The 72,089-nt window shown below is 33.4% G+C and overlaps 2 protein-coding genes across 2 annotated transcripts; both read left to right on the top strand.

Annotated features, from left to right (window-relative positions):
* Positions 1–43,837: 43,837 nt before the first annotated feature.
* Positions 43,838–44,522, top strand: LOC149575137 (uncharacterized). The gene has a single exon (XM_089812170.1). The coding sequence runs from the start codon at positions 43,968–43,970 to the stop codon at positions 44,349–44,351; it is 384 nt and encodes a 127-aa protein (XP_089668296.1). The 5' UTR covers positions 43,838–43,967; the 3' UTR covers positions 44,352–44,522.
* Positions 44,523–44,890: 368 nt separating this feature from the next.
* LOC149575136 (uncharacterized) lies at positions 44,891–63,938 on the top strand. Its single transcript, XM_089816001.1, has 2 exons — positions 44,891–45,121; positions 63,498–63,938. Exons 1-2 carry the CDS (start codon positions 44,891–44,893, stop codon positions 63,936–63,938), a joined length of 672 nt encoding a protein of 223 aa, XP_089672127.1.
* The last annotated feature ends 8,151 nt before the right edge of the window (positions 63,939–72,089 follow it).

The following is a 72,089-nucleotide window of genomic DNA, read 5'->3' as shown; positions in this document are numbered from 1 at the left end:
AGTTCTGCAAGATCCCACAAGATCTACCTCAATCCTAATACCAACTAGTCTAGATCCAAACTTTGGTAGAAAACCCCAAGGAAATCTAAACTTGTGCTCACAAGGTCACCAAGAAATCTCCTGGTTTGACAAGCCTTAGCTACTAGCCCTTCTCAAAATTCTTTCTTCAGTTACTCCATGCTAAACTCATGATCTACTCTCATGAATGAATGAATGCTTAAGGACTCCACAAGACCCCTTACTTATACCCAACTAAGCCACAAGTTGGCCTAGCCCACTAAAAATTAAAATAAACCCTTACATTAAATGCCCATGCAAGACACAAGTTGACTGCAACACAAATTAAATACCTATACACAAATTAAATGCCAAAAGTCACCTCACAGACAACTTGAGCACCACAGAGACCAAGACCAAATTGAGTGTTAGAAAAACACCATCGAGCATCAATATTCCACAAAGCATAACCAAGCTCCATCATTAACTGATCCAACTTGGCAAACATTACTGCCAAGTCCTAGTGCAAGTGGAGCCATGACATATGTCGAGTTCCTACTTCATGGACTGAGCAACTCAAGCAACACTACTATCAAACTCCTAGTGTAAATTGAACTTGCAGTATCTGTCGAGTGCCCCAAGCATTGCCGAAAAACTTCATTAACCAAGTCACTTGGTTAACACAACCATGAATAACTCAGTATCGATCGAGTATCACCTCTTCATTGACTGAGTCCTCCAACTCCAAAGACAAAATACCACAACATGTAGGACTACTAGCCAAACAAGGATGCTCCTACATTAGTTATTGTAGGCTTCAAAAATATGATCCTATAACATCTAATAGTTCATTGATATCCCTCATGAGATCTAAGTTATGACCCTTTGAAGATCACAACTCAATAGTACTTAGTGCACCCTGGGGACACTTCAGTGTGTGGTGGTTGTGAATATTCTAGAAAATCTATGGCCAAAATTATGGTGTCACTAGAGTTTACATAACCATCCAGATCTAATGGCACTGGAAAATAGATCTCATAATGAGAAGTTGGAGAGATACACACTATTGTAGCAATGACTAAGCTCCATTGTAATTTTTGGCATCAAGAAATAATGTGTGCAAAAATCCAATAAGTTGGGATCTCCCAGAACTTAGATAGGTTATTGTAGGATTTGACAACATGGTCCTGTATCATCTGACAATTTTTCAATACCCCTCATGAGTTCTAGGTCACAAGCCTCTAAAGATTGCAGCTCAGTAATGCTTAGTGCACCTTGGGGACACTTTGGTGCATGGTGATAACAAACATTCTAGTGACTTTGTGGCTGAAATAGGGTTGTCATTAAGGTTCACCTACCCATCCAAAGATAATGACACAGATGAATTGATGTAACGATGAATGGTTGGAAAGATACCCAATGGTGCACTAATGAACTGAGCTCCACTACAAATTTTGGCATTAAACAAGATTATTGTGCCAAATTCAAAAAAAATTAAATCTCCTAGAATTGAGAGAGGTTATTTTAGAAATTAACAACACCATCACGTACCATCTAAAATTTTGTCAATACCTCTCACAAGCTCCTAGTTATAGCCTTCTAAAGAGCACAACTCAATAATGTTTGGGGCACTTTGGAGATACTTCAGTGTGTGGTGGTTGGAACCTTTCTAAGTTATCCATGGAAAAAATAGGGTTGGCACTAGGGTTCATCATCCCATTCAGATCTAATGACATTCATGAATCAATGTCATGATGAACAATTTAGGGTTAATTGATAAATTTTTACCATAATTGCAATTTGTGACACAACTATGTCAATGGCACTTTGACATTTATAAACATGACCAATAGTAATTATATGAACTAAAACACCATTTTTATGCTCCCTCCATTTATTTGATGACTTTGACCACTCTTGCCACTTTGACCAATAGGGACTAATAGGCGAAATGGTTACATAAATGACCATATGGGTTTACAATTAAAATCTACTTTATGAAAACATATTGGAGAACCTTGAAAATGATATTCTTGGACTTATGAAAAAATTTAGTAAATAAACAAGTTCATATTTTCAATTTTTCATGTGTTTGATCACTATTAAAGAATAATTATATAAATATGAACACATCTTAGCCATGTAGAAATATGAAGCTAGAACCAAATATACTCAATGTAAATCATTGTGCATAATCAAGTGCTTGCCTAAATATAAATTATATATCATTGATACAACCATAATATGTACAGATACATCAATGCTACCAATAAGCCTAGATACACAACTACCAGAAGGCCTAGAGTCAAAACTAGTATAAGTATCTTTGTTCCTCTCCTTAAATTTTTTATATTTCCATGCACTATTACTCTTGATGAAATCTATATTCCAATAGGTAAAAATGTACAAAATGTCAATACTATAGGCATAATAATAAGTAAATTAACAAAATAACATAAGGGGGAAATGTACATTGGACTTCACCATCAATTTGTTTGTGCTAATCAAGTATGTCCAAATCTTTGAAATCTATTGGATGTGTATCGAACATAGGAATTTAATTGAAGGGTCATTATAGGAATTAATTCAAGTGCAAAGGATGAATTGAATTTTTAACTATACAATGAACATATGAAACCTTATTGTGAGTTACTATTACCTAGTGAAGTGTTCCTAAAGGGTCATCTCTTTTCTTGAGGGTCTCCAATAGGGCCTCATGATCAACATTAATAATAGTAAGAATTTCTATTATTTTTAGTCATCCTTGATGCTTCAATAAGTTGACATTTGATGCTATAATAAGGTACAAATACATGAGAATGGTTTTGTGCTTCTCATAGTCATCAAATGTAGGAATCCTGTTCATTCTAAACATGTATGTTTACAACCATATTCTAGAAGCAATAAGTAAACTAGTAAGATATGTGAATCCATCATAATATTTTATTAGTTGTGCAATATTTTGTTTATCTCTTATGCAATGTGCTAACCAATAATATGATTCCTCATCATTCCCTTGTAGTGCAACCAATACAAAGACATGTCCCAGTTGAAGAAGATCTGATAGCTAGTCATACTAAATTGAACTTTCCATGTCATCATTCTTGATAGAGGGAATGAGAGACAATGGAGTAAGATAATGTGGAACTCATGTATCCACCCATTCACTCGACTCATACAGATCCCAATCACTCTAAAAATAAGTAAGACAAAAGAAAGAAATCTAGCATATCCAAATGGTCCATGTACTACAATTAGAGCTATGGAATGAATGAATTTTTGAAGAATATCTCATTGTAACACTATCCAATATATCACCTATGAAGCCATACTCAACCAACCAAAAGAACTTGTGCACTAGTGAATTACGAGCCCCTCCTATGATAATGTAGATGTACACTAATCGACTATGCTATGAAAATCAATAATTTTTACACTTGAAATATTCATTTTCTTCTTAACTAGATCTCTATTCACACATGCCCCACTCCATCATACTCCCCTTTTCGATGCCTGGACTAAACAAACTCCAAATATGACATGTATACTACATGTATTATAGTACATTATTGTTAGCATATAATATACATGCATATGTGTATATATGTGTGTGTGTATGTATATAAAGTTCATATATTTAATATATATAGTATAATATAAATAAAGATAGTATAGAGTATAGTTGGTAGGTGTACATACATACATACATACATACATACATTCATACACACATACAAATATGTACACACACACACACACACACACACACACACACACACACACACACACACACACACACACACACACACACACACACACACACACACACACACACACACACACACACACACACATATATGTATACATGCACACACACACACACACACACACACACACACATATGTATATATATCTATAAAGTTATTATATATAATATATATAGTATAGTATAACTAAAGTTTGTATAGATTATAACTATTAATTGTAAGTAAATATAGAGATATTATATTTAATATACAATATAATATAGTTATTAAATTATATATTAGTTATATTGTTAATTATAGTCAATATATAATGCATTTTTTTTAGTTTTATATATTTGATTTAGTATAATATAGTTAATATAATTATTAAATTACATATTAATTTTTGTTAAATATAATTAATATACAACATATTATTTTATAGTTTTATATATTTGATTTGGTATTATATAGTATGGTTCAATTGAAGTAAGTGTACTTGTGAGTCTTAGGACCCCTAGCCACATAGATAATTCAACTGAATGTGTCAAAAGGGGTCATAGGGTATCCTATGACCCATTTTGACCCATTCAATGACATTATGTGTGTTTAGGGGTCCTAAGAAGCTAATCACATATATAATTGGATTGAATGGGTCAAAAGGGGTCATAGGGAACCCTATGACCCGTTTTGAACCATTTGATGATACTAAGTGTGCTTAGAGTCATAAGATACTTAACCACATAAATAATTAAATCAAATGGATAAAAAGGGGTCATAGTATGTCCTATGACCCTTTTTGACCCATTTTATCAAATTAAGCATGTTTAGGGGTCCTAGAATCCCTAGTCACATAGATAATTTGATCGAATGGGTTCAACCCATTCAATGATGTTAAGTGTGCTTAGGGGTGATATGACCCCTAACTAGATAGATAATTTGATTGAATTGGTCAAAAGGGTCATAGGAAACCTTGTGACCCCTTTTGACTAATTTCATCAAATTAAGTGTGCTTAGGGGTCCCAAGATCCCTAGCCAGATAAATAATTCAATTGAATGAGTCAAAAGGGATCATAAAATACTCTATGACCCCCTTTGGCCCATTCAATTGAATTAAGTGTACTTAGGGGTCCTAGGACCCCTGGCCACATAGATAATTTGATTGGATAGATCAAAAGGGCCATAGGCTACCCTATGACCCCTTTTGAACCAATTAATGACATTAAGTGTGGTTAGGGGTACTAGGACCCCTAAACATAAATAATTTGATTGAATAGGTCAAAATAGGTTATAGAGAACCCTATGATCCCTTTGACCCATTCAATGACATTAAGTGTTCTTGGTGGTCATAGGACCCCTAACCAAATAGATAACTCAATCAAATGGATCAAAATCTAGGACCCCTATGCCCATAGATAATTTGATCAAATGGGTAAAAATGGGTCATAGGGAACCCAATAACCCCTTTTGATCCATTCAATCATTAAGTGTATTTAGGGGTCTTAGGATGCCTAGACACATAGATAACTCATTTGAATGGATCAAAGGGGTTATATGGAACCCCATGACCCCATTTGACCCATTTTAGTGACATTAAGTGTGTTTAGGGGTCCTAGGACCCTAAGCACATAGATAAATTGATTAAATGGGTCAAGAGGGGTCATAGGTAACCCTATGATGCCTTTTAACCCATGCAATGACATTAAGTGTGTTTAGGTCAACCACATAGATAATTCAATATAATGGATCAAAAGGGGTCATAGAGACCCCTTTTGACCCATTTGATCAAAGTAATTATGCTTAGGGGTCCTAGGACCCCTAGAAACATGAATATTTTGATTGAATGGGTCAATACAGGTCATTAGATACCCTATGACCCTTTTTGACCCATTTAATTGACTTAAGTGTGCTTAGGGATCCTAAGAATCCTAATGACATACATAATTTGATCAAATGGGTTAAAATGGCTCATAGGGAACCCTACGACCCCTTTTGACCCATTTAATCAAATTAAGTTCTTTTAGGAGTCCTAAAAGACCTGGACACATAGATAATTTAATTGAATGGGTCAAAATGGGTCATAGGATACCCTATGACACCTTTTGACCCATTTGATGACATTTAGTGTACTTAGGGATCCTAAGACTCCTAGACACATAGATAATTTGATCATATGTGTCAAAATGTGTCATAGGGAACCCTATGACCCCTTTTGACCCATTCAATGACATTAAGATGGTTAGGGGTCCTAGGATCCCTAATCACATAGATAATTTGATCAAATAAGTCAAAAGGGTTCATATAGAACCCTATGAGCCCTTTTGACCCATTTTATGACATTAAGTGTGCTTGGGGGCCCTAGGGTCACTAACCACATAGATAACTTGATCAAATGAGTCAAAAGAGTTCATAGGTAACCCTATGACCCCTTTAACCCATTCCATTGAATTAAGTGCTCTAAGATCCCTAGAAACATTGATAGTTTGATATAGTGGGTCAAAAGGGGTCATATAATACTCTATGACCTCTTTAAACCCATTCAATGGAATTAACTATTCTTAGGAGCCTTAGGACCCCTAACCGCATAGATAATTCAATTGAATGGGTCAAAAGGGGTTATAGAGAACCCTATGACCACTTTTGACCCTTTCAATCAAATTAAGTGTGCATGAGAATCTTATGACCTCTAACCACATAGATGATTCAATCAAATGGGTCAAAACTAGTTATGGGGAACCTTATGATTGAAATTGACCCATTCAATAGAATTTAGTGTGACTAGTGGTCGTAGGACCCCTAGATACATAGATAATTTGATTGAATAGGTTAAAAGGAGTCATTGAGAATTCTACGATCCCTTTTGACCCATTCAATGATATTAAGTATGCTTAGGGGTCCTAGGATCCCTAGCCACATAGATAACTCGACTGAATGGGTCAGAAGGGGTCATAAGGAACCCTATGACCCCTTTTGACCCATTTAATGACATTAAGTGTGCTTAGGGATCTCAAGACTTCTAACCACATAGATAATTTGATTGAATGGGTCAAAAAGGGTCATAGGAAACCCTATGACCCCTTTTGACCCATTTAATGATATTAAATGTGCTTAGGGGTCCTAAGACCCCTAGACATATAGATAGTTTGATCAAATGGGTTAAAAGGGGTGATATAATAGATTATGAACCCTTTTGACCTAATCAATGATATTAAGTACAGTTAGAGTTCCCAGGACCTTAACCACATAGATAATTTGATTGAATAGGTCAAAAGGGTTCATAAGGAACATATGAGGTGAAAATGTGAATCAAGAATATGAAACCTGAGTTCATCATATAACCAACATACATAACATAAAAGAGAGAGGGAGGTCAAGGAAATAATCCCTTTTAATCCCAATTCTAAAAAACTAGGTCTAAGAAGATTAGTGCTAACTAAACAAGAAAGGAGAACTAATGTAAACTAGCTCTAGGAAGAATAAGGGGAAAGATAACTAAATCCTTGAAAATCCTAGATGATATAATAAGCTACAGATAGATATAATTAAATATGATGAAAAAAAAAAAAGAAGGTGGAGAAAACAACTTTAGATTATATTTTTATGCTTAATGTACTGATCAAATTGAATGGAAATAGTTGGATACAGGCCTAAAACTACACAATGGACAAAAATAAAAAATCATTCAATGAATTGTTAAGGGTAAAATGGATGATCAGGGGTAGCCCAATCACCGTTGATTCATCAGGGACAACTTAGCTAACCTAGATAGAGTGTGTGCAATGTTGATTTTGATTTTTTACTTTTGGAGAAAGTTGAAAAGTGTACAACCTGTTCATCGATTTGATATCCAAAACCAATTATATATATATATATATATGTTGATGAGGGGTTTTCCTTGGTTAAACCTAGTTTTGGAATTAACATTGATTTGAAATAATTGAAATAGCATGAATGTAAAGCAAATATACAAATTCACTTTACAATAATAAGATCTCTTGAATCAAATGCAATGTACTTCACCAACTAGATTAGATCAAGAAGATGAAGATAAATGGATGTAGAAGATGAAATAAAGGATCTTGAATGGATTGAAGAAGATCTTGAAGATAGATTCCTTTCAATTGCTTGAATGCTTGAATCCTTGATCTTCATTGGAGGAGTGCTTGAAGACTTGAAGGCTTGAGAACCTGAGTGTTAGTGTGTGTATATCATTAGATTCTTGATATGATATGAAATTGTTATTCCAAATGGAGGAAATGGAAGGGATTATATGGACATGATAATTGACTAACTCATGCAGGTTGAGCTACCTAGGAATTAACACTCTGAAGGTATCCAAACACAGGACCCAAACAAAGGACCCAAAATATGGCTCAATTAGGGGCCCATTGTGGCCTTGATTAGCCCATTAGGGATGCATTATGGCCCTGATTGACCAAGGCCACACTATGCCCCTAAAAAATAGGGGCTAAAATCTTTAGGATCCCTTCATGATCCTAAAAGAAGTATTGGGTCCCAAAAATCAGGCATAGACTTTGAGACATAGTAGTTTCAGTGTGGAGAGAAAATTCCAAGTGGATAGATGAAGGAAAGGGAGGACCTAGGAGGATAGATCCCACCTCGGGCTTAACACCATAAATATAGGAGCTTTAAAAAGCATTTATTAGGTTTTACCCCAATTCCACCTAGGAGAGAGGACAAAAAAGAGAATAAAGGAGAAATGCAATGATATTAATGATTTTGCATTAAATAGGTGCTAAACCTTCATCAAATTGGAGTGCTTACAATTTATGATGGTACAAAACCCTATGATCCCTTTTGACTCATTTAATCAAATTAAGTATACTTAGGGGTCCTAGGACACCTTACACATAACTGGTTCGATAGAATATTTTATAATTTTAAATAATATGTTTATTTATATGATTATACATTATAACATTATAAGATATTGTGATATTGCTATTAGGATTTAACTATGTAGTTTTTGAGTCAAAATCATTGACCCATGTTTCATGAGTAGTGATTCATGCACAAATCCATCTCTCATGAGAATAAATGGAACACATAGAACTCATTAGATCTAGGTGATTATCACAGAGGTGAAGCACCAAGACATCTCAGGGGGTCACCCATTCCATTACTAGTCTAGCTCAAGCACACTTAAATATCATAATTTGACTTGCTCTAGAAAATATCTCCTACTTATCAATTATAAAATATGATCAAATGTTGACATTAAGGTCAATTTATCTATTAGTGACTCAACACTTAGTCAAATGGTTACATTGCTACTAAGCTTATCATTTATCAAATAGTGTTAACCAAGTGTCTTAGTTGCTACTGAGCTAAACAAATAGTTTGCAGTTCATGCCAAGCTACATAATATCTACCAAGCATTAGAGACAACTTGCAGTATAGCCCGAGCATAGTAGTGTCTACCAAGCTATTCAGTGGAAGTGATGGAGGCTCCAGTGTTAACCAAGCTCCATAGTGTCTACCGAGCTCACAATGTTAACTTAGTGAATCTAAGGTAGACTAAGTCATGCAGTGTCAACCAAGTGATTCAATAGCTACTGAGTTTCTTAGTGTTCACTGAGTGACACAATGTTACCAAGTTTGAGATACTTGAAAGTGAGTATGGACTAAGATTCAACTTCAACTGAGTGCTAGAGTTTTTCGAGCATTGAAAATGTTTGTCATGTATTAGAAACATCATCGAGTTTGTCTTTAGAACCTAAGTTATAGTAGTTGGGCCAAATTTGTGGATTATGATGAATTTAGTATTGTAGCCGACTCCAAAAGGTAATGAATTGAATTGATATATATGTAATGCATTGCATCATATCCAAATATGTATGTGAAGAAGATTATGACGTGCATGAGTGTGAGTTGAAGAAGGCTACAAGTAGTATAAGGGATAACATAGATTTATCTATCATAGCTAGGTGATCATTGCAATACAAGGGATTTGATTCAACAAATTAGAGTTTTAGATCAGAAATCAACCACTAATTCATCCTAATAGGTGCATCAGTAAAATATTTTGATAGGGTAGACTTAAAAATCTTTTTCTAAATCTCCTAATAGAGTGCATAATTCATTGTATGTTTGTAAATCTTTTAACAAGGTGGACCTCACAGTCCTGATTGCTCCTAAAAGGGAAGATCACTAGAAGTGGTAAATAATAAGCCTTAATAGGTTAAATTTATACTATAGTACTAAAGCTTGTGGGTATCATCCACACCCCAATTTTACTTTCTAGTTTGAAGGTTTCTAGGTCACCATATCTTGTGTCAAAGTGTTATTAATGTTTTATTGCTTTCATTCTTTCATACATGCAATTAGATCAAAATAATATATGAAGGATTAATTGGTGAAATAAAATAAAGTTTTATTAGTTCCTGATTCACCCCTTCCCTCTTAGTAACCTAACCTACCTTATATTTCCAACAATTGGTATTAGAGCTATTGGTTCTCATAGAAGAAGTTTGACAACTTGAGATAAGATTAGAGGCAATGGAGGTATATAAGCTAGATAAGGCTATTAAGAATGAAAATTTGGATCTCAAATTGGCCATTGGACAACTCAAGAAAGTAAAGGAATAACTCTCTCAATCATTGAAAAGAAGGAAAAATATTGCAATACAAATGGATGACAATCTCTATAGTGAAAGAATTCAGATGAAGTTGATGTAGCAATCAAAGACCTATTTAAAGAGAAGAATTCAAATCTTCACAAAGAAGTCAGAAAGATAAAAAGATAGAAATAAATAAAATCAATTAGATTATGTGAATTCATGGAAGAAAAAGACAAAGCCAAAGAAGTGATAGAAGAGAAGGACAATGAAATTCAAAAACTATCCCTTAAGCAAGAAGACTTTATTGATCAAATCAATGATGCAAATCAAGAGCTTATCAAATTAAGGATAGAGAATGAAAGACTACAAAATGATCTCAACATTGAAAAGCAAACCAATGAGAGAATGATGAAATATCAAGAAAGAATGAATCAATTGAATGAGAAAACTTAGTATAGACACAAAGGAAAAGCTAGATTAGGATATACAGAAGAAGGTGAATCGTCTCAACAAGGAGCTCAAAAGAACAAAATGCCTACTTGAGATCATTGTGGTAAGATAGGTCATACATCAAATAAATTTTAGAGCAATGGTAAAGAAAAATTTAATGTAAAGTGTTATAGTTACAACAAACATGGACATAGAGAAAGTGAATGCACAAAGAAACCTAAGTTTGAAGGAAAATGTCATAATTGCAAGAAACAAGGACACAAATCTTCAAAATGAAAAACCAAGAAGTGGAACCCAACATAGAAAATTATGAAAGCAATATTTGGATGGGATTACAACACTTGGTGTAGATGTCACTACTATGGTGAGTTTGGACACTGGAGAAAACTGTGTGAAACATCACATAAGGAAAAGAGATACTACAAAGAGATGTTTTATTTGTATAGAACTTGGACATCTTGCCAAGAACTATATGAACATAGGAAGAATTGAAGATGAAAAGAAAGCCAAAGCTAACAATATCAAAAAACAAATGAGGTAGCAATGGGTACTGAAATCTCCAGAGAAAGCAAGACAAAATCATAAAGTGGATGACACCCAAGTTAATGAGTTGGGTGGCACAACCATTTCAACTTAGTTCCCTATGGAGATCACTAGAACTGTGATTACGAAGAATTCATCTAACATCAATTCCAGCTAGCAAGCAAAAAGATCCATATCAACATTCAAGATGGATGAAGATCACTGAGTAATGATATAAATTCAAGACCTTACTAAGCAAGGTCGGATCACAAGACCTTACTGAAAATGCTCGGGTTCCATATCATTTTACAATGTAGACCAAATGGTGGTAATGTTACTAAGTTTTGAAGTTCTCTAAGTTGGTAGTTACTACCGAGTTAGGAGACCTTACCAAGTTGAAGGTGTCTTTCGAGCATTAGAGACCAAAGTGAGTGGAGGACAACCTGTCACCAAGTGAGTATACATATGAAGCATTAATGGTGATTAAAAAAAGGAAATTTTTTAAAAGGAAGAAATAAAACGCATTATTTCACCAAGAATTTTCAAAGCACGGAGTGAAGAGAAAATTCAGAATTTTTGAGCAATTTGAGCAATTATTGTTGAAGATTATCCCATTTTTGAAACCATACCAATGATGGCATCTTTAAGAAATAAAGTGAAGAAAGGATTAGAAATGTTGGTTCATGGAGTGGATTGCAAGGCTCCCACATTCAAGCTAAGTCAAGAAATTATGGAGACATTAGACCCCATCGGAGCACAATCACAAAACCCAAGGTACTTCTTGTCCATGATATCCATTTGTTCTATCATTGTTTTATTTAAGAACTTGGAACCTTGGAATGAATGAAGCATTCAATAAGCTATGTGTGAATGGCTTTCTCAAACTTGAGCACAATCATTTGGAAACAAAGGGTTTAAAACATATTCTTCATATGCCAAAGGACTTTCAAGTCAAATGGATCAGATTAATTCTGAGCAGAATTCATAATGGGCAATTATGGCTAGATCACCCTATCCTGATAACAAAGAAGATGATATATAGAATTACTAGATTTCCAATGTTTAACAAAGCTAAGACCACGAAAACCTTAGGTCAAGAAGAACTGACAAAGAGAACTCTTGCCAAGTGGGATGGAAGAGACATGAAGCTTAGTGGTGTGATAGACATGGAGTTGAAGTTTGGAATCCATGTGATTACTCACAAGATGTACAAATCAAGCCGGTTAAACATTATGTCATGTGAGGCTATTGATTTGGCATACAAGGTGGTGAAAAATAACTTGTCTTTCCACCTTGACGATTTTTTGTTGATACAATTCAACAAGAATATGGAAAGCATTAGAGTGTCAAAGAACAACCCATGTTAGTTCATTTCTCTTTTGACATGTCTATTTTTATTTGTTCAAAAGTTTTTCCTTTCTAGAGGATCTGTTATATGGAGAAAGGATGTTCTATTTTTGTACCAAATCAATGAGTACATCGCAGAAATGGGTGAGAATTTTAGCAGCATTATGGATAATTACTTTGAATCATTCAAGGAAAAGATGCAAAGTAGATTTAGGATACCCAAGAAGCTTGTAGAAGACTATGAGAAAGATATTTGTTTCATGGTTGACTATGACAAAGTTTATATTCAAGCAGTTAGACCTAGAGTGGCATGGGTTAAGCCTCTAGAATATGAGGTTAACATAGATGACACCTAGGATATCATTGAAGCTCTACTAAATGAGCCTATGGATCCTAAAGCCACCTATTTTGGAACCTATGATGAAGCCAAGGCAAGAAGTGAGCTTGAGATCAAACTACCTCAAACAATAAGCAGAGGAAGAAAGAGGATAAAAAAGATAATCAAGAATCCAAAATCACCAAGTTCTCCTCTTATGCTTACCGAGGAAAAATGAGATGATATAGGAGATGAAGATGAAGAGGATGAAGTAGAGGAAACTAAATTTGAGAAAGAAGAGCCTCCCAAGAAAAAGGGGAAGGTTAATATAACTAAACTTGCTAAGTCCTCCCCTATAGTATAAACAAGAAGAGAAGCCAAGTCCAAGAAGAAGCTGAAGTTAGGTGAAGATGAAGCATAATAGATTATCTTCAAAAGGTCCACACCTACACTTCAAGAACAATTAAATAATATGGAAGGAGTGGGCATGGCATGTTTTAAGTCTCTTAAGTATGAGACTAAAAGTGAAGAAGAGAAAAATTAGATAGAAGACACACTTATGGAAATATTAGGAAAATGGAAATACTCACCTTATGAGCTTTCACAAAAAATATCTGATGAAATTTTGAATGCAGTTAAACCTAGATGGGACAATGCAATGAAGACTACCAAGGAGATCTATGAACTAACTTTGAGATAGCTTATGTTGAGTCTCAGTGAAAAGGAGGTGAAGGAATCCTTGAAGTAGAATGAGAAGACACTCACTGTCAAATTCAACACATGCCTGATATTTCTTAAAGAGATTGAATCTGTGGTGTAGTTTACTTATACCACATGGAATAACATCTATGGGTTGCACAAACCTAGTGACTTTGTGGTGCATATTGATGACAAGGATGGTGATGATGAGGATGTAGAAGAAGAAGTATAAAATAAAGGATGATGAGATAGATGGTGTTGATCCTGATTATGAAGAGGAAGGACAAGAAGTCACTCTAGAAAGTCTTCTAGAAATATAGAGCATTGAAGAAATTGATGCAAAGAAGATTGCAACATTATATATGAATTCATTTCCTCACTCTTCAAGAGAAGCCTTAGTGCAATCAGGCTTAGAGAAGGCTCCTACTAAGTTGGTTGTGGTTACCACTGAATCACCAAGCACCTAACCAATGTTTGGATCTCTACTACCAAGTGTTACATTGAATGAAGTGGCCAACACTTCATCTATCGAGTAGCAAGTTCTTCCAACATCAAGCTTGACCATACAACAACAAGGTATTCATATTGTCAATACTATTTCTACATTTATTTCTATTCCATCTATTTCTACAATTTTTTCTATTCCAAGTGTATCCATAGCTAGTGCAAACATTTGAACATTAGTCTCAATCGAGCACTAAAGTTCTAAATAAGGGTAAATAAATTGTTTCTACCATTCTAAAGGTTAAAGGTAAAGAAGAAGAGGAAGAAATGGATCTGGATGAGGATATTGTTATTCCAAATTGGGATATCTCTATCCTCACTCCTGATCAAATGGATACCCTGGGTGAACTATTGAAGAAAAGGGCTAAGAAACAAAATCTTAGAGAAGAGAAGACAAAGAAAAATTGAGTCCTTGAGGACACAAAGAGCATATTTGTTGATGCTTTGAGTATTGAGGTTGATAGAAAACAATCTATTTTGGATCAATTAGCTAAAATTGTCCACAAATATAATGAAGATTTGAATGGACAAGAAAAACTGTTGCAAAGATTTGAAAGGAAATTTGAGAACAAAGTGTTGGAGCAAGTTGCACTGAAGATTGCAATTGATCAAATAGAACTATCTAACATTCTTGCTTCACTAGAAAAATCGATCAATAATGTTGTTTCATTGTTTGTCAAACTAGGTGACACATCTATCTTCACAAAGGAGATCAAGGATAAATTATCCAAGATAGATGAGGATATGAAGGTAAGTGCACACTAGTCACTTGATCTAAGTTATAGTTTTTTACATTTCAAAAAGATTAGATATCTGACAAATCTATAGGCAAAATTATTGAGGGAAGAAGCCAAAATCAGGGTTGCACTTGTAGAAATTTAGGGCATGACTCTTCCAAGTATGGATGCACTATAGAAACACATTACACATATAGAGATTCTCATCTATGATAACAACTTCTCCATAGATGAACACATGATGGAATTATGAGCTAAAGTTTAGATAGCCTTGCATGCAAGTAAGGTATTACAAGAGAATTGGGACAAGACTATGGTACTAATTCTGAAGGTACATTATACTTTCTTGTCACATTTTGGTATTAACTTGTAGATATTATACACCTTTGACATTTATGTCAAAAAGGGGAGAAGTAAATATGTTTAATATGCAAAGTGGGAGAAGTAAATATTTTAAGATTATCTGTATGAATATTCTAATAAAGGAGGAGAATTCTATATGTGTATAAGAGAGATATATGTATGGGGGAGTAGCATAGTATCATGCAACTACATGTACAGACAAGTAGAAAATATCTTTACAAATTTTTTTTTGAAAAATTAGAAAAATAAAGTATGATACTGAGCTACAGTAGCTGGAAGTCAAAATCGAGTTGAAGACATAGTATGGTGATAAAGAAATTTTTGACTTATAATTATAAGTATTCAAAATTTTGGTTTGATAAGTGTTTTTGTCACTAATGCCAAAGGGGGAGATTGTTTCAACATTAAGGTCAATTTTTCTATCATTGACTTGATAGTTAGTCAAGTGGTTACATTGCTACCGACTCTACAATTGCTACCAAGCTTATCATTCACAGGGCAGGCCTTTCACAGGCTAGACCATTGCTGATGGTCAAACTTTGTAACCTTAACAAGTTACATATTACTATAGTAATAAGTTGTGGGTGTCATCTCCACCCCAATTTTACCTTCTCATTTTGGAGGGTTTATAGGTGATCAAATATTGTGTTGTCTATTTTTATGTAGGCCTTTACTTTCATGTTAGTTAGAAATGTTTCATGCATGTATTGATTTTAGTTAAAAGTTTTATAGCTTAAAGTTTGGTACTTTTGATTCAACTCCCCCTATCAGAAGTATTCTTCCCACTTGTAAATTCCAACAATTGGTATCAGAGCCAAGTTCTTACAAGGAGAAGCCTTATAGGTTGAAGAAAAGATCTAGAAATGGAGGTCTAAAAGCTTGGGAAGATTATAGAGAATCAAGAGATCGAAATTACATCTCATTCTACATTCTTTGGAAGAAGCTAGGGAAGAATTGAGGAAATCCCTAAAGAGAAGAAAAGAAATCACCGTAGCTGAAAATGATACATAGTACAAGGAGATTGACACCTCAAAAGTATTTTCCAATGGAGATTCTAAGGAGTTTGATGCAACAATTGTAGACCTGATGGAGAAGAATAGAGCTCAAGCAGAAGAGATCACAACTCTCAAGATTGAACAAGAATCACAAGCCATGTTGCTTTGTGAAGTGACTGAATAGAGGAAGAGAGCTATTGAAGATAAATCTATGATAAAAGGTGAGAAAAGAAACCTTGCCAACAGACTAGAGGAAAACTCAATTGAGCTTGCAAGAATTTCCAACATGCAGCTAGACACCCTAAGCCAAATGATGAATGCCCATCCTGAATTGAATGTCAAGGACATTGAGATCTCCACACTGAAGATACAAAATGAATAACTACAAAATGACTTGAGAAAAGAGAAGGAAATTACAAAGAGCTTCAACAAACCTAATGAAGCCATCAAGTACTTTGAACAACTACTAAAATCACCAAGATCCAACAATGACACTTTATGACTAGGATACACTAGCACTAAAAAAGGAGAGTCATCAAAGACTGTAGAAGAAAGAAGTGACAAAGGTAAGAACACAAAACCTACTTGTCATTTTTTTGGTAAAAAGGGACATACCTCTAATGTGTGTAGGAGCAAGAATGCCAATCAACATGACAAACTTAAAAACATGGGTCACTATCACAAGTGTAATAAGCAAGGTCATCAGGCATATGACTATAGGACTAGAACCATTAGGACACCAAGATTTGAAGGTCACTACTAAATTGCAAGAAGTATAGACATAGAGATTTTGAATGCAGATCTAAGCCTATGTGGACACCAAACACACTAGCAAAGTCAAATAGTCATGGACATCACTACAATTGGGACTAGAACACCAAAAAAAGTTGTCACTACTATCAAGAGTATGAAAAAATTCCAGAGAACTGTATAAGAACACTCTTTAGTGGCAACTACAATAGGTGGTTGAGCCAAACTATATGTTTTAGCTGCCTAAAGACTGGACACATCAGCAAGTATTGCCCAACAAGATCAAAGGCACCCAACTCTGAGTTTAACAAAGAAAAGGAAAAGTTGATGTTGAACACATCAGAGGAGAAATGAATAGAACATGCAAAAGAAAAGATGGAAGTAGCACATCCAATGGAGGGATCACTTCACCTAAAAGGTCAAGTGGTCACACTACATCCAACTAAGAAAAAGAAGGTATGTGGGACTGATATTTAAATGTTTTATCATACATCAATTCCAAGACTAAATCAGTACTGAAAAGGATAGATCAACATGACTAAAGATGCAAAGTTAAAACTTCAAAAATTTCACATTGTTTCCAAGTAAGGAAAGTTGCCTTCAGATGTCGAGTGTTGGAAAACTAATAGAAGCCATAAAGAAGAACATTGGGGAAAAGTGGAACAAGAGAGGGATGACTATTGACACCATCAAAGATCCTCTTGTAGAATTTTCTGTTAGAGTCATATCTCATAAATTCTACCAGTCAAGCCGACTCAACAATGTACCTTGTATTGCAGTAGATTTGGGATACAAAATTGTTAAGAAGGATCATACCTATGATCTACCTAAATTGCAATTACAATAGATTATGGAGAATTTAGGAGCTATAAGAAGGTCCAAGGGAGCTCAATGCAAATTTGGAGCAATTTTGGTATGCATATTCTTTTATGTACAAAATGAATTTCCCTCCTTTGGAAAGGTAAGATGGAAAACAAATAGGTCAATAATAGTCCAGGTGAATGAATACATAAAATAAATGGGGGGAAAATTTTGAAACTATAATAACCAGTTACTTTGAAGACTTTAAGAAGTCAATGAAATCGAGACTCAGGATACTTGTCTCTCTTGTTGAACAACACATCAATGACATATGTTTCTTAGTGGACATTGATTTCACATACATCCAAGTACGAGTACCAAGGGTGAGATGGATAAGTCCACTTGGATATGAAATCAAAATTGATGAGGCATCTATAGAAATAACAACATTGCTAGTAGAAGACATTGAAAAAAGTGCAAAACTCTTTAGCACTTATGATTGTTTTAGATCCAAGGTGGACATGGAACTGAAAATAGCTTCAATTTTGAAAAAGAAAGATAGATAAGTAAAGAAGCTAAAGGCTAAATTTGGTGAAGGCACTGTAGAAGGTGAATAGGATGATGAAGAGGAAGATGAGGATGAAGAAGAGCAAGATCAAGGGCCACTTACATTGACCCAAGGCATGGGAGAAGATGCTAAAAAAGCAGAAGGTGCCTAGGAAGAAGAGGAAACCAAGGAAGCACACACCAAACTAGAGGCAAAGAAAAGAAAAGCCACCATCAAACTAGTTGCTAAGCCCAAGAAAGTTGCTAAGCCTAGCCCAAAAAAGCCTACCACAAGGGCCAGTACGAGAGCCACATCAAAGAAGGCTATTTAGCAGGAAGGTCCAACCAAGAGAAAGCTAAGAAGAAAATATGTTGCACCTCCTAAATCAGATGAAGAAAGAACAAAATCTGATGACAACAACCAATTTAGAGTGGTAAGTCACACTACTAAGTCTGAGTTAGAAAAAATATGTGATAACATTAGAGATAATGCAGACTTGTCAAGTTTAAAAGGTATTGATTTTAACAAGTTGAATAGAGATGAATAGAACATGGTTGAAGAGTCAATCTAGACCATGATGGAAAAGTTCAAGAATACTCCTTTTGAACTTCACAATATAATGCCTAAGGAGTTATATTCAATTTTAGAAAATAAATGGCATTATTGCCTCAATATGGAAAAAGAAATAAGAGAGTCAACATTGGCTCAAGTAATGCCTAAACTTACTAAAGGGAAAATTAGTAAGGCAAATAAAAAGAATGGGAGAAATTTGCACCAAATTATAGAGCATTCAGTAGTCTACAAAATAAAATTGAGGATGTTGTTCAAAAAGTCCACACAAATGTGGAAGTTAATTTATGGTCTCACAATTGTGAAAGAAAGAGAAGTAGATCCCTTTGAGGGAAGAAACAATGAATAAGAAGAAGACAATGATAAGGAGGAAGAAGGTGAAAAAGATAAGGAAGATGTTATAGTTGAGAAGGAGACACAAAATAATGATATGGAAACTATTGAGGAGCATCAAAAGGAACAGAGTGTGCAAGACACATGATTTCCACCACCAAGTCCTCCACATGTAACAACCACACCTGCAAATACAATAACTATTCAAGATATTCCTGACAATTCTGGTTAGAACATAAATCCACTAGCTATAGAGGATCTTAAAAGGATTCTTCACAAGACTACCATACAAGTACAATTATGTACAAATCCAGTCTTGGTGAGTGTAGAAGAATTGTAAAAGGCTGTAGCAGACATAACAAGGAATACGGTGAATCCACAAGAACCACCTTCTCATATCCCAACAACCGCAAGTGGACAAACAACAAGACAAATAGTAGTAGACACATCTACAAAGGTTGACTCCACAGTTCTAGTCACTACAACTGCCAAGGAGCTAGTAAAGGATCAAACAAGACAAATGGATACCTTTGTCTCTACAGCACAAGAACAAGGTGCAACCCCAAAGATTATTGTAATTGATAATAAAATATTTGAAACTGACAAGAATAGTCCTAATGAGAAGAAACAAGAGGCAATATAAACATTGATAAATTTTCCTACAACAGGGACTCCAACTGGAACATCACAAAAACAGAGCACTGAGGCAACACCAGTTCAAATTTTAGCACCAGGCTCAAGCTCTACAAGGGTTGCAAGGGTACTTCACTATGGAGACCCTACACTAGATGAGGACATAGTCATTCCCAAGTATGACTATGAAAATATGAACACTAATCAAATAAATGAAGTGCATGAGGCACTGGAAAAGAAAAAGAAATAGGAGATACTCAGAAATGAGTATAAACAAAGACAAGCATTGATTAAGATCAAAGACATATTTCTAGATGCATTTAGCTTGCAGGTACCTGATGAAACCAAGTCAATTATGGAGCAAATATCCAGTATAGTGAACCAGATACATAATGAAGACCTTGATATAATGCAAAATTGTTAGAATGGTCTGAAAAGAGGTTTCAAACAAAGGTAAATGAAAAAATATTAGGTGAAATAGCACTATCTCAGGTGGAGTTGGAAAAGAAGATTGAAAAGGTAAAGGTTGTACTTGAGAATATATTCTCATTGTACTCAAAATTGTGTGATCTATCAATTTTTATGCAAGAGACCAGCCAAAAAATAATGAGCTTGGAGAGGAACCTTAAAATATCAAGCATGTAGCTACCCAAGGATCCAGCTCAGAGTGAGAAGCATTTTCAAACTACGCTTCAAACTCATAAGGAACTAGCTATGCTTACAGCAGATGAGGCAGATGTAAAGGCCAAGTTAATACAAATTCAATCTTCCATAATCCCACACATGGAAATTTTGTAGAAAGAACTAGCCTATGCTGAAAATGTTTTAAAGAAAGACCCCAATCTTTCTACATTGGAAGGCCTAGTTGACCTTGCAGCAAAGACAACCATCTAGCTCAAATCACTAGAAATTGCACTAGATAATTGGGATGCTACTCTTAGGATAGTTATGGAGGTAAATAAATCCTTTTTGGCTAAGTATTCAGTTAATGTATAGAACCCTTTGACATAAGTATCAAAAAAGGTGGAGATAAAATTTTGAGAGATAATATTGTTGCATTGGGGGAGATAAATTTGGAGATAAAACTAAGGGGGAGATAAGAAGATAAATTTTGAGGAAGAGAAAAGATAAGAAAAAAAGAAATTATAACTACAAGGGAAGATGTGTGAAAGCACGAGTTAGATTAGAGAAAATAGAGAAAGAATGGCAAGACAGAGATAAATGAGTCAGAATCAGCACGAGACAAAAATCTAGCATGAGAAGTTGTGGATACAAAAATGACACATCAACTCAGGGGGAGTCACAAATTTTGAGGTATCTTCACAAAATTTTGAACAATTTTTTAAGTTTTGTATATATGTCAAACAAATATATATTATACTTGAAGAGATTAGATTCATCATGTATAGTTAAGTTTTTTTGATACTCATGTCAAAGGGGGAGATTGTTGGTCTTAGATTGGTTTTGAAAATTGAGTGTCAACACACTTAAGAAATTTTCTTAGTAGATGTCGAGTATGATATAGATGCTGAGTTATAGTATGTGTTGAGCCCAAAATTTAACAGGTGTCAAGTCATTTAGATGTCGAGTGACTAATAGATGTCAAGCCAATATGTGCCGAGTAAACTATATGTGTCGAGCAAGACAAATTTTTTATAGGTGCCAAGTAAGATAGAATTTCTTTATGTGTCGAGCATTAGTAATTAGTAAGTGTCGAGTAACACAGAATCAACATAAGAGTTTATGCCATTAAAAACTCAGATGTAAGCCATTTTTTTGCCAACACAAGATGAATTTCGAAGGATTAAAAGATAAGATCGAATCTTTTTAATTCCCTATGAAATCAACATGCAACCAATCAAAAAAATGGAAAGATTTGAGCAGGAAAGATGGATGAATCTCAATCGTAGATTCATACCTAACCCTAAGTCATGAAACCTTTTTAAGGAGGTTGAAACCTCATAATTTAGTAATGTAATGAACAAGAATACATGAGAGAGTATACGAGTAGATAATGCATGCAAGGAGAGGATACTAGCGAAGTTTGAAGGAAGTGAAAGGGGTGTAAAGACTTAGGAGAAGGACATCATTGTAGTATTAGTTAACAGAACATATTATTGGCACTTTGAATAGAATAATATTAGATCAATAAGGATCAAACCGGAATGGACTGAACATCGATATGAAATCAGCAATTGAAGATTGTAAGTTAATAAGTCAACACATTCTACTATACTTTGTAACCATTGTATTAGAAGAATGAAAATCCTATGAAGATAGGTTGGTTTAACAACCATTTTGTAAATCCTTTAATAGGGTGACATTCCAAGTGAATGTTTGTAAATCATTTAGACAGGTCACTTTTAATAGGGTGTTGGAGCCTTTAATAGGGAAAACCTTTCATAGGGTAGACCATTGCTGATGGTCAAACTTTGGAACCTTAACAAGTTACATATTGCCACAGTGATAAGTTGTGGGTGTCATCCCCACCCCAGTTTTACCTTCTCATTTTGGAGGGTTTATGGGTGATCAAATATTGTGTTGTCTATTTTCATGCATGTCTTTACTTTCCTGTTAGTTAGAAATATTTCATGCATGTATTGATTTCGGTTAAAAGTTTTATAGCTTAAAGTTTGGTACTTCTAATTCACCCCCCCTCTCAGAAGTATTCTTCCGACTTGTAAATTCCAACAGTAATTGACTAGCTAAAAATATAGATAATTGATAAGGTATAATGGAAAAAGAGGAAAAATTTGAAAAATTTGAATTCAGATAGGAAATACTGGGTATTTGATATATATTAGGTACTTGATTATGCTCAATATTTACCAAGCCTACTTGGTAAATGAAAAAAATATGTTTTTGCCTAGTTTATTTGAGTTCTAGACTTTGAACATGTACCTAATGACTTTTATTTTAATCAAGTTTGATCAAAGGAAATGGGTTCATTAAGGACATTCTTAGAAATATTAGTTCAATAAGTAATTATGAATTAATTTCTAATATACATACCTATAAAGTGTTGATTGATATATTGATTGACAAATAATTATAAATTTCAAATGGTATAACATTTTTTAAATCAGAAAGATGCCCAAAATTCTATGTTTTTCCTACTAAAAAGGGAAAAATAATAATTCTATTTTGAATTAGTTAAGATGGTTAGACACAAGAGTTTTTTATTATAAATATTTTGCAGCAAAAAAATCATAATTAATTATTTACTTGGGATAACAATACCCAGAATTATGTGTCACATTTTGGCATGAGTCCACTTCTTATATCTAGAATCTTATAAAAAAATTATTTTTTGATAGTGATTAAGGTGGTTGGACATATACCTACTTCAAATTTTTGTCCTAAAATTTTCATACTACTGCATTAAAATCCAAAATTTTGATCAATCAAATTAATTTCTTATATTTAGATTAGGCCTAGTATTTTAGAAACTACATTCAATTTCCTATAGATTCTATTTTTACAACTTTTTGATATAAAGTATGTAATGCCCCACCTAGAGATCCTTGGAACACAAGGATAAAATACGCACTGAATAATTTTTTTTTCTTAAGATAAGTTACTTAACAACAACAAAAGTAACCAAGTGCAATAATGAAACACTAGGACAAGGTGATGAGAAAAGGGAACATGGCAAGACTCACATGTTCATCTACACTAGTGGTATTACAACTACTTCCAAAGATCTCCAAGCTCAAAACCACAACTCACAAACCAAGACTATGCAAATCATGAGAACATACAAAGGGGATATTCTTGTTCAATCTCAAGGTAAAAGCTCCTAGCATGCTTAGACATACAAGTACATATCTACTAGACATATCATAATCACGATTCACAAGTAGAGATCAACAACGGTCGAGCTGAAGATGAGGGCCCAAAGTTACCACCACTCATATACTAAACACTATGCTAAAAGATAGATGCTGAATCTTGAAATTTGACCAAGCCTAAAATATTGAAGCCCTAAAAATTGGCTAAGTTTGAATTTCTGAAGCCTTGAAATTTCCTAGAATCTTTATCTTATCTCGGAGAGGTTTGAAACCTATCTCAAATGAATCGTCACATATATTAAAATATATCTTAAGTATAAGGAATTATACTTAAATGATATATTTTAAACCCCATAGAAACATCTACTAAACTAGGAAGGAGTGCAACCCTAAAGGGTACTCAAAACACCAATCAACTCCCTAACGAAAAGTCTAAAGATACTTGTTGTTTGCCTGAGCAAGTTTTTCAAAGAAAACCAAGCAACAGTTTAATGTAGCTAGGTGACATTTCTTACTATATCTAGGTGATAATTTTTACCAAGGTGATACTTTTCACTATAGCCAGGCGATACTTCTTAGTATGGCTAGGTAATAGTTCTTAATATGGCCAGGCAATAGTTCTTAGTATGGCTATGTGATACTTCACTAGTATCGTATGATATTTCTCATTACTATGGTGTGATAATTTCCAATATTGTATGAGCTTTCTCCTTAAGGAATGTGATACTCTTCTAGTATTACCCAATGCTAAACCACTATTTCCCAAGATTGGAAAGAAACAACCTGATGAACAAACAAAAGGGACAAAGAGCAAGAACCTCCACACTGGGGAGTACCAGATCCACTACAATTGAGGCTTGGACACTTGAGCAAATGAAATACAAAACACCATGCCACAAGGAGTAGAATACAACAATCCATCTAATTCATAACAACATATAAAGGAACATGCAGAAAGCAACATCACAATGTACATACATGGTTCATAAATCAAACATCATATGAAGGAAAACCTAAACAATAAAACACCAACACAACTAAAAATCATGCATAGTTCCTCCCAACTATAATAACATCATGAGACCTTGAAGGTCCTAGCCATCCCCTGCATATAACATCCCAAACTGCCAAGTAGATAGTCAGAGCTATTTTATGAGGATGCCACTACTAAAGCATAATAACATCAAAGAACATGAAATCTAACATACTAATCTAATAAGCAATAGATAATCCAACTAAGTAAATCACATTATCTAATCATATGCTAAACATCATAATAAAGGAATGCATAAAATAAACTAACATCATCTAAACATGATATCCAAGCATTCCAATGGGAGCATAAATCAAAAGAAAGCATACTCCAAAACCTAAAGTACCAAGTGAAAACATCCAACAACAGTCACACTAAGACAATAGACCATCTCTATACACCAGTCCTCGATAGTGGTGAAGGTAACTATGCATCCCAACCACGTGAAACCTGTAGGTCCACTCCTATTATACTAATGGAGATAATGATCCAACCACAAACACACATAAAGCACAACACCCATGGCTAACACCCACGCCAAATAGTAATGATGACTAAAACCAAGATTATGAGACAATGCAAGTACTACAAGTCCTAGTCAGACACTCAATGGGTTACTATGTAGGGTTTGACATCATTGAGAGTCGCATGGTATCAGATAGCTCACACTTTCCAATGAAAGGAGAAAATCCAAAACATTTTTTTATCTTAATTTCATTATCAACCCAATATTTTATTTAGTTATCACTTGATTAAAGCTTCTATATGCCAACCCTTAGGAAATATTCACTAAGCTGCAAAAATAGAAGTCCCCTCCATATGCTACCCTAACCTACCCATGCTCATCCAATGATGAGTGCCCATACACATGCATATTCCCAACCCAACCCCAAATGATCATAACTCCATTGAAGTACAAACAAGAGATCAAGCCTCGTAAGTCACCCAACAATGTTCGTGCATGTACTCATTTGTGGCGCACCACCATCACAAAGATCATAACATAAGGACTAGATGAGAACCCAAGCAAAATATCACTCAACCAAAAATAAGCTTGGGAGGCTAAATTCTACACGAATCCCAATAATAATAAAACCATACATCATGAACTCACTCAACTGGCCTCAATCTGGGAGGATGGATTCTACATGAATCCCAATGATACAACAAGAACAAACATCATGGAATTGCTCAACCAGCCTCAATCTGGGAGTATGGATTCTACATGAATCCTAGTATCCAAAAAATAATATTAGGGTCCAAAGAAATAATAACACCAGGTATACAATCACTAAACCAAACAAAAAGTTGGGAGTATGAATGTAAAACACATCCCAATGCAAAATAAAAGTGCAACAATGATCTAACTGGCATTTCAATGGATGATCTAGGTCTACGACCAACATCATGCTAAGAAAATTCGAGAAAACAAGGCGACATGCAAAACGAGGTAAAAACCTCAAAACTCAAAAACTTCAAAAATAAAACCCATTTGGTCTTAGGGTACAAGAGACATGAAAATCCAATAAAATTTGGGTTTAGAGTTCGTATGCAAAAAATGACCAGCATAATGTACAAAACCCCAAATCCTCATCCCATAAAATAGGGAAATGCTTATACCTACCTAACCGAGTAGAGCTAGCATACATAAATAGAGGGGAACACTGGTTCTTAGCCTCCTAACAAATGACTACCAAAAATAGAAGTAAAAATAGAGTTGAAATAATAAAATGAGAGAGCTGTACTTTGTAGCCAAAAGAGTAAAATGGGGATTTGAAACATAAAATAAAAATCTCATAGAAGTAGCCAAAAATTGCGACAATCCAAGGTCTCCTCGAGTTGGATCCAACAAGACCCATCTTGCGATGATCCCATGCCTGTAGCTCCCACAACGAATAGAACAATAATTCCTCATGAAGAGGATTTTAGGTTTTACTCTCAAACTTTCTAATTCAAAAGTGAGAAGTTAGGAATTAAATTCCTTTTTGGATACTTATTCACTTTTTGAGTGAATAATGGATTAGGGAAAATAACTAGGAGAACTAGTTAAATCCTGAATCAACCCAAATGAAAATAGGCTATTCCATGTAATTGGAATTCATCTAAGGAAAAGTTTCTAGAAATTGAAATTAATTAAAATAAAGCCTAAAAACCCTTAAAGCAAAACCATAGAAAACCTTAACAACTTCACGACAATGCAAAACTCTAAATGCATAGATCATAGGTTAAGTCACATAATGCAAATGAGTTCAGATTTATCAAATCATTGAAAGGTTTAAGACATTTAAATAAGATATGTTGACTATACATGGTCAACATTGGTAAATATGAATAATTGAATCACTAACTTCATGTGCCACTGCCAGGGATATAAATCCTGCACACTAAACAACACAATCAAGTTAGTTGCATATAACAACATAGCTGAAGTAATAAATGCATTAAATAAACTAATTTAACCATTTATCTAATTATATTGAAATAATCTATTTACATTACTCACTTTCACATAAAGCATCACAAAGCAAGAATGAAGTAAATAACCATAGCATTAAATCCACATCTAACATAATCAGAGATATGTCCAAATACCAAATAACTAGATATCATCATAAAACATACCATCATCTCAAAATGGCATCATCATGAAAATATGATCAACTGAAGAACATAGTAGTCTAACATCTATGAAACTGAAATCAAAGTATAATATCTAACCCTCAGGTCATCTCAAATGTAAAACATAACATGAGTAACAAGTTTCTCTTAGATTAAAATATAACAAGGTAAATATCTGTAACACAAACCAATTAATCCAACATGAACAATCCATTTCTAATTATTTAAGTATTTAACAATGGTTATTTAAATAATATTAAAAAGACACTTAAAACACATAAGCGAACATAGTCATATACATGACTAACCACTACTATAGGAACCTAGTCTAGTGTAGCAGGATAATAATACACAGGGTAATCTCTACACACATCTTAGGGTAATCATAGAAAAAAATCATAATACCATATTGAATCTAGTAACCACTGGCACAAACCTCAGTGAACCATCTACCACATCATAATCTTGTAAATCAGCCACAAGCATAATCAAAGTAACCGATCCAGTAACATAAATCCAATCACCTCAAGGGTGTAGACCACTTATGGTCCCAATCATGATCACTCACCAAACAAGATCATCAAGGTTGCATCCATCATGATGACTTACAAAAATCAAATGGGAGAGGTACTACAAAGTACATAACAAGTTCAAAATTGAATGTCAAGTTGACATAACTATGATTTGCTAAATTTTTATTGCACTTAAGGTCATAGTTTGGCTCCTCATGAACTTGCACATACCTACATGCCATATGTTCTTGGGTAGGTTGTGGTAGTTGACATACATATTGTAACGCCCCACTCAGGAACCCAAGATAAATTAATCCAACTTGTTACAACATTTATTGAACTATTTAAAGAAAAAAAGAGATACAACATCAAGATAATAATGCAAAAGCAATATACAAATATACATTATCTACACAAAAGCAATACAAACACAACTTCATTCCTCAAGGGTTCCTTGATGTTGAGTCACACTTAAGAATATTTTAATTAATTATTTTTAATCTTAAGCATAATGTTCCATGATCATAAATGAATAACAAATACATAAATATAGATAATATGATAAAGAACATCTAGATAACAACATCCACTACACATGTCATAGGGTATGTAATAATAAATACAAGTACATCAAATATAATACTACAATCCCCTAGGATCTCAAAATACAAGATACATAAATACGTAGGTGCAACATTTGGATAGAAGTCTCCAAGACAAGAACAATAATGATAATGATATAACTACATCAACGAACATCCAACATCTGCCAAATTGAGGGGGACCCAAATGGTAAGAAGTCACCAACTCTTGACTATGTGGTCATCTAGTTAAGCTTCCACTCCCACCATGTAGGGGAGATAATGTAAGATCTACATACAAATATCATTATAAAGTCAATCCTAGGCAAGTAATCCTAATGGCCAATTCTACCTCAAGGGTAACACAACTACTCAAGAAGAAAAGATAACCAAGTTGAAAGAACACCCATCCAATACCAACATCACATACCAAGTCAACATCCATTTACCAAATACCATAAAGAATGAAAGCTAAAGAGATACAATCATTAAAGGAATACTAGCTTTTGAATCAATGCCAAATGGAAAATGTATAACAACCACTGGATAAACAACTATGATAAATGAGAGTAAATCACCAATATCAACTCCAATGATAAGAAGAATAACTCACAATAAATTGACCACCAAAAGAAACATCTATACTTGTACACCACTAATGAATAACTAAAACTTGTCAATAAAAGTCAACCGTCAATAATATAAGACCTCCAACCAATATATAATAAAAACATCCAACAAGTACAACACCAAAGGAAAATAAAAATAAAAATTGTGGAGGAGACTCATGCTACATACTAGGGAGTGTCATCATGTGTGATGGTCAAATTGCTTGAGTTACCCTGAATTGGTCTCTCACTAGATCCTAGAACCTCAAGTGTTGAGTTACCCTAGACTGGTCACTCTAGACCCGGACCCTCAATGTGACCCATGTGGAACTAGAATACCCTCTCATGAAGTCAAGGAAAACTAGTCATAGTTCTCACTAGGTATCATCCCAATCCCATCCTTGGCCTATACAAGCACTCAAGGCATGGGTGAGGAAAAATCTCTATCTTATCTTTTTAATGTGTGTCTAAATATTTTAATTACTATGTTATCACTTATTACATAACTTACAATGAGTTACCCTAGCAGCTACTTTGGGCCCCAACCCCCATTGCAAGCCACTCCCAAAGGATGAACCTAGGCTACCTTCCCAAAACTCACAAATCACAATTGTGTCCCGTACCATAGAAACCTTAATGATCGAATTCGGTTACATAATGGGAAACACAAAAATATAAGTTGGTTCTCACAGCCTAGGTCATCATAAGTGCTCATCAAATAAATCTCATAAACATAAGTCTCAATTTTGAATCATAAAATACATCTCGACATCTAGTCAAATAAACATCATAAAAAAATCTCAAAAGCCTCTGATGCACATCCTAATTTGGCCAACTAAATAATCAACCAAGAAAACCATCACGAAAATAAACATCACAAGACTATAAATATAATATAAGAAAACACTGTTTTCAGCCATATGATTTGATTTCATCATTTTCTATGTTTAGACTGAGTCATAAGGATGTCTTGAGCAATAAGATGATTTTATACATATTAATGTAAATTGTTAAGTTAATATACTTATTTAAATAGATAAGTATTTAAATGTCCCATCCCTTTGTGCATATAAAATGTCACGTAATATAATCTTGTTATTAATTTAAATAATCTTAAATAATATTATTAGATTAAATATTAATATCAATTTCATTTCTAAAATATTAATTTGACTTCTATTTAAGTCCAATATTAATATTTACTTTTCTTTTAATTCATCATGCAACTAGAGATGAAATTATAAATTTAATTGAATTATTTATAATTTTTCTCATAAAGTCAAATAGTTATTAACTAGGTGATTACAAAGTAAACTCCACCATAACTTCTCTTAAAATATAATAAAATTATAATTATTTATTTATAACTTCCCACTCACATTAATAAATATAAAATCATTTATATGCAACTAAGAGTTTAACAGGGCTTAAGAAATTATTAATACTAACATCAACATTTCAAATAAATGAGTCGTATTTATTTAATTTTTGAAATTAATAAATCATTTTTTTTTTCAAAAAATTAATATTTTAAACTTTTTTTTTTTTTTCTAATTTTTGGAATTAATAAATAATCCTTAAAGATTTTTTAATATAAATTTTAAATAATAAATTTAAAAATTGAATTTTTGGAACTAATAAATAATCATTAATTTATTTTTAATAAATAATAAATTCAAAAATTATATTTCCTGACAAGAATAGAAATATGCAATTTTCTATTTTCACATGGCTAAGATATTGTGAAACATGCAATCATAAATTTTTATTAATTTTCTATGTTGAATGCATTTATTTTGTAGAAAAAATTTCAACTAATAATTCTATTTAAATATGAGGAAAATATACATTTTGCTTGATGAATCTTTATGATGGTTTATGTTGAAGTTTTTAGATATTTTGTTTTCAAATCCCAACTGATAATAATCATTGTTCTCTAACCTTTAATGTTGAATTTTCTCTTGTTTCTCAGATTTGAGTTTTTTTAAATCAATTCTCAACAACATGATTCTACAATTTGCATTTGGTTGCTGTTTCCAAACAATGCATGAATCAATTCTATTTCTAAATTGAAAATCAAAAGTTTCCTTCACATTTTATCCCATGAATTTCAACAAATAAATTTAACCAATATAAAAGACACCAGGTAGACAAATCTTCCAAAATAATTTCAACAAATGAGTTCTCAGAACCTACCTCAATTTGACAGCTAAAATTCTAGACAATCTGGTAAAAACATGCAATTTGAATACCCTTAAGCTTCCAATAACTCTTTAACTTCCATTTCCAAATTGCTCTCCCAAAACTTGTGTGTAATTCTAAAATGACCAAAAAATGTCTAATAAAGAGCCCTAACCCTAACTAGGATTTCTAATTTTTAATTTAATAAAAAACCACTCTCTTTTAATTAAATATTAAATAACTTAATTTATTAAATCTTTTCATGCACTCTCAAAGTCCTTTTGATTGTAAAATATTATTTTATTTAATTGATCATTTCATACACATTTAACTTACTTTCTAAATTAAAATATTCTTTTAATTTATTTTTCTAACTTTATTATTTAATGCAATTATGTTAAAAGTAATTATTTATTATTTATATCAACAGTTTATTATTTAAATGAAACTCTAATTTTAATCAATATTAATTAAATAATTATACTAAAATAATATTTAATATTTAATATTTAAATTCTTTTATTTTAATTTTCTAAATTAGAACTTTAAATTAAATCTTTTAAATTAAGCATATATTCAAATAATTGTCAAGAATTAAATATCATCTTATTTAATATTTTTTAATTTAAAAGAAAAATAATATTTAATAATTAAAATATCAATGATTAAATAAAAAATAAAAAATATACATTCTACTTAGGAAATCAAGAAGTCAATCTAGATTAAATGCATAAGGAAAGTCAACCCAAGAAAAAGTCAAACAATATACACATAGAAAAACTCATAGGTTTAAAAAGGGTAGATGGTCAAATATGAGTCCTCCTTGCAGGACAAGTATTTAAGCTTTGGCTAGAATTGGACCTAAACATATCTCCCCATTGTTACTATTGTGTTATTGCATTAGGACACACTCATCCTAGCAATTTAGGGAAGTTGATGCCAATGCCTGCAACTTGCATAAAAGATGAGTGCAAATACATGTGCATATATATCTAAGCTAAACAGACAATGACATGGAGTGGTACATCATGTAGGTCCCGATTAGCAGGTGACTATGACTCCCTCCCCTAACCACATTAGGCACATCATACATAAATATAACATAGACATGCAAACCATACACATGCAAGTATGGGGTAAGTACCATAAATAAATCATGAATACAAATAACAATAGATTTCACTATAACAAATCATCATCATGAATCTACAATAATCATCATTCAAAGACATACCATATGATATCATCAAGAAAATAATTATAATTGCTAAGAGTAATTTATGAAGTTAATCATAATCATTGAATACACACATGAAAGTATCATGATTGTAAGTAAGTAACCATTACTATATGGTATAATCAATTACCCTATATATCAAAGTATCATATTTTCAAATATCAATTAAGGGTTAGCATGTCCACATGAGAATCTGATAAAACTTTAACAACAAAGTATACAATGACAGTAAAGGAAGGGTATTACACATATTGTACATGATGGATGTGCATATACCTATTCCTTGACAAGGATGGAGTGAGACATGGCCAAAGCTGTTTAAGGACATAGAAGAAAAGGTATGTAGTTATGCTAGAATATATTTTGTCGATGGAAGTTCCTAGAAGGTATGAGGCTTGAGGATATGTGTTTTTCTATGATTCCAAAAGTTGGTAAAGAAGAAATAAGATATGTACTTGAAAATGTTGTAGATTTTTTGGAAGAGTTTCAAGATATTATATCCAATAATATGTTTGATGGATTACTACTGTAATACCCCAAAATTAGCACATTGCCATTTTTTACCAATTTTGGTTTATTCAATCATCCCTAAGTCCTATTTTACTAGGCAATTCCAATTCTGATAATCACTACTTGACCTAGGTGTCAAATGCAAAAATCCTTAATTTGCATTAATCACACTATTTATTTAATTCCTAAATATCAACTCAAATTAGCTATAACAAATCTATTGATTTAATTTAATTTAATTATAAGTGTTCATACTTTAATTAAATTAAAATTAACCCTTTAGCTAATGTGCAAAGAAATTAAATAGATTTGATTTAATAAGATATCTCCTCTTTTTAATTAATGAATTTAATTATTCAGTTAATTAAAGTTTATCCATTTATGAGGTCACATTCTATTTTTTAAAATTGAATATTCTCTCCAAATCTTCTCTTCAGTTTAGAAATGGAAACTCTAGGTGAACTAAAATTAGAAAAGGGATTAAATCAGTTAACTCCTTATTCCACTCCAAATAAAATTAGTTGAATCCTTATTCCACTCCAAAATAAATTAGTTAACTCCTTTTTACACTCAATAGCAACCAGTTAGTTTCCTTATCTTAAGGAATTTTCCATTATGATTGAGTCTCACCTTCAATTTGGATCGTCCATTCTGATTAATCTCGACCGTTGGTTGATTATGGGGTTTTATATAAGAAGCCTTTGATTCCTCATTAGGGAGGTTGATTTGAATTTGTATTGAACTTATGCTAGAATATCTACTCATTTTCTCTTGCATTCTTAGCTTAATATTTTCTTATATCAATCTCATATAGTTTAACAATGCATTCATTTAGATTAATTTTTCTTTATTTTTCTTAGAATAATCTTGCATACATTTAGATTAATATGCATTCTCATTTAGCTATAAAATCCTTTTTTCTAGAGGTTTGGTTGCATGTTTCTTGTTTTGAGAGCAAAGGCAAAATCCTTCTAGTTAGAAGGCAACAGTTTGAACTATTGGATTATTTAGTTCCATTGGGGGTTAATATGAATGGAAGCCAAGTAAGAAACCTCTTAGTTAGTTGCTACCTAGTTCATCTCTAAAAGGGGGCATAATCTTTGTGCAAGGAGGAGGAATAATCTCTCCTATAGATACTCACCATAGGCATTTACCTAGGTGTTGGAAGGTGGTATATGTGCTTGACCCTGCCACAAGGGTTTTCATTCAATGTATATGTTATTGAGCCCTTGGAATACACCAAAAATATAGGCGCCCTCTAGTGGGGTGACACGACTGTGTGAGGTAAACGCATGCACATAAGTTGTGGAACAAAGAATTTGTTTCCTCTACCATTTTTGGTTATAGGGATAAAGTGTGTCTGTTATTGAGTCTTTTAACTTTTCCAAACCTGTCAAACAAATAAAAGGTCAAGACTCCCTTGTCCCTCTAAGTTGCTTTTTCCTTGGTTGGATTGTTTGCGACTACTACTTGATTGTCGTGTTTATCTAAAAAAAAACTATCTTTTTGAAACCAAAATATTGTTCAACAATTTGAAAATCATCTTACTATCTATCTGAAATCTGTCAAAACAACCCACAATCTATCCATAACTATTTGAAACTTGCAAAATCTCTTCAAAATTATGTCTTAGTTGTCAGTCTGGTCCCTATTTTCATGCCCAATTTTGTAAAATTTTGCGTGAGAACCTTTTGAGCTTGCACTTCTTCACGTGGCCCTGTCCAAGTCCTCGTACAATCTTGTGCAAATCTTTGTGCGAGATCTTGCAAATCTATCCTTTTATGTCAAAATCCTATCTTTTTCTCAATATAGTACATCCATGTGTGATTCTGTACAAGTCCTCATGCAAGAAAACTGTCCTAAATTTGCTGATATAAATCTTCACTTGGCTCTTTGGGCCTTTTCACACGGTTCCCTCGGAATCCTCACATGAAATCTTATCTTAAAACTGTCAAACTATCTGTTAGAGCTATCTGTGCTCTAAGTCTGGTATGTACCTGCAACATTTTACCTCTTTTCTATCTGCAAACAGTGTCAAACATTGATCTCTTGCTTAGTTGAAAACTTGTGATCTATGCATGAACTAGTCTCCTTACTTATTTATCTTATTCTATCCTTTTATGTTCATCATACTTTATATCATGATAGTCATAATTCTTTGCTGTTCTAGCCATTACTTAGATGGCCAGTACCCAAGTACACTCTTATCTCACTTTAAGGCTACATTCCTATGTGGTCCTTTTGTAGGATTTTTCTTTTCGTCATTGTTTGTGGCTGTAAACATTACATTATTACTCTGTCTGTAGTGGGATTATGTTCTAAAACTTGGTTGTCACTACCTAAAACATGGTACCTCAAAATGGCTAGCAATAAATACACTCAGTCTAACATTCCTAGTGAGAAAGAAGGGATTCTAATTGCCAACATAAAGAAACAATAAGCGCTCAACTTCAAAGACTAAAAGAAGAAGAAGATACATCATTGAGCACATTCTCCTTGAAAAGTTGTTCCAGTTCCTCTAAAGACATTGATCCATCAACTTCTTTTGATGTTGAAACCAAATCCTTGGAAAATAGTACAACAACACCCAAGAAATTTGAAGGTATCTTTGAAAACAAACCTTGGGAATTAAAACCAAAGCACAATTTCACACCTTTGGGAAAATCTTATGAATTTACCTTGGAAGAACTTCTTGAAGAAAAACTCATTGTTTTACCTAAGATCACTTTGGCAGGAGTTTCCTTTATGAGTAACTATTGTGCCTATCATAGACATAATTTACATCAAACTTCACATTGCAAGGAGCTGAAAAAAAACATCCAAGATCTCTTTGATAATGACATAATTCAAAAATCTAAGCTCTCATCTACTAGATATTCTACTCTCAAGAAGGATCAACATCATGAAACCAAGTCTAGTAATGGTTTAAACATGACACTTAGCTCTTCCAGCATATAACCACCTTCTAAAGTGTCCAATCTTTCCAACACATATTCACCAAACAAAGAACTCACTACTTCCCCTGTTGACTATGTGTATCCTCAAGGATTGCCTTTAAAAGAAACTCAAGCCAAAAAATATTGGGCTGCAAGTCTTTTCACTACCTTCATAGATCATATGTCTTCATGCCCTACTATGCCTATGAATTCCACTCCAATTAATTTTCCTTCTAAACTTCAAGAGCCTATTATTCAAACTCCAGAAATAAATTCAAATATAGATTCATTTACTCCTTCATCCTCAAAATTGGTTTCATGTCAAGAGGACTGCTTAAATGATGAAGAAACAAGTGTTGATCAAGACCAAGATTCCTTTACCCCCTTTCAAATCTTCCAATATCTCATGCCTCCATCTCAAGAGCCACATAGTCCTCCATCTCCCATGTCATGCACCTCTACTAAGCAAGATCAAGATATTCCTTCCATCATCCCTAAGGATATATTAAAGACCAAGAGAAGGATACTTTTCCTATGCTAGCTAAAATTTATTTTGAAGAGAAAAGTGTTCCCTCACCCTCTTGTTCTGCCTTGCTACATTCACTTCAAAACTATGCTCAAGCTTTAAATACTCATGTCAAAGGTTTGCTCCTATAATAGTTACTCATGAATCTGTTGATGGCTTTGGTCATGTCAAGCTCACTCTAAAGATGCTAATATCCCAACTAATGGTCCATTCAAATCTTATAAATCTATCCTTTGTCCCTATTCATCTAAGATAAAACCTTCAAGTCTTCCATCCATATTGGGATCTTATGTTCCTCTCTCCTGCTTCCACTCTTAGCTCATTACACATTCCTCCTACAATACCTCAAGATCAACAAAGATACACATACTTTAACTCTTCACATTCACCTTTCCATCTAAACCATTCATATTGGCCTCATTCATCCACAAGTCCCAAGTCCTTTGGAAGCAATTTGGATGATCAAGTCAAACAAAAGTGCATGAATCCATCTTCAAAAGTTCACTATGTCTCCTCTAATCAACATGTGAATGTTAACAAGGAAATTATGCAAAAGAGACCGCAAAGGTCCACTATTCAAAGAGCTCAACCAAAGAAAGTGTGGGTTCTTAAATCTGTTATTCAAGAAATGTGTTCTAAAGAATCTAATGAAAAATCAAAAGCTATATAGATTCCCAAGTCTCTTTTAAAGGCATTCAATATTAAAAACAAATCAAACTTGACATCCAAGCTTCCAAAGGCTTCCACTCCATCTTCTTCCCAACGTCTTTCTAGAAAGTTTTCAAAACCTTCCACTCCACCTTCCCCCAAAATGGCTCTACTACCTCATATATCTAAGCCTCAATTTATTTCGTCCAGGATTTCCCCATCATTCCATCACCCTTCAAGTTGTGTGTCAATGTTGATCTTTCTTAATATCTCACCCACATCATGAAATCCTCTAAACCTTATGCCTACTTGCTATCCTTGCTCATTTCAATCTTCCAAAACCAACAACCTTATCCTCCATCCACCTCTCATTTTCCTATCATTTTCCTTTCATTACCTTATCACCATCTTTGAGTGTACTTTGATATGGCCTTGGCTTATCATAACCTATATTTCTTATAGGAATGCTATCTAACTTGAGAAAGCTTGAGCTCTTTTTGAAAATTAAAAAAAAAAATGTAAAAGTGCCTTGGTGAAAACCACTTCTTGTGGCACTTTTGTAGCAAAAGTAAAAGAAAAATAAATCCATCCTATGGTGAAAACCTCTTCTTGTGGCACGTTGGATAAATACCATGATGAAAACTTGGTAAACAAGTGTCATGCATAATTCTTCCATCCATGACATCCTATCATGATCTTGCTTATCTTTTAGATGTCCTCATCTCGAGTCATTCACTCATAACCTCCATAGCAAACTTTGCTATCCTATTTAGTTAACCCTTTGGTCTTGATCAATGAAAGAAAGAAAAAAACTTAGTTCTTAGCAAACTCTCGACATGTCCATTCTCTTGGATTACTTACGTTTCATGAAATCATGTCAATTTATCTTACATGATATCCTTTAATATACCATGAGCTTATATTGCTATATCCCTTTTCCCTAGCTTGGGTAATCTTGTGAAGACTTTCCTTGAGGACAACATTCACTGCTTCATACTCCTAGCCTATCCATCTCTGCTTATCCACTAGCTTGCTACGACATCTCATCCTACACTTTGCTAGACATTGGAACAAAATGATATGATCCTGCTTGAGAGCTGGTAATCTCTAAAAAAGTTTTAAAAATTTGAAAATATTTTGAAAAAAATCTAAAAATTGCAAAAATTCATGAAAAAACCTATTATCTTTGTGAAAACCTAGCAATAAGCACCTTGGTAATACCAAAAAAAGAGAGTAAAAATTCAAAAATACAAAAAAAAATAATTTTTTTTTGAAAACTACAAAAATTTTTTTGAAAAAGGAAAAAAATGACATTGATGAAAACTTGGTAAATAGGCATCATGGTAGCAAAACAAGAATTCCTGCCAAGAAGGTGAAAACCTGGTAAATAGGTGCCTCTTGTTCCCAATGCTATATCTCACAACGCATCTTTTGGCTTCTTGTACAATTGCTTTCCTATTTTAGTTTGCTACTTTCGCTCATGTATCCATGGATTGAATCTTTTCATAACTTGGGGGCAACACCTTTTTGAGATTCCTCTCATGGATAATCTCTTAAGTATCAATCACTAGTTGTTATAACTATGTCTGCCTACTATCGCCTGTGTCACCTTAGAGATTCCTCTTATGAAATATCTCTTGCATCAGTCACCAATTGTCCTAACTTTGTCTGTCTACTGTCACTCAGTTTCCTACTAAGGTTCTTCTTACTAAAGATTCCTCTTTGACTTCAATCACTAGTTATTCTAACTGCATCTATCTATTTGTGTCACCCTGCTGAAGTGATTTCTTTCATACATGCTCTGAACATTGACACTTGACATCAATCTTAAAACATAGAAAATAAACTCAAAAATGATGAATATTTTTGGGATATGTTGAGTTTTTCTTTGTTTTTTTTTCTTTTGCTTTATCATATCTCTTCGAGTGACTCTATGATGTCTCTTTCGACTAGGGGAGTGAGGACTGGGGGTATGATCTCTTCTTTGTTTTTTTATTCGCAATTTAGTTCCAATAATTTGAAGCATCCATATAAAGAGGGGTGTCCACTATAAGAGCCTCCATCTCATATTGGATGGCCGTGTGTACCTTGACTCCTTTTATATGCACTCTTCATTTAGGTTGGTTCTTTTCCTTACTTGTTTGAGTGAATTCTCTATGCTATAGTAACTATTGATACTCATTCTACTAAGTTTACGTACGGGTCATTGCGAGTATATGTAGAACATTTCTATCTTAGGTTACGAATGTAAGGGTTTTTGCAAACATAAAACTTACTGATTACTTAGCATAAGAAGGACCTCTTGTGTGTCTAATGTGTCTGCACACAAGAAACATTCTGGTCATCCTAGTGTGTATGCTTTGATGTTTATGTTAACTTGCTACATTAAAATGGACAAATGTTCTGGTCATTCTGGCTTCTTGTGACTCAAATGCTTACATTTAATCCCGACAAAACTAGAACATATGTCCTCTTCATATTCCTATGATTGCAATGTCAGTGGGGATTGTATGATGTCTGGGATTTTCTACATGCTCAGTGATGATAATTGTCGAAGCTTGGTAACTAGACTTAGGTTTGCATCTAATGTAGGGCTGCATTTGCATAAGCACATGGTTTGATCACTGATTTACTTGCATCCATCGTGATGAGGGATTGTCGGCTTCCTCAAAGTATCATGTTTCTGCATGACTGCACAAATGATTGATTAATCACCCTCTTGGCTAGTTTGGTTGCTTTGAACTCATTTTTGGGATCAAATTTGAAATCTGACACACTTAAACAACTTAAATTGACACTTTAAATTGTTGAGACCGACATGATCGAACGCTTGTGCAATCCAATTTTTCTGATACTTTGTGAATCTTGGAATCTTTTCAAATCACATTTTTCTTCAAATTTTCCAATATTTCTGGAAAAAAGTCAACTTTGGTAAACTTTGGTCAAACTTGGACTTTTAGACCTCACAATCACTTCGAATTAACTCCAAATTTTCTTTTGATCCCTTCTATACTCTTCAGAATCTCATATTTCTTCTATATCTCTTGATATACTACTCTACAACATATTTTTGGTGTGTCTAATCTTTCGATTTCACTCCCAAGGGGGCAGGATGATTACATCATTGAATATGAATTTCAACTTAATCTGAATCTTATGTCCTCATCACTCGGGACATCTCATCACTTGGGGCATCTCATCACTCATGGCATCTTGTACCATCTATCTGGTATCATTTGTCATCTAACTTATCTTTTGATCAGTTGATCAATCTTATAATAGTTCCTATTAGAGTTCAATGGATAGGTATGGGGACAGTTTAAACCCCAACTCCTCAGCATCAAGCCTCATTCTACGGGTGATTCTATGACTCATGATAGGTCTTGTTATCTCTTTTATCATCTCGGTATCTAGGTGTTCTATCTAAATCCCTTAAGGTTAAGTTCTATTCTGAAGATAATTTTTAAAAGCTTATCAACTTTGGTATCTAGGTGTTCTATCTGGATCCCCTAAGGTTAAACTCTGTTATGGAGATAACCTTTAAAAGCTTATCAATCAGTCTCTGTATCATCAATTTCAGAACCAATCTCATTTCTTGATATTTGCATCATACTTTTGATTTGTTTGAATCGAACGTGTTGCTCGCACATTCATTCAAAGAGGGGCAAAATGTAATACCCCAAAATTGGCACATTGCCATATTAACCAATTTTGGTTTATTCAATTATCCCTAAGTTCTATTTTACTAGGCAATTCTAATTCTGATAATCATTACTTGACCTAGGTGTCAAATGCAGAAAATCCTAATCTGCATTAATCACACTATTTATTTAATTCCTAAATATCAGCTCAAATTAGCTATAATAAACCTATTGATTTAATTTAATTTAATTATAAGTGTTCATACTTTAATTAAACTAAAATTACCCCTTTAGTTATTGTACAAGGGAATTAAATATATTTGATTTAATAAGATATCTCCTCTTTTTAATTAATGAATTTAATTATTCAGTTAATTAAAGTTTATCCATTTATGAGGTCATATTTTATTTTATTAAATTAAATATTCTCTTCAAATCTTCTCTTCAGTTAAAAAATGGAAACTCTAGGTGAACTAAAATTAGAAAAGGGAATAAATCAGTTAACTCCTTATTCCACTCCAAATTAAATCAGTTAACTCCTTTTTACACTCAATAGCAACCAGTTAACTTCCTTTTCTTAAGGAATTCTCTATTATGACTAAGTCTCACCTTCAATCTGGATCATCCATTCTGATTAATCTCGACCATCAGTTGATTATGGGGTTCTATTTAAGAAGCCTTCGATTCCTCATTATTGAGGTTGATTTGAATTTGCATCGAACTTATGCTAGAATATCTACTCATTTTCTCTTGCATTCTTAGCTTAATATTTTCTTATATCAATCTCATATAGTTTAACAATGCATCCATTTAGATTAATTATTGTTTCTTATTCTTAGAATTGTTTCTTATTCTTAGAATAATCTTACATACATTTAGATTAATCTGCATTCTTGTTTAGCTATAAAATCTTTCATTCTAGAGGTCTGGTTGTCTGCTTCTCGTTCTAAGAGCAAAGGCAAAATCCTTCTAGTTGGAAGGCAATAGGTCGAACTGTTGGATTATTCCATTGAATAATCTCATATTCATTCTCTGATGATCTTTTGGATAATGACCATGTTGAAGTGTGTGAGGATCTGAGGCCCACAATTTACATATACAACTACCAGTAAAAAAGATCAATCATTAGATTGGCTTGATTCTAGGGTCTAGTTTTTCAAAAAAGAAAGCATAAAAAATGACACCAATAGAATGTGAAGAGTAGAACAAGAAAGTACATGAGTTATTACAGAAGGGATTGTTTCGAGAGAGTTTGAGTCCATGCACTGTACCAAAAATATTAAAATGAAAGAAAAATGGGGAATGGAGGATGTATAGTAATTCTAGGGCTATGAATAAGATCACAATAAAGTATAGATATCCCTTGCCAAGGATGGATGCTATTATGGTTTATTTGAGTGGAGTAGTGTATTACACAAAGATAGATTTGAAGAGCATATATCACCAGATTCAAATCAGAGAAGGAGATGGATAGAAAATTGCCTTCAAGAGAAAGGAAGGGTTGTATGAGTGGTTAGTTATGCCTTTTGGGATAACCAATGCACTAAGTACTTTCACATGGTTCATGAATGAGGTACTGAAATATTTTTTAGGAAAGTTTTTCATTATTTACCTAGATGATATTTTGATCTTCAATAAGAGATTGGAGGAACATGAAATACATATTAATAGGGTGTTTGAGAAGTTAAGGGAAGAGAAATTGCTAACTAATTTGAAAAAGTGCAGTTTTGTGAAGGAGTTAGTGTATTTAGGATTTGTAGTTTTAGTAGAAGGTCTAAAAATGGACCTAGAGAAAGTGAAGGCTATTCTCGAATGACCTACTCCAAGGAGAGCTACTGAAGTAGGATATTATCATGGTTTGACTAACTTTTATAGAAATTTTATCAAGAGTTTTAGTAAAGTCTATGGACCCTTGATAATAAATTATTATAAACTATTTGTCACACAATTTTCTGGGCGGCTTAAACATCACACTCTAAGCTTCATTTCAAGACTACAAGTGTTAAATAGTGAAAGTGACTATTTTTTCCCAAACTTAATTTTCTCCTTAGTGTGTATTTTTCATAACAATGAATTACAAAAATAATCTTCTCAAAATATATGTACATATAGAAATGTTATGTTTGAAATACTTTATTGTGTTAGGATTTGATAGATCTAGAACAATATACGAATAAAAGGTAAAATGCAGAAACAAAAGAAGAAATCCATAAGAGCATAGACAACACACAGATTTAACGTGGTTCACCCAAAATCTGGGTTACATCCACCTACACAGCCGTCCAACCTTTCTTATTATCCAATGATTACAGTACAAACCCTTACAACTCAATACGGGCGCAAGAACAACCTATCTCATTATACATCCATTCTTAACAATCCCTAATTCTAATCTATCTTATACAATATATTCCCACTTTAGAGTTACAATATGCCTATCTAAATAAGATGCGATAAAATAGGAGCAAAAAATTTTGAAGCATGTACAGTACTTCTATGATTAGTCACCACAAACTAACATATTGCACGTTACCCTTTAGCAGAAGGTAAAACTAACCAAATGACAATGTTTTCTTTGGCCGATCCATGGCCGCCTTTCATCCATGTCGAATATGTCCATACTTATCGCCAAAAATCTCCCCCACACGGAAACAGAACACATAGATTATTCCAAACGCATTTTTCCAGCCGGCGTCATATTAAAAGTATTCAAAACAATAACTTCCAACTTCTGAACATGCTCTCGTTTGTTAACATCTGCAGTATTTCGATAATAATACTAAAAACTAAAACCAATGAACACGCTCAAATGTCTGCAAATGTTCATAATAAACGAGCCAGTAAGAAACGCTGCATTTCCAAGATTGCTGGAGCAGCAACCAGATGTGTACGGCGGCGGCGTTGCACGCAAGCCTCGTAATTGGACACGTGTCGCATTTAAAAAGCACGAAACGGAATATTCGCTGCTCTCCGCCGCACGTCGTGCGGCGGCGATATATTCCACAACTCCCACACGTGTCTTAAATATCAAAGTCAAAACAACAAGCAGAACTCCTTCTCTATAAGACCCCCAAAAATCCTCCCCACAAAACCATCGAAGGCAATTTCTGCATCTCTCACCATTTGCAGCTCTTGCCATTGATCACAAAACCAAGTTACAATCAGAAAAAAGCCATTTTTTACAAGACTCAGAAAGAAAAGAGATTTTTTTCAAGTATCAGAGGAAAAAATCCAAGAATCAGGGAAAATAAAAATGAGGTCTTTAATGAAGGTGGGTGTGATGATGATCTTAGTGGTGTCGTTAATGGCGGCTCTGGTTTCGGCTGGAAACGGCCGTGAGAGTCGATTTCTGTTAACTGCCGGGAATACGAAAGCAGTTGATTGTTCTTACAATCCGTATGTCTGTCTGACGAAGAGCCTCTATCCTGCTGGTCCTAATTGCTGTTCCAACAAATGTGTGAACGTCATGACGGATGTGAACAACTGTGGCAAATGCAACAACAGATGCAAGTACCGTTCCGTTTGCTGCAACGGGAAATGTACGGACATGAGCAGCGATAGATTCAACTGTGGAAAGTGCGGCGCCGCCTGCAACAAGGCATCTTACTGCTCCTACGGAATGTGCTCTTATGCTTAACTTACTTTCTCTTCTCTCTTCTCTATTCTCTTCTATGACTGCTTAAATAATGAAATTTCATCTGCTAGTGTTATAATAATAAAGGCCAATTCTCTCTACAATATGTGAGATTTGAATATTGACCATTATTAACGCATAAATAAATAGAGTTTATGACCGCTTATGAATGGTTTCATGTTTATTTGTTTATGAAGGGGACAAATGTATGGTTGCGACTCTCTAATGACATTTCGTTGCATTTATTTATTTCTGTATAAAATTTCAGAGAAGGAGAGACAAGTTAACCAAAACTTTGCAACTGACTAGTTTCGCTCCTAACTCGAGAGGGTGACTGCATGAGTTCCATAGACTACTTTAATCTCGTAGACATCATTAAAATCTATCATATCATATCATATCAAGAGTATGAATACAATTAGTGTGCTTCATTGTAATACATTTTTTTTTTAATATTAAGAAAGAAATATTCAAGAAGAGTGCATTTCATTGTAGTATATTTTTTCTTATCTTATTCGCTGCATTTTATTAAAAAAGAAGAGATGGAAGTTGAAAAGTCGAGGAAGTGGGGAAGAGGATTTGTCGAAGCGATAGTTATGCCTCCAAACAAACAAACTCCAGCTAAGTTAGAAGCTTCTCCAAAACCTTCGCTAAAATGTAATGGCGGTTCTAATCTGCTTGTAATTCTAAACGAGAAAGTAAATTGTAGTAATATCCACTGTGTGCATCGACAAAAGAGCGTAGGCTTGCTTTCTGTCATTGAAAAGCAAAGAGTAAGTGGGTACCAAAATAAGTACAAAAATTATAGCGGTTTCCGCCCAGCCTGTAAAGCCAAACTTAGCGGGAAGGGTCGACTCATCTCTGCTACAGGAAATTTTCCTTTGAAAAAGATTGTCACCACCTTAATTTGTTTGCAAAGATAATTTCTCCTGAAATTCAAGCGTCTTTATGAGCTCTTGGTTCCATATATTTGTGACTGGCGTGCTTTTGTGCATAATTTCTTTTTTAAAGAAATCGTTTTAATCAACTCAGCAATTATATGGCATATAAATAATTTAATTGTTTTCAATCCATATATACACTACTTGTAGGAATTAAACTTAGTGACTTTTCTTTTATAAGAATAATTTCTTTACCATTAGAATGTCATAATAATGTTCTCATAATTGATAATCATTTTCATATTCTCTTTTTATTGTAAACATATTTATTTCTATTAATCTTATCCTATATTTCTAATACATAAACAAAACTTGTTACTATTTTAAATAGAATAAAATAAAATAATTATCTACTATTTTTTTTTGAAGAAGGTTCAATTTTTTTTCATCTAGTGTCTGTTGGTTCTTGATTTAACATATTTAAAAATAACCAAAAAATCAGACCAATACATCTAAGGCTAGCAAATTCCTATGATGGATGCACTTGACTGCTAATCTTGGGCCAACTATAAGGCATAACTCCTCCTTCACTTTAGGCTCTGCAAAACTTAGGCGGGTTAACCTTGAGGTTCTAATATATGGTACCAGTGCAAATAAACATAAAATCTAAATCTCTTAACAGCAGATGAAACCCTTATATCTTCTGATACTTATGCAATAACATAGGAATAAAATAGCTACAAATCATAACCTATGAACCCATAAGCTAAGTGAGGGTTAATTCTTTTTAGCCCACTACAAAACATGAAAAAATAAACTGATTTTGATTAACAAGATTTGTGCAAATGACCATCATCTCAACTTGCATATGATTTAGTGATCAGTGCCTTATCCGTTGCAACCTAGAGTCACTACCAATAGGATGACCTGACTTGATTGTCTTACAATTAAATTTATCAACTGAAATCCCCAAATTCCATTTTTACCAGCATTCCTTCCATACACCCAAAAACCCTATCAAACCATTGAAGCATTTACTTAACTCCTTGAATTAAAAGCAACAATAGATCTAACACACAACTCATCCAAGCTATCTTAAATTCAATGAATCTTATTCATTCAATCACAAAGTTAATGACATATGAAGAATTAGGAGACAAAATAAGAGAACATAGATAGTTCATTGTAAATCCCCTTTTGTATTTATCTTTACAAAGACTGAATACATTAATTGGTAACACTAAATAAAACTCAAGATATGTCACATGATCTATCGTCAATTTTTATTATCTTAGAGGAACAAGACATGAAATGAAACTAGAAACCTACACAAGAATGGATGTGTGGCCTTCATAGCTAAAGATTTGCTCAAAATATGGGAAGTAAAACCAACAACAACCTAGTCTAATAGTAAAAATTGTAACCCTCTAGTTTCACAGTAAAAACTACCAACAGAAGATATAGAAGGAATGAATTCCCAGATCTGCTTTGCAACTACCATGTGTCCACTTGGAAAACTTCCCCAAGAAGTTAAAAACATCTCTCTAATCTCTCCCAACAACTAACAAATAAAATCCTCACTCATTTTCCCTCCAAAGTTGAAAATATCTTCAGCACTTGATGGAAAATATAACTGATTTGGCAGGAAACAACAATTACCAAATTTTCAACCAGATATACATCAAATTGTTAATTAGAAGTCAAATACTTCAACTAGGTTCAAAATATCACACTTTGGAGCAATTAAACATGCCAAATGTCACCACTATTGATATTTGCAACTAAAGCATCTGCCAAAAACCATGGATTCATAAGAATGAAAAATCCCCCTGTAGTGTGCACCAATGACCACCTGTGCAGAAAATAACTCCAGAATTAGAAAGTTCATCTTTTGCTAATTCCAACAATATATTGGAGTCCATATTTTGGGCAAAAACTGCCCCCTTGATAGCCATTCAAAGTTTTAGGCTCCAACTATGGCTTTGCACATCAAAATGCAAAATATTTTAATTTTTTTAAAAAAACTCTATAGTATAAACTATACGTTTTAAAAATTTAACCTTGATTTTAAAATATGAATACCCTTTCATTTTTTTAATAAAATATTAAAATAATTAATATTTTATTGACCTTTTATTCCTCTCTTAAGTCCACTAGGGTGCTAGATGTGTGCCATGTGGCACTACTTTTGGTTTGACCTCGACACCATCATGTCACCTGTCCACTCCCGATTCACCATCACCATCCAAGCGGCCCACTATGTTTTTATTTTTTTGGTGGTCGCCATGTCACTACCGGTGGAAATCTCACAATTTTGGTGGCAACATAGTGACCATTGGAAACTTCAAAGAAATCTGAAAAGTCAAAAATCATTTGACTTCATTTCCATTGGCCATGGCGGGCCCCTCCAAGCAACTTGTGCTTCAAAAGTGCATGTCTTTTAAGACATTAAGTCTATTACACCCTTGGTCTTTTAAACATCCGTGATTCGCATCCCACAGACAATGTGGGACAATGTGATTTCCCCTTCCCGTTATGAACAAAACAACTTCATTTGTCAGTAGGGAGGAATGGTTGCAAGGGAAAAATAAAAGGAATAGACGAGTGGGGGCTACTCCTCTCTTGTTTGGAACTCTTTTGCCCACCCCTTGCATGGAGTGCAGCTCCCTGTAGGCCATGGGTTTCCTTGCCGCCTCTGCCTTGCCTCCTCTGATGCTACGAATTCCATCCCTCAGCACCATGGTTTCATCTTAATGCAAGCCCACAGACTTCCATGTAACATATCTTCTTCAATGTGGGGGAAAAGCTGCTATTCGTAATGCCGAGGATGCTCTTGGGTGCTCAAGCTCCCATGAATGTGGGCCTACCCTGTTGCTTTGCAAGTTACCTTCAATGTATGTGGAGCTGTAGGCCTCCTGTTGTGGATTGTAGCTCCCTCTATAGTCTTCCCTTGCCATGACTTGGGAAATTTCATATAATTCATCAATAGGACACTCATAGGATTAACAGTGCTCATCAATTTCTTTATGAGAGTCCACACCATAATGACTGCAATCAGAGAGAAAGATGCATATTTCACCTCCACCAATTCTTTGATCTTGTATCTATCCGAACGAAACCACATGATCTAGGTGAATGAGATGGCTAATATAATGACAAGGAGGCATGGAAAAAGATTTCAAACCAAATAACTTGTTTTTGGTTTCTCCAAGTATTTCTTAATTATGTGCTCAGCCATTGAGCATCTATCATTATTCCTTCCATTTCTTTTGTGATTTCCACTGCAATGCCTACCATGGCTTCTAATTTTTTGCTTTATTTCCATGCATTATATTGGACAATTAATATAGCAGGCACACTTTCCTCTATCGTAGAATCAAATTTTGACTGTGATTCTTCATTTTCTGATCTGATTGTGAACTTCAACTTTTATGGTAATCCTTTTCCATGGAAATGCCATTATATAAAAATACAACATTATGGAATGCCTGTTCACTAGATACATCTATTTCATTGTGGCAATGGCCTACAACTTCTTAAGGTTGCTCATGAGGAAAATCCAACGCATCCAATAAATTTCCAAACAAATCACATGTTCCAAAAATAAGAAGCTTTTTTTAGATGTTGTAATTATGAGTGACTCCTTAGGTTCCACATCATTAAGATGATGAGAAATCAAACTTACGTCAATATTGAATTTATGCATTATAGTCAGAGATAACAACCTTGACTTTATCACTTGCATCATCATTTTTATCATCTCCAACTACTAACAAAAGACTTCTCTTTGATTTGGTTTGTGCAAAACTCAAGCCTACACACCTCCTTATGTATTACAAAGTGATGAATTCTTTGATATCTTCCTAATGGTCAAATATCATCTTGGTCTCTAAATATTTTCAACTTCACATCTTATTAATCTGGTACAATTAATCGAGCCCTAAAGTAGGTTTGGCTTTTTTTTTTCATTTTTGAACACTTGAACTGTCAAATTGATCCATTAGTCATCTAACATTGATTTGATCAAAATTCAATCACTGTTGCATCACTTAAAACTGATTTTTAACATTTCCTGCAAACTATCAACTTCGTGCCAAGAGGTCCTTTAACTAGCCTTAAAAATTGACAAAAACACCTTATTGGGCTCTGAGATTTGACATGTTGATTCTCTATTGCACATTCTTGCATCATGCTAAATCTCGTCTAATGAAAAATTATCAGTCAAAATACATTGACCATTGAAGTTTCCCTCTCAAAACTGACTGTATTAAAACATGTCAGAAAACAATAAAACATGCACAAATTTGGCTTTGAAAATAGGGCAAACTTACACTTCGGGAAATGAAAATTGGGGAATTGCTTTAATGTCATGAGAGAAACATAAATCTGGGATTAGGGATCATGAAAAATAATGAGGAAAATTTGGCAAGTGGTCAAAGTGGGCTACTCAGATTTGCAGAGTTGGGAACAATGACAGAAAAATATTTTTTGTGAATGGAATGAACCTGGGAAAGTGTGCAAACAAATTCATCAAGATTTGAAAATAGGCACACTTAAAGTATTTTCAAAGTAGAAAATAGTGGTATAATCCATTTAATCTCACTTATCACAGATTTTGAGTTATGACATCACGAACAAGGGTGCCGAGCAATCTACATTTTATGACACCAGTAAAACTTTACAAATTGCTTCCGTAATCAGATTCAAAAACTAATCAAACGGATTTGTCATAAGCTCAAAATTGAAACATAGCAAGTCTCTGACCTTTAGAATGCAATACAAAAGTAATTTTATCATTTTAGTCAACTGGGTCAAAGTTATAACAAGTCAAGCAGGGCCTCCTAGATTTTAGAATAATTTGTATCAGCATGACAACAATAAATAATCAACTTTGAGGGATTCAAAACATAGTCAAAACATATCAAAATGACTCAAAATATGAAACATAGGTTATTTGATATGAAAATTAAATACTCCCAAAGTGGCGAGTCATGAAACATAACTGGGTGCGAGATATTCAATTGCAAATTAGGCTTTCTATAGCTGTTTGACACTTAGGCAAAAATGCAGATTTAGACATTGCTCAAATTGGGACTTCATAGAATGGCTTAGAATGGCAATTTATCTTTATAGAATGCATAGATGCACTGAATGCAAGGTGTTAGAAACATTAACACCTCTTAGGCCTCAAAAGGATAGTTGGGTACACATGCATTAGAAAGCTCTTAAGGACTTGATTTTTTGAATGGTACTCAAAGTCAGTTCTTTTGACTCCCAACAACTTCTTTGGTTAAGAATCAGCCTCATCTCTTTTAGATGTCGGGGGGCTTGCACTACTAGTGGCCTCTTTGTGAGCCTTTCACCTTCACTAGTAGACCAAGGGCCCTTTGACATTACCTATTATTTTTATTAAAGGAGAGGATAAATAAACAATTTGGTATTATAGTACTTGAATAGAATTAGAATGAAATTGAGTCTCTTATTTTCAAGATTTATTGGTTGAACACCTTATATTTACTTATAATTATTATATAGTCATCTTCCACATTAAGTATTTTAAGAAGACATCAAAAAATCAAAATAACTATTTAGACAAAATGCTAAAATTATTACAGAGTTTCACTAATTTCAAGAATATCAATTATTTTCATTTTCATATAATTGAGGATGATTTAATATTTAGATTTCTTTATAAAGAAAACTAACTTTCTTTAAAGATTAATAATAATTTATGACCGACTCTACATTGGGCTGCAACTACAAACATTGTGCTAGTTTGCTAATCGACTATAATGACCCTTCACAGTGCTAATTTGTTTTGTAGGTTCAAGGCACTCTCCCTGCTTTCTTTATCAAAAATAATAATTTATGATAAATTAATAAAACACATATGTAAATATAACTAATCTATGTTGATAAGTTATAAATACATAGTATAATTATAATTAATAAATTGTGTAAGAAACTAAATGAATAGAAATATGTTTACTTAGTTGTCAAACTAGAGAATGCACTAAATTAGATATGGATAGGAAGTTAATATTCCTTAGGAATCAACACAACAATTAATAAGTCTTTAATAATTTCTTTATAATTAGAATATGCTTTAGCATTGTATGTTGATGGATCTAGTTAGTAGAGATTAACCCATGATCTTGAGATTATCTTGTCTTTAAATATTTTCAAAGACATGATCTATAGACTTATGTTCTTTATAGTTTTGATTAATTCCCTTTGAATTTGGAGACCAATAGATTGATAATAGTTAAGTTTACCTTTATTGTGACTATTCATATTCATAAGGAGACATTTTCTCCTAAGTAATTCCATAGATCATATGTATAAATGAGTGCATAAATATGATATACATAATAATTAAATTTTCACAAAATAAAAATGAAAATGAATGCATTGATTATTCACAAAATAAGCAAACACAAACATTTTACAAGAAAATGTGTTTAGTTGGTTGTAAGTGTCCAAAGAGTATATGTCTTTGTCCCTCAACCATATCAACACACATCTCTAAATGCTTAAACTAATTTGATTATTTATTGTAGTTGTTCATGGACCATCAATTATGATTATCTCCCTTTCATATTTAAAGACTAGATCATGATTGAGGATGTACTCACAAAAATAACACATAAAATTAAATGTAATAAAAATATGTAAATATACAATCCAGTTAGCATGCTAGGACATGTATGGTAATTATTAATTGAAGAATGTATTATATCTAGTATACATGACATTTCTAATACATAAATAGAAACCTCCTATGCATGAATAAAAATAAAAATATTATTCATGTATGTCTAAAATGTGGGCACACTTCTATGAGTCATTATATCCAAGATTGCTCAAAAATGAGGTCTCAAATGGCGGCTCATAGCTCTCTATTCATAGAGTGTAAGGATTTGTAATGGAGGCCCCTAGTTTGTGCCCATGCAAGTACACCATGAAACAAGAGATTCAAGGTTCCAAAATGCATGCAAATGGAGATGAAAACTAATCTATATGATAACAATGCAAAACAATGCAAGGAAGAAAATGTAATAATAATGCAATACTAATCTATGAAAACAAATATGGATTTAAGCTAATGTGCAAATGAAAGGATGAAACCTCATGATGGAAGCCATGGATGCATGAGAGAAGAAGACAAGAAGATATAAGTTCTCCACAAAAAGCTTTAGTATTCAAATTCCTTCTAAAATCACTCTCCAAACCTGCAACATAACAATAGCATAATAATGGATGTCAAAAATGAGGAGAGGGCTCTCCTTTATAAAGAAAAATGTGGATGTGGGCAACTTTTCACAACCAATATGGGATAATAGATTTTGATCCATGTGAGACAAAATTCCACCAATGAGAAAAGAGGAGAACAATTAAATGAGGGAAGGAAAAATGAGTTTATTTAATTTTCATTTGTTTCATTTCCTTTTTCACATAGGATTTATTTAATTAAAAGGGAGCAAGTTCTTTTAATTAAATAGGAAATATTTAATTAAATTAAAAGAGGGCTTTTTCTCTTAATTAATTAAATGTGGATGAATTTAATTATAGAGAGGTTTTCTTTTAATTAAATGAGAACTTATTTTATTTAATTAAAAGGGAGATTTTCTTTTAATTAAATAACTCTTAGGATAAAATGATCAATCTTAGAAAAATAAATTATCGAATTTGATCAAGGAAATTGATTTAATAAAATATTGCAAACCATTGATTCAGGAAATTAATAAATTAATAAATTTAATAATGGGGGCCCATAGTTTAGGCAACCATTTTAGGGTGCATACATTTGCCCCTCTTTGACTAATGTTTGATCAATTTGGGAACACATGTGGTCAAAAAAAGAAATTGAAGTGTGAGATTGCTTTGGGATCACAAAACAACTCAAATGTATGGTCGATTTCAAAACACATCAGGACAAAGAATACAAATAAATTTTGACTTTAAAAAGTTGAGGATAAATTGATAAAACTGAATCAAGGATTGAAGTTGATAGGTACTGGCCCCTCGTGATTGAAATTAAAATGAGATAGAGGAGAAACAAAAAATTGATAAATTTGATCAAATCAAACAAAAGCTAAAGTTCTTGATGTAAGATGAAAGATATAAGAATTAAAGAAGCAAGGTAGATTATCAAGCATGACATATTATGCCCCAAAGTTGAATTAAAAGAAAAGAAGTGGGGTAAAAGAAAATGGAAGATAGATGTTTGGAAGAGATGAAAAGAAATAGAAAGAAGAATATAGAATTTTCTGTAAGAAATAGAATGCTCCAAAACCAATCAACTATTTAAGATAGAAATTTCAATTGAGATCATGAAAGAAGATAAAGAAATGAAGATCAAAATGTGACTATAGTTGATTAAAAGTCAACACGAAAGATGAAGGGAAAACCCTCTCAAACTCAATGCAAACTAAAATGAAGTCTAATAATGCAAGCTACATGAAAATGAAATGGTGTACTTGTAATAGAGTAACTATAACATAGGATTTTTTTTCCATCATTCATTAGAGAATGTAAAAGAACATATTTTCATCATTAGGCCATTATTAACAGACATCAAAAAATCACACAATCATCACTAGTCACAAGTGCAACTTTGAAGATATGAATGTGATTTATATCAGATTGGAATGTGGAAAGATTCTAACATAAGCATCAAATACATAAAGGTCAAGATGACTTCAATGTTAGATTACCCAATTTAATGTAGCAAAACAATGCTCACATCAAGGCATAAATGCCAAGATGATTGAAAGAACGGTTGTGCAAAATTAGTCAAGGATGATGTCTCAAATCTCCTAAGTGTTTCAAGGGGACAACAAGAGACACTCTACAGTTTCAAGACCACACCCACAAGCATAAAAAAAAAAAAAAACATGCCCCATGCCCCAAATCCTCTAGCTATGCATCCTAGAGAGACTTATCAGACAAGGACACTCAACAAAAATCAATAATAGGCAACACACAAAGAAAAGATGATGACATAAGTCAAGCATTGAGTGTTGTGTTTAAAATTTAAGTGTGTTAATTGATATTGAGTTCCAAGGATAAGGATCAAATGCTTGCAAGAAAGGAAGATCATTTGACAAAACTAGGTAAGACCAAACCAATAAGTGTTGAAAAACACTCGATGTCAGGGGTTGTATTAAAAAAAAAAATTGGGGTGGTGTCAAAAAATACTATTTGCGAGATGTCCTAAAGATTAACGCATCTAAGAGACCAAAGCTAACATAGTTAGGTCCCTTAGACACAGACCAATTCCAAAACAAGGCAACAAGGACAAGACATGATGGACAAAGGCCTAGTGTTGAGGATGGGTGCTAAGAAACATGGGTGTAAAGGCCTTAAGTAGTGCTCATTTCAAGGTTTTCACCACTTGAATTTTTTTTCAAGACTTTTTATAAAAAAATTTTGGAGATACATCATAGTTCTTATTACTAAGATGATCATTTTTTTAGGACATTTTCCAATTTTAAGAATTTTTACAATATATCATTTTTTTGTATTTTTTCCAGTATCAATAAATATGTACAAAGATATACAATGCCTCCAGATAGAACGGGCATCAAACTTTCAAGTGAGATCACATCATCCAGTCCCAATGTCTAGCAAGGTGGAGGACGAGAGTGATTAGCAAGTTGGTCGAAGAAATGAAAGACAAGAGAATGAAGGAGAATAAAGGAAAGAAATCCTCAATGGAAAAATTCTCAACAGTACCCAAACTAGGAAAAAATTGTCATGTAAAGCACATTTGGATAAGAAATGAAAGGTCAACATAGGATAATTCATGAAAGCATAAAATAAAAGTGGGAAAGATGCAATCCAAAGGAGTAGGCATGTCAAGAGGCTGCATAGCATCACATTTCACTCTTTTTTATTAGATCAAGACCAAAGGGGTAAAGGATAGAAAAAGACTAGAATGAATGAAGGAAAATAGATATGAAGGCTAAACATGAAAGGAATGAAAAAAAAATCATCATAAGATAGCCAAATGTTTGTGTATAGGTCAACATTTTCAAGATTAAAGAAAGAAGACATAATGGATGAAAGATGTAGAAGAACTATGCATGATGCTTGATTGTTAGGTTTTCATCATGGTACTTATCCAAGGCACCACAAGGGAGTGGTTTTCACCATATGATGAATTTATTTCTCTTTACTTTTGCTACCAAGGTGCTTGATTACCAGGTTTTCACCAAGGTACATTTTTCTTTTTCTTTTTTTATCTTTCTTTCTTTTTTTTTTTCAATTTTTTTGGAAGAAGTCAAGCTTTTTAGGTAATGATCCTTGAAAGTTTAAACCATGACATGCAAAGGAATTGAAATGGTATGGTCAAAGATGTTGATAGGGAAAGGAAGATGGAAGAAAAAAATGGAGGATACGACTTTATGCAAAATGAGTGAGATTGGAAGATGTAAATGAAGGCAAGATCAACGTCAACACACACCTTGAAGGGTGGTGAGAGGATAGAGAAAAAATGAATGGAGGAATATGTGGAGGAATATGGTGAGTGAATAGAAGAGGTTGCGGTTTAGGCACATGGAATGGAAGAATGCTTTTGGAAGAAGATGATGTGGAATTCTTTGGAAGCTCGAAAGTCAACTTCAAATGTTGTTCAACATTAGACTCTCTCAAGAGAGACTTTGGAATCCATATATCTATAGGTCTCTTTTCATTTCTTTTTGATGATTTAGAGATAATATCTTGAATGATAGATTTTGGAACCCATACTTGTCTTATAATTTTTTTCTTAGATATCTCTTTGGACTTTATGCCCCCATGTCGATTAGAGGAGACATGGTGGTATTCTTTTTTATATGGATTCTTGAATTGTTTCTTTTTCTTGTATTGAACATTCAGGTTACTTCCAAAAGACTTTGGACTTGTGGAAGAAGAAGGATGATATGACTAGTTTAGTTAAGTGGGTGGATGAAAGGTATTCAAGAATATGCATCTACTTTGATCTTGAGGAAAGATAGGAGAGGGAGGGACATAAGGACCCAAGATTAATCATGAATTAGGAGAGTTGGGAGGTTGAAGGGAAGGGAAATTTATAAATTAATAAATTGAATAATGGGGGCCCATAGTCTAGGCGACCATCTTAGGGTGCATACAATTTGAAGTTCATAATGTTAACTAGGTATTTTACTATAGATAAATATGGGATATTATTCAGAACAACTCAAAATGTGATACTACTATCAAATTCAACTAAATGTAGTTCTTTAAGTTAAAGTCATTGAACCATGTTTCACAAGTAGTGACCTACACAAGAACATCTCTCAAGAGAATGAATGGAATACTTAACACTCATTTGATATAGGTGATACTCACTGAGTAAAGCATTGGTACTTTCTATGAGGTCAACCATCCCAGTACCACTCCACTAGACTGGGCTTAACCATAAAGAAAACTCTTTATTTAAGTGCACTTAAGCTCAAGTAATAATATAATGGGCGACCTTCCAAGAAGTCCCAATGCTTCACCTCTTTGAGCATCACCTAGATCTAATATGTTCTATGTGTTCCATTCATTCTTATGAGAAATGGTTTTGTGTGAACCACTACTCACATGAAACATGGGTCAATGAGTTTGAATCAAGAACTACACAATTGTATCTTGATAGAAATATCACAATTTGAATTATTGTGGAAAATATATCCTAATTATCAATTAATGGGCTTAAATGAGCTTCTAAGGAATGATTAATAAGACATAACACTTGGTGAAGGTTTTGAAAATGGGGTTCCAAGCAGAGTAGGTTTAACAATGAAGGCAACTCCATAGTTAAGTGTAGTTGAGTTGGAGTAGTACTGGGATGGGTGACCTCCCTATAAGTCCTAGTGCTTCACCTCTATGTAAAATACCTAGATCTAATACATGCTAAGTGTTCCATTTATTCTCATGAGAAATGGGTGTGTGTTAACTGTCGGCTTCTAATTTGACACAATTTAAACCACCTTTTACAATGTTAGAAGAATTAGGAGTTAGCTAAAAAACAATGTGGGTATTTTGGAAAGAAAAATAAAAGGACCAACTAACAAGACCTTGAGGTCTTCTCCATTTTGAATTCTACAAGATTCAAGTGGGTTTACTTAGGAATTCTTTCTTATTCACTTAGTATGCAGACTTTCAACATGATCTCCAAAAATAACATATGGTTTAGCATTCTTTATTCTAATTCAATGGTAACATAGAGATGATAACTAGCTATTTTACCAAACCCTAAACTCCATGAATCAAGTATATGTTAGTATTTTAAACTTCAGCAACAAAATATTTGAAAATGTAATGGCATATACACAATTGCAAGTATCCTATTTTTCATCTCTCAAGAAATTCTTATGGTCATACTTAAGGAACTCTTAATAGTCAATAATGTGAGTTGTATTTAAGGAACTCTTAATAGTCGTATGTAATATCCTTACTATAGAGCTTATCTTCAAGATTGCTAGTGTTGGATCTCTTGACATGCATGACATGTACACCTATCTATGTACAGTCAAATCCATTAGCACCCTAATATATACAATTAATTACACAAAGAAATCACCTTACAACATGATACATACACCTATCTACAAAATCAAATCCTTTATCCAATACATGTCTCATTTCACCCTCCTTGAAGACCTAATCTATCAACAAGTCTGCAATAATTTTTATTGATATGTTTATACTCATAAAATAATAAGACTGAGTTTCAAGTGGTCTATAATAATATTTTTATATGTACTATACTAGTAAATAAACCTTTGAAAGTGATTTTATTATTGATATATCATGGAAATGTTGCTTGCTAATATGTGAAGGGTGCCTAACTTGTCAAGTGAATAATGACTACAACCCATTACATCTCTCGACCTATCTTACAATGGGGATCTTATCGACAAGATTCATCTCATTCTTATAATTTGTGTTCGAATCCCTCGAGTAACAAAAGATTCATTGGGCTTGATGACTCCATGCCTCACGTTGTGTGACGGCGATATTATCACACGTGTCTTAAATATCAAAGTCAAAACAACAACCAGAACTCCTTCTCTATAAGACCCCCAAAAATCCTCCCCACAAAACCATTGAAGGCAATTTCTGCATCTCTCACCATTTGCAGCTATTGCCATTGATCACAAAACCAAGTTACAATCAGAAAAAAGCCATTTTTTTCAAGGCTCAGAAAGAATGTTGGCGGTATTAATTTATGCCATTAATAGTAGACAGCCAGCCCACCGTCTAGCCCACAACTCAGTTGTCCATCCACCATCCACAATAAATTGCATAACAGACACTCTACCATCACAGCCACCCATGTTTTTAATATATGTAATATTATATTTAATATAGTGTAACATGTGTAAAATGTGTTGTGTGTAGAGAGTTCTCATACCCTCTATAAATAGAGGCCTTATGTAATGCATTTGGGCAAGGTAATAAGGCAATAAAATCAGTATTATTTCTATGTATTTGTCTTTCTTTTTGCCTTCAAATTGGTATCAGAGCATGAAGAGCTAGGCCTAGGAGGAATTATGTGTTGATATGTATAACTACTGTAGCAGTGAATGGAGCTTCTAATGTTTTCTTGATTGCAGATCATTATCAGCTTCTAAAGTTGGAGACTAGTGGCTACCAAGATTGAGAGAAGAAAAGATCCCAGTTTAATGTTTGAAGAAGGTATGAGTTGATTTCTTGGAGTGAAGTCTAATGATAAAAAAAATTGTTGAAAGGAGAAAATAAGTATTATATTGTTGTTTGTTTAAGCTATATGTCATTGGCTTAGACTTGTTTGGTGGATTTTCTTTGTAAAGAAAAGTTTAAAATTGTAAGGTGTAGTTGTAACTGTGCATTAATATGGCTTTAGGAAGTAGTATAGCTCAACCACAAATTCCAATATTTTCTGGTAAAAATTATGAATTTTGGGCTATAAAAATGAAGACACTATTTTTTTCTCAAGGCATATGGGATCTTATTGAAAAGGGTTTTATTGAACCACAAGATGAGTCTACATTAACACAAGATGAAAAGGATAAATTACAAGATAATAGGAAAAAGGATGCTATTCTAATTCAACAATCTTTAGATGAATCAATTTTTTCTAAGGTTTGTGCTGCTAAAAAGTCTAAAATTGCATGGGATATTTTAGAAACAACATATCAAGGGACATCAAAAGTTAAGATTGCTAAATTGCAAACTTTAAGGTGTGATTTTGAAAATTTGTGTATGAAGGATTCAGACTCAGTTGATCAATTTCTAAATCAAGTAATGAATGTGGTTAATCAAATTAGATCATATGGTGATGATTTGACAGATCAAAAATTTGTTGAAAAGATACTTCGTTGTTTGCCTAAAAAATTTGATGCCATTATTGTTGCCATTGAAGAATCTAAAGATTTGGCAATACTATCTATTGATGAATTGATGGGCTCACTTTTATCTCATAAATCAAGAATGAACAGAAATAACAATTCTTTTTTGGAGAATGCATTTAGATCGTAGGTATCTTTTGGCAGAGGAAGAGGAAGATCAAACTACAGAGGAAGAGGAAGAGGTAGAAGCATAGATGGACGTGGAAGTCCAAATCAAGAAGAGAGAACAAATCAATCCATTCAGAGTTCAAATAGAGGACATGGCAGAAGTTCATTCCAACACCCATCATCAAGGTTTGATAAATCTCAAATTCAGTGTCATTATTGTAAGAGATTTGGTCATATTGCAAGTGAATGTAGAAAGAAACAAGAGGATATTGAAAAGAATGGTGCTAATTACTTAGATGTATCTGATAACAATTCAGGAAGTTTATTTATAACTTGTAATGTTTCTCAAGAAAGCTCTAGTGATATATAGTTCCTAAATAATGGATGTAGTAACCATATGACTAGAAATAAAGATTTGTTTGCTAGCTTGGATGATTCTGTAAAATTTGAAGTAAAGCTAGAAAATGATAGTAAAGTCTCTATAATGGGAAAATGTGTTATAAATGTCTTGACAAAAAATGAAGGAAAAAGATATATTCTTGATGTGTATTTTGTGCTTGGATTAAAACACAATCTCATGAGTGTTGGTCAACTAGTACAAAAGGGTTACAAAATTTCTTTTGATAATGATGTTTGCACAATCTTGGATAGAAATCCTGGTGGCAGGTTAATTGCAAGGGTCAACATGACACAAAATCGAATGTTCCCCCTCCATATTCATTGCATTCAAGGAGGAAAAGAAGTTAGTTTCAAGACAGTATACTCAGATTAGTCGTGGCTATGGCATTTGAGGTATGGTCATCTTCATTTTGATGCCTTAAGCTTATTACAAAAGAAGAATACGGTGAAAGGATTGCCTCAAATATTGAAACCACCAAGTTCATGTGAAAGTTATATTTTGGCAAAACAACAAAGAGAAAGCTTCCCAGTAGGAGGTTCATATAGAGCAAGAGCACCATTGGAATTAGTTCACACTGATATATGTGGACCTATGAAAACTCCATCTTTAGGAGGAAGTATATATTTCCTAACATTTATTAATGATTTTAGCTGGAAGATTTGGATATACTTTCTCAAACAAAAAAGTGAAGCTTTTGAAAATTTCAAGGAGTTTAAAAATTTGGTTGAAAAACAAAGTGGTCACTACATCAAGGTATTGCGATCTGATAGAGGTGGTGAATTCATTTCTAATGATTTTTTAGAATTTTGCAGATTTCATGGAATTAAGAAGCAGTTTACCACAAAGTACACACCACAACAAAATGGTGTAGTAGAAAGGAAGAACAGAACCATAACGGAAATGGCAAGGAGTATGTTGAAGGCCAAAAATCTATCCAATGAGTTTTGGGTAGAAGTAGTAGCATGTGTTGTATACATTTTAAACAGGAGTCCTACAGAGAGTGTTAAGAACACAATTCCACAAGAAGCATGGAATGGTAAGAAACATACAGTATCCCATTTTAGAGTTTTTGGATGTGTTCCTTATTCATTAGTTCCATCTGAATTAAGAAAGAAATTGGATGATAAAAGTGAAAAATACATCTTTATTGGTTATAGTGAAGAATCAAAGGCTTATAGATTGTATAATCCCGTTTCAAAGGAATTGATCATTAATAGGGATGTTAAATTTGAAGAAGAAGATTCATGGCATGAAAATGATAACAAACAAGTCACAAGAGGAGCACCAATATTACAAGGTGATGATGAATTAAAGGAACAAGGGACTCAATCAACACCCAATACTCCACCAAGGAACTTTGTACAAGGTGCCTCACCTCCAAGTTCAAATGTAAGTGATAAATCTGATTCAACATTCTCAACACCAGGTTACAAAGGTAAAAAGACAAGAAGCTTAAAAGAAATATATGATCAAGAAGAAGAGAATGTAGATATTTACTCAAATTTTGCTTTATTTTCTTGTGATCCATTTTATTTTGATGAAGCAATTAAAGAAGATAAATGGATCAAGGCAATGGATGAAAAAATCGACTCTATTAAAAGAAATAACACATGGAAATTAATGGATTTACCTAAAGGAAAAGAATGTATAGGAGTCAAATGGGTTTACAAAACTAAATTTGATGAAAAAGGTGAAATTGTTAAGGACAAGGCAAGACTAGTTGCTAAAGGTTTTTCACAACAATATGGAGTTGATTATAATGAAACATTTGCTCCAGTTGCTAGACTTGACACAGTTCGAACTATTTTAGCAATAGCAGCACAAAATGATTGGAAAGTGTATCAAATGGATGTAAAATCAACTTTTTTGAATGGTTTTCTTGATGAAGAGGTATATGTTAAACGACCACCTAGTTATGAGGTTAGTGGGCATGAAAACAAGGTATACAAACTAAACAAGGCACTTTATGGTTTGAAACAAGCTCCTAGGGCTTGGTATAAGAGGATTGATTCATACATGATAAGTAATCAATTCAATAGAAGTAATAATGAGCCCATGTTATATGTTAAGACTAATAAGGAAGGTCATATTTTGATTATATGCTTGTATGTTGATGACTTGATATTCACTGGAAATCTATCAGTAGACATGTTCAAGTCAGAAATGATGAAAGAATTTGAAATGACAAATTTGGGGTTGATGAGATATTTCTTAGGTATTGAAGTTATTCAATGTGACAAAGGTATCTTAATTTGTCAATCCAAGTATATAAAGGATGTTTTAAAGAGATTTAAAATGATGAATTGCAATCCAGTGTCAACTTTAGTTGCAACAGAACAAAACTGAGCAAGGAAGAAAAGGGCTCAAATGTTGATCCAATTATGTTTAAAAGACTTGTTGGAAGTTTAATGTATATGACAGCTACAAGGCCAAACATCATGTATGGTGTCAGTTTGATCTCAAGGTTCATGGAATCACCTCAAAATTCTCATTGGCAAGTCGGAAAAAGGATATTGAGATATATTGCAGGAACAATGGGATATGGAATCCTATATTCCAAAGCTAACAATTTTGGTTTGATTGGTTATACTGGCAGTGATTTTGCAGGTAGCATTGATGACAGGAAGAGCACTTCTGGATATATCTTTCACCTTGGATCAGGATCCGTGTCATGGGCATCAAAGAAGCAGTCTATAGTGACAATCTCATCAGCTGAAGCAGAATATGTAGCTGCCACTTCCACAGCATGTCAAGCAGTATGGATGCGTCGAATTTTGCTGGATCTTCACCATCATTAGAAGGAACCAACACCAATTCTTTGTGATAACAAATCAGCAATAGCATTATCTAAAATCATGTATTTTATAAGAGGAGCAAACATATTGATACAAGGTATCACTTCATCAGAGAATTGGTCAACAATAGAGAAATCTATCTTGAGTTCTGCAAATCTAAAAATCAATTGGCAGATATATTCACTAAGCCATTGCCAAAGAATAACTTTGAATATCTGCGAGAGAAATTGGGTATTATTGATGCAAAATTTGTTAATGACAAAAATTAAGAGAGAGTGTTGGCGGTATTAATTTCTACCATTAATAGCAGACAGCCAGCCCACCATCCAGCCCACAACTCAGCCGTCCATCCACCGTCCATAATAAATTGCATAGAAAACACTTTGCCGTCCTAGCCAGCCATGTTTTTAATATATGTAATATTATATTTAATATAGTGTAACATGTGTAAAATGTGTTGTGTGTAGACAGTTCTCATACCCTCTATAAATAGAGGCCTTATGTAATGCATTTGGGCAAGGCAGTAAGATAATAAAATCAGTATTATTTCTGTGTATTTGTCTTTCTCTTTGCCTTCAAAGGAAAGAGATTTTTTTCAAGTATCAGAGGGAAAAATCCAAGAATCAGGGAAAATAAAAATGAGGTCTTTAATGAAGGTGGGTGTGATGATGATCTTAGTGCTGTCGTTAATGGCGGCTCTGGTTTCGGCTGGAAACGGCCGTGAGAATCGATTTCTGTTAACTGCCGGGAACACGAAAGCAGTTGACTGTTCTTACAATCCGTATGTCTGTCTGACGAAGAGCCTCTATCCTGCTGGTCCTAATTGCTGTTCCAACAAATGTGTGAACGTGATGACGGATGTGAACAACTGTGGCAAATGCAACAACAAATGCAAGTACCGTTCCGTTTGCTGCAACGGGAAATGTACGGACACGAGCGGCGATAGATTCAACTGTGGAAAGTGCGGCGCCGCCTGCAACAAGGCATCTTACTGCTCCTACGGAATGTGCTCTTATGCTTAACTTACTTTCTCTTCTCTCTTCTCTATTCTCTTCTATGACTGCTTAAATAATGAAATTTCATCTGCCTAGTGTTATAATAATAAAGGCCAATTCGCTCTACAATATGTGAGATTTGAATATCGACCATTATTAACACATAAATAAATAGAGTTTATGACCGCTTATGAATGGTTTCATGTTTATTTGTTTATGAAGGGGACAAATGTATGGTCGCGACTCTCGAATGACATTTCATTGCATTTATATCTTTATCTATATAATAGGGTGGGATTATAATCAGTGTGCTTCATTGTGGTACATTTTTATATCGGGAACGAAATATTCAATTAGAGTGCATTGCATTGTGGTGCATTTTTTGTTTATCTTGTTCTTGTTCGCTGCATTTTATAAAAGAAGAAGAGATGGCAGATGAAATGTGGAGAGGAGGATTTGGCGTAGGGAATATAGCTACGCCTCCAGCTAAGTTACAAGCATCTCCAAAACCTTCGCCAAACATTAATGGGGGTCCTTATAATTTGCTCGCAATTCTAAGCGAGAAACAAAACTCACGTAATAATATACACTGTGTGCATCGACAAAAGAGCGTTGGCTTGCTTTCTGTCATTGAAAAGGAAAGAGAGTACCAAACTAAATACAAAAATTATAGCGGTTTTCGCCCACATTGTAAAGCTAAATTTAGCGGGAAGGGTCGATTAATCTCTGCTACAGGAAAGTTTATTTTGAAGAAGATTGTCACCAGCTTAATTTATTTGCAGAGATAAGACCCTAAAATTCCCGGGGTGTTTGTGAACTCAAAGTTTCATATAAGTCTGACTGGCCTGCATTTTTCTATAAGAAAGTAATGTTATCGTTTTACTCATTATATGGCATATAAATAATTTATTTTATTTTCAATGTTTTAGATTACGTGAATAACACGCTGTTCCTATTTTAGGATCTGCAAAGTTTTTATCCTTAATATGATAGCATTTCATTGTCATATCTTTCTTTCCTCTTATTAGAAAATTTCCTCTTAACTATTATTTGTATTTTCTTAGCAAAAATTGTTCATAATTAGAGACGATGACAACTTTTCTAATAGTTTTGGAAAATTCACTTGTTTGTTTTGTCAATCATCTCACACTAAAATGTATGACCATCCTTGAACAAAATTAAAATGATAAAATTGAATTTAAGTTTGGACAACATTTACTATCTATAACATGATAATCATTGTATAGTTTTCATCTATACATTGCTTTTATCTAGCCAACGAGTTTAATGTGTGTCAATGGGATAACCATGAGACAAAATTTATATGTTTACCTATAGAAATTTAATTTTTATGATTGGTAATAAAAATTTGTAATGCTCTTGTTTGCATTGCTATTTTTTAAAGTTTGACCACAAGAGTTTAGCATTCATTTTTAATATTAGTGCCTACATTAATTTGACCTCATTGTACGACGTTTGCCAACATTAATCATCATTAATTTTTCAATTTTTCATTTTTTTTTTTTTGTATATGTCTAGAGTTATTAGATAACACATTGGCATTTAGTATTCAAATCAACTCTGTATATTGATACATGAAACAAAGGAAAAATCTACTGCACTCCAATGTTGATATAGACTTCTACAATTTTAAAAACTCCTTTCAATAATAATAATAATTCTTAGGTTTTATGGGGATACATGATGGAAAACCTAGCAAGGGGTTTTCACTATTGTGAGGACCACACAGACAACAAGCCTACTTGTTTGTGCATACTCTTCAAATAGACTCCTTTGTAGATTTGATAGAATGAGATGTTGCATTAATTTTTTTGATTAATTAAATGTAACATCGCCTTGAGGATCCCATGAGAAATAATCCTAACATGTTACAATGTTTACTAAACCATTTTAAAAAATCTTAAACAATATCGAAGTAATAATATGGAAGTAATATAGACATACACATCAATTACAAATGCAAATATAATACATATTTCAATCCTTAAGGGTTCCTTGACATTGAGTCACGTTTAGAGAGTTTAAATTAATTAGTTTAAATCTTGAGTTTAATATTTTTGATCATGAAGAAATAAAAAATACATCATTTCATAAGCAAAAGCATAAATACAACTAATATGATGGAATACATCTAATAAATAACATCCACTATACATGTTGTATGGTATGCGATAATATATACAAGTACATTGAAATACAAGGTACATGATAACATATATACATCAATTGAATATAAGTCTCTAAGATAATAATAAGAATGATAATGGTATAATTGCATCAATGAACATCCAACATCTACCAATCTAAGGGGAGCCCAAATGGTAAGAAGTCACTACCTCCCAACCCCATTGTCACCTAGTGAAGCTCTCACTTCCACCATGTAGGGAAGATAATGAATGACCTTCAAATAGATAATCAAACCATAAAATAATCCTAGGCAAGGAATCCTAAAGCTAAATCTACCTCAAGGGTAACAAACTATTAATAAAGAAAGATAACCAAAGTAAAAAAGATAATCAACCAAATATACACCACAAACCAAGGTCACCACAAATACCAAGTATAAATCAAGTATCAAAATAAAGAGATAAAACATTGGAAGAATAACCATATCCAAACCAAGTGTTAGATATCAAAAGTACAATAACCAATAGATCACCAATTGTCATTAATGAAAGTAAATCACTAACAATAAATACATGTGACAATAAAAACACCACTAGAGGTAAAAAAAACAAAATCTATGAAAAAGACTTAGGCTAAATAAGTTAGGGAGTGTCATCACATGGTCATACTACTGGAGTTACCCTAGATTTGTCTCTCTCTCACTACACCCCAGACCCTCAAGCATTGAGCTGCCCTAGATTGGCCACTCTATACCACAAACCCTCAAGGTGACACATGCAAAACTAGAATACCATCTCATGAAGAAGAGGAAAAACTAGTCATACTCTCACTAGATATCATTCTATTCCCATCCTTATCCTATACAAGGACTCAAGGCATGGGTGAGGCAACATCTCTAAATTATCTTTTTAATGCATCTCAAGGTATGTGCTACAAAAGAAATTAATTACTATGTTATCTCTTGTTACACAACTTAAAATAGGTTACCCTGGTGGTGACCAATTTGGGTCTTGGACCCCTATTGCAAGCCACTCCCAAAGACATGTAGCCCCCTTCCAATATAAGTTTTTTCAATTAAACAAAAAAAAAAATACAATAATTTTTTAAATAAATATTTAGATATTTTAGTGGTGTTAGTGAATATATTTTTCTTCTTGAAGATAACTCATTAACAAGACTTTATTTCCCTATAATTGAAGACGTAAAAAGTTCACAACACTTGGGTAGGTTCAATGATTCACCTCCCTCTAAATTCTATGAGTTACAACTCCCTCTTTTGATTTTCAATGAATCAACTAATTTCTAAATACATGTAATTTCTTTTAACCAGAAAGAATGAAGGCCACACAAATTAGTTTTAGATGAGGGGCTAAAATGAAATTTTAACTTCAACATATATCACTAAAATAAGAAAAGATCTAACCTTCTGACATTTCCATGAATAAAGATTAGCAAAGATTTATACAATAGAAAATGAATTCATCACACTAATATACTTCAAGATAGAAAGATAAAATAAGAAAAGAAAGTGAGAATTCATAAAGAAATCTTCCTTTTTGCAGTCCAAATAACATAGATTCAGATAATTTCCATAAACTAGCTTCTATTATCTCAATTCAAAGTTCAAGACAAAAACCATCTTAACAATATTCATGAAAAATTGATTAGTTTGGATGCTATAAAAAAGAGTCAAAAAATAACTCGCTAAGTTTTCCTTCTACTTCCTTTTTCTAAACCCTATTCTATCTTATGATTCCATACTAATAGTTTCAAATTGCCTAAGGGTCTCCTTGAAAACCCTACCCTCAAGTAGTTAACAGTAACAAATATTACAAAATTTAAGAAATTAAATAGGGGATACATGTCCCAAATTTTCAAAATTATATAAGATGAAATTAAAAGAAACTATGGCTAAGTAGATGAATTGTGCCCAAGATCTTTAGTTTTCTCTTCCTTACTGGTAGGGCCATGTGCTAATTTACAAACACAAAAGGCACCCATGAATTCCTACAAAGCATTAGAAGTAGGGTTCTTGAAACTCATGAGCTTAATTCTCCATACCTCCTTGTCCCATGTCATATTTGTAACCTGTTTAGTGTATCTCAGGAGGTGATCTATGCATAGGGATAACATAGCTTCTACTTGGGCGACCTTAGTGAAACTTGTGGATGTGGGGTTCATCTCTTCTTTCAATCCTTCATATTCTCTTCAAATGTTTTGATCAAAGTCTCCAAGTCCAAACTCCCTTCTTCATATTGCCAATTACTGGTAGGATTTATGAATTTCATGTCCTTAGTGAGGGTACTCTACATATCCTTAATTTCTCCCTCAATATTGTCCTATGCTTTTATGATAGAAGACTTGGTTACACATAACATGTTAGGATCCATAGTTTTAGGGGGTTTTCAACCAAAAACTCATTGACACCCTATTGTTCCACTTCACAAATTTGGGTTACCACAATGGAGCATTTGGCTTCTTTTACTTCCCAAGTAGACAATTGATTTTGCACCTCTCTAAGTAGAACCTCAACATCATTTTAGACCACACTAGATTCTTGAATGGACACATTCTTACTCTCAATTATGTTGTCAATCCAATTATCCATTTCCAAGGCCACTATTTTACCTCTATGTAGGTGGTTCAACAGTTTCCCACTCTTAAGAGACTTTAGGTAAAATTTCTGTGCCACATGAAAAATTGGAAGTGCTCCAAGCCCATTGAGGAAACCAATGTATTCCACCATTGCATTAATTATTTATTTCAATTCCCTCTTCTCTTTTCCATATCATTTTTATTGAACCAATATTTCTCGAATTGAATACTGCAACAAATATTCTTTAGTTCTTTAGTTTAGTACCCCAAGATAAACTTTGGTAATTTCAAAGTCACCAACATTTAAATCAATGGAACTTTCTTTTGGCTTGTAAAGAGAAACTTGTTGGAAGTCTTATTAGGAAACTGAGATACTGAGAGGGGGTGAGGTGAATCAAAATCAATAAAACTTTTAACCTTTAAAAAATATGACTACATTCACCACATTATCTATCTCATATCTAGATTATGCATAACATATAACTTCAAATTCTATAATATATCTAACTATGAATCACATCCATCACAAAAATGTAAACACATAGCACAAAGATTTTGGTTACCCAGAAACCCTCCAAGGTGAAGGTAAAACTGGGGTGGGGATGACAGCCATAAATATTCACTACTACTTGTTAGGACTACAAGTTTGATCACTTTTGATTATCTACACTATGAAGGGTATGCCCTTTTAAGAGCTTTATAAAGATTGTTAGGTCTACCTTGATTAAAGGATTTAACACTCATAATGAAGTAAGAAATCGATTAAGATATTTACATAGGTATGTTAGGACCACTCTATTAAGAGATTTACACTAATTCAATCTATCAAAAATTGATTTAGTACCTGATACTTTGGTCTGTGCTTACAATGTTGATTACGGATCTCCTCTTTCCAATCTTTGATATGATCTTCTATCTAATATATCTTTAACGTGTCCTTTACTTCTTCATTGGGTTGATAACTCTATTTCTTCACAACTTTCTCTTACAACCTCCATAATCTAACTCATTCGCATAATACTTTACTTCCTTTCTCTTCTTACACACACATTATGCAAAATAGGGTATGGATTTTTCATTTTAAAGACATCTGTTGAGTCTTCTAGAATAAGATCAATGGTCTAGATGTTTCCATTTTTTGCCTCCTCATTTGATTACTTGTCCTACCTTCATAGGGCTCAATGATCCACATCAAAATGTGTAACAACCTTTTTAACAAAATCTACATTTATTAAATTCTATTTCAAACATTCTTGGCTTGAAACGGTTTACCTCAAAGTTTGTACCATTTTAGACATTCTTGGCTTGAAATGGTTTACCTCAAAGTTTGTACCATTTTAGACATTCTTGTTCACTTTGTGTTACTTGGCACATACTATCCCTAATGCTTGGTCATAACTATTCTTCCTTCTTTTACTCAGCCTTAACTAACTCGGCACCTTCTATATGACTTGACATCTATATGCTCTATCTACACAATAGCTACTAAACTCGACTCAAGTATGGAAGTACTTGATGACCAAAGACTTGCTCAAATCCTATAGAGCTCAACATACTCATAATTATTTACAAGTCTTTACAAATACATGATTTGGCCTATATAGAGTAACATGATTTGGCCTATATAGAGTAACTCAATCACAATGATGACTGACTAACTCTACCTTATATATGACTAAGTGTTTGATATTAATAGACAACAAAACTTAGAGAGATCAACAAAACTTTTGTAGTGACTCCTCCTATTTTAGAATCTTTGATCATATATGGAGCATTCTTTATTTTCTTTGGTTTGGGAGTCTTAGAACTATACTTACTACCATATCTTGAATGGAAACCACTAAAGGAACCAAGCTTTTTTTTCTTGCTAACTAAACTAGTAAGCCAATTAGGAAATGATGATGATGAATTAGGTTTACCTGAATCCTTCATTGGGGTTGTCAATTCATTCACCACCTAATTAACATTATTCATAGCCTCTTGAACCTAATACTCACTATCCATAGACTCCATTCTTTGTTCTTTGTCCAAGTTTACTTTGAGAACTGCTTGAGTAACCATCTTGTCCTATTTCTTGGATTTGGTCTTTGATTGAGTTCTTTGCATAGTGGGCTAGGTTTTTTATAGTTCAAATTTTGGTTGGTTCAAGTACCTTTCATCACTTCCACAATCAATGGAAACATTGATATTAGCAATTAGGGGAGACTGTACACCTTGGTTTTGTACTTTTTATTGAACCTGGACCATCCCCTATTTTCTATTTTATTTCAACAATACTTTTGTACATTAAATAATTGTATTAGTTCTTTGGACTATGTCATCTTCCTCAGTCTAAGACCAATCAAGGGTAGATAGGAAAACTTTTGTTTGGTCCAAGAACTTAGGTTAAATCACATTTGAACCATCATCTTGAACTCCTTTTATATTTAACTTCAAGTGGAAAATGGTGATCTATGATACCAATAGTATAAAATGATCACTTTTAAGAATTTCTCTTTCAATTGTACAATCTTCTCACTAATCTTTGATATGTGGTAATGACACAATATGGTCTTCCAACTCCAATGTTGTTCATGCAGACCCTTTTCTTTCAAAATCTTTTCTCTCCTTATAGAACTTGAAGTCAAGGTTGTAGAGACTGCAACCAATATTAACAAGAATTTCCATGGTTTTATAAGAGAGCTTTCCAAGCTTAATGGGAAAGACATTATCCCACTAATAAGTTTCTTAGTCACAACAACCAACTATCTATATACTTTAGCTAATATGAAACAATCTAAAGTGAGCTTGGGTAGCTTCATAGGTTCTTCATAAAAGCCCCATATCTGAATATAAGTGAACCTAGGAAATTTTATAAATAAACTGCCATAGGTAGGCACTAATTGTAAGCTTCAATAGACATTCTTTACTCAGATATCCCTACAAGTTCAAAACATAATCTACCCATGAATACATCATGAACTTTCCTATATTTTTCTAAAGCATGATTATTTTGTAACAAGGGTAAATAATTATAGATAGTGATACTATTATCAAAAGGCTCATGAGGGCAGGGTGAGAGATCTTGTGTACATGAGGCTAGAAAATACATGAGATATAGGGAAATAAAGAAATCATTTTTAATGGATTGAGTCTATTTAAGTTGTGACCTCATTGAACTAGTAATCATTTCTACCTAGTCCAAATGTTTCTTACCTTCAAGTATGATCTCTATATATAGAACATCCAATCCTTCCAAAGGTAAGCATCCGATGAATGACTAACCCTATGTAATAAAACTACTAGATCATGAATATGGGGTTTCATATGATCTTTATTTAGGCTCAAAGATAAACATGAACAATCCTTATAATTCTTTGTAGTCGAATTCATAGAATTTATGCTACTACACTTATTAGGATCTTCCTTGAACTTAGCAAGAGATTGAGTTGGGAA

This window comes from Cupressus sempervirens, chromosome 2 (assembly GCF_028749045.1).
Source record: "Cupressus sempervirens isolate cs-2001-9-10 chromosome 2, ASM2874904v1, whole genome shotgun sequence".
NCBI classification, from domain to species: domain Eukaryota; kingdom Viridiplantae; phylum Streptophyta; class Pinopsida; order Cupressales; family Cupressaceae; genus Cupressus; species Cupressus sempervirens.
This window is presented reverse-complemented; position numbering and strand designations above follow the sequence as displayed.

Excerpts from the sequence above, each read along its gene's own strand:
- LOC149575136 (XM_089816001.1), top strand. The coding sequence starts at position 44,891 with ATGGAAGTTGAAAAGTCGAGGAAGTGGGGAAGAGGATTTGTCGAAGCG. Across the intron at positions 45,122-63,497 it reads CTGTCATTGAAAAGCAAAGA|GAAAGAGATTTTTTTCAAGT; the intron begins GTAAGTGGGTAC and ends TTGCCTTCAAAG.
- LOC149575137 (XM_089812170.1), top strand. The coding sequence starts at position 43,968 with ATGAGGTCTTTAATGAAGGTGGGTGTGATGATGATCTTAGTGGTGTCG.